At 45.2% G+C, this 69,406-nt stretch overlaps 22 non-coding genes across 22 annotated transcripts; all 22 read left to right on the top strand.

Annotated features, from left to right (window-relative positions):
* Positions 1-4,786: 4,786 nt before the first annotated feature.
* Positions 4,787-4,874, top strand: trnay-gua (transfer RNA tyrosine (anticodon GUA)). Its single transcript is given in 2 exon segments — positions 4,787-4,823; positions 4,839-4,874. It is a non-coding gene; the product is annotated as a tRNA-Tyr (tRNA).
* Positions 4,875-7,294: 2,420 nt separating this feature from the next.
* On the top strand, positions 7,295-7,382 carry trnay-gua (transfer RNA tyrosine (anticodon GUA)). The gene is given in 2 exon segments: positions 7,295-7,331; positions 7,347-7,382. It is a non-coding gene; the product is annotated as a tRNA-Tyr (tRNA).
* A 4,928-nt stretch (positions 7,383-12,310) lies between these two features.
* trnay-gua (transfer RNA tyrosine (anticodon GUA)) lies at positions 12,311-12,398 on the top strand. The gene is given in 2 exon segments: positions 12,311-12,347; positions 12,363-12,398. It is a non-coding gene; the product is annotated as a tRNA-Tyr (tRNA).
* A 3,674-nt stretch (positions 12,399-16,072) lies between these two features.
* trnay-gua (transfer RNA tyrosine (anticodon GUA)) lies at positions 16,073-16,160 on the top strand. Its single transcript is given in 2 exon segments — positions 16,073-16,109; positions 16,125-16,160. It is a non-coding gene; the product is annotated as a tRNA-Tyr (tRNA).
* A 2,420-nt stretch (positions 16,161-18,580) lies between these two features.
* trnay-gua (transfer RNA tyrosine (anticodon GUA)) lies at positions 18,581-18,668 on the top strand. The gene is given in 2 exon segments: positions 18,581-18,617; positions 18,633-18,668. It is a non-coding gene; the product is annotated as a tRNA-Tyr (tRNA).
* Positions 18,669-21,088: 2,420 nt separating this feature from the next.
* On the top strand, positions 21,089-21,176 carry trnay-gua (transfer RNA tyrosine (anticodon GUA)). The gene is given in 2 exon segments: positions 21,089-21,125; positions 21,141-21,176. It is a non-coding gene; the product is annotated as a tRNA-Tyr (tRNA).
* A 2,420-nt stretch (positions 21,177-23,596) lies between these two features.
* On the top strand, positions 23,597-23,684 carry trnay-gua (transfer RNA tyrosine (anticodon GUA)). Its single transcript is given in 2 exon segments — positions 23,597-23,633; positions 23,649-23,684. It is a non-coding gene; the product is annotated as a tRNA-Tyr (tRNA).
* Positions 23,685-26,104: 2,420 nt separating this feature from the next.
* On the top strand, positions 26,105-26,192 carry trnay-gua (transfer RNA tyrosine (anticodon GUA)). Its single transcript is given in 2 exon segments — positions 26,105-26,141; positions 26,157-26,192. It is a non-coding gene; the product is annotated as a tRNA-Tyr (tRNA).
* A 2,420-nt stretch (positions 26,193-28,612) lies between these two features.
* trnay-gua (transfer RNA tyrosine (anticodon GUA)) lies at positions 28,613-28,700 on the top strand. Its single transcript is given in 2 exon segments — positions 28,613-28,649; positions 28,665-28,700. It is a non-coding gene; the product is annotated as a tRNA-Tyr (tRNA).
* Positions 28,701-31,121: 2,421 nt separating this feature from the next.
* trnay-gua (transfer RNA tyrosine (anticodon GUA)) lies at positions 31,122-31,209 on the top strand. Its single transcript is given in 2 exon segments — positions 31,122-31,158; positions 31,174-31,209. It is a non-coding gene; the product is annotated as a tRNA-Tyr (tRNA).
* Positions 31,210-33,629: 2,420 nt separating this feature from the next.
* On the top strand, positions 33,630-33,717 carry trnay-gua (transfer RNA tyrosine (anticodon GUA)). Its single transcript is given in 2 exon segments — positions 33,630-33,666; positions 33,682-33,717. It is a non-coding gene; the product is annotated as a tRNA-Tyr (tRNA).
* A 2,420-nt stretch (positions 33,718-36,137) lies between these two features.
* trnay-gua (transfer RNA tyrosine (anticodon GUA)) lies at positions 36,138-36,225 on the top strand. Its single transcript is given in 2 exon segments — positions 36,138-36,174; positions 36,190-36,225. It is a non-coding gene; the product is annotated as a tRNA-Tyr (tRNA).
* A 1,166-nt stretch (positions 36,226-37,391) lies between these two features.
* On the top strand, positions 37,392-37,479 carry trnay-gua (transfer RNA tyrosine (anticodon GUA)). The gene is given in 2 exon segments: positions 37,392-37,428; positions 37,444-37,479. It is a non-coding gene; the product is annotated as a tRNA-Tyr (tRNA).
* Positions 37,480-39,899: 2,420 nt separating this feature from the next.
* Positions 39,900-39,987, top strand: trnay-gua (transfer RNA tyrosine (anticodon GUA)). Its single transcript is given in 2 exon segments — positions 39,900-39,936; positions 39,952-39,987. It is a non-coding gene; the product is annotated as a tRNA-Tyr (tRNA).
* A 2,419-nt stretch (positions 39,988-42,406) lies between these two features.
* Positions 42,407-42,494, top strand: trnay-gua (transfer RNA tyrosine (anticodon GUA)). Its single transcript is given in 2 exon segments — positions 42,407-42,443; positions 42,459-42,494. It is a non-coding gene; the product is annotated as a tRNA-Tyr (tRNA).
* A 3,662-nt stretch (positions 42,495-46,156) lies between these two features.
* trnay-gua (transfer RNA tyrosine (anticodon GUA)) lies at positions 46,157-46,244 on the top strand. The gene is given in 2 exon segments: positions 46,157-46,193; positions 46,209-46,244. It is a non-coding gene; the product is annotated as a tRNA-Tyr (tRNA).
* A 2,420-nt stretch (positions 46,245-48,664) lies between these two features.
* trnay-gua (transfer RNA tyrosine (anticodon GUA)) lies at positions 48,665-48,752 on the top strand. Its single transcript is given in 2 exon segments — positions 48,665-48,701; positions 48,717-48,752. It is a non-coding gene; the product is annotated as a tRNA-Tyr (tRNA).
* Positions 48,753-53,680: 4,928 nt separating this feature from the next.
* trnay-gua (transfer RNA tyrosine (anticodon GUA)) lies at positions 53,681-53,768 on the top strand. The gene is given in 2 exon segments: positions 53,681-53,717; positions 53,733-53,768. It is a non-coding gene; the product is annotated as a tRNA-Tyr (tRNA).
* Positions 53,769-56,188: 2,420 nt separating this feature from the next.
* On the top strand, positions 56,189-56,276 carry trnay-gua (transfer RNA tyrosine (anticodon GUA)). Its single transcript is given in 2 exon segments — positions 56,189-56,225; positions 56,241-56,276. It is a non-coding gene; the product is annotated as a tRNA-Tyr (tRNA).
* Positions 56,277-61,204: 4,928 nt separating this feature from the next.
* Positions 61,205-61,292, top strand: trnay-gua (transfer RNA tyrosine (anticodon GUA)). Its single transcript is given in 2 exon segments — positions 61,205-61,241; positions 61,257-61,292. It is a non-coding gene; the product is annotated as a tRNA-Tyr (tRNA).
* Positions 61,293-64,966: 3,674 nt separating this feature from the next.
* Positions 64,967-65,054, top strand: trnay-gua (transfer RNA tyrosine (anticodon GUA)). Its single transcript is given in 2 exon segments — positions 64,967-65,003; positions 65,019-65,054. It is a non-coding gene; the product is annotated as a tRNA-Tyr (tRNA).
* Positions 65,055-67,474: 2,420 nt separating this feature from the next.
* trnay-gua (transfer RNA tyrosine (anticodon GUA)) lies at positions 67,475-67,562 on the top strand. Its single transcript is given in 2 exon segments — positions 67,475-67,511; positions 67,527-67,562. It is a non-coding gene; the product is annotated as a tRNA-Tyr (tRNA).
* The last annotated feature ends 1,844 nt before the right edge of the window (positions 67,563-69,406 follow it).

The following is a 69,406-nucleotide window of genomic DNA, read 5'->3' as shown; positions in this document are numbered from 1 at the left end:
AGAACCTGGATCTTTGCATTCTCTTCGGCACCTGCTGGTCACCAGGGTATTCCTTTCACTACAATGCATCCAAACTCCCAGAACACAATTCAAAGTACAAGTAGACATCTGTCAGTCGGACACACCTCCTCATTGCCCCTGCACAGTCATCCCAGCAGCAACTTTCAGCTCGTGTCTAATTCAATCCACATCATTGCACTTTCGGCTGCTACTGTCATCATCTAAATTGAAATCCCTTCAAATGAAGCTCACTCGTTGCTTTGAGGACTTGCTGATGGAGACAAGCGTCTACTGTATGTGGGCAGCAGGCTGACACTAGCAGGACTTCCCTGCTGATCTCCGAGACACATGGAGATAGGTGTGCAGCGTATCCAGTGAAGCAAGTCATTGTGCGTTGTGCCATGATGCTGTGAATTACTTCACCTTCTAGACCCTGCGCTTTTATTGTGAGAGGCAGTCCATAATTCTATTCCTATTACCAGTCAAGCTCACCACTTCTTTTGGCCAGGTCACACAGCTCCAAGTTAAGAATGTGCTGTTGCACACAAATTGGAGGGAGATTAAAATTTACAGACAGTTGCAACTATGAAGATTATTGAATTTTAGCAAGCGTCAAAGATGCACAGCCGAGGCAATTAAGGAAATTAAATGTGTGCATGATCTGCCCCTATCTCTGAGGTTGAATGAATGTCTTTCAAATAGAAAGTCAGTCACTCAGCTCACTGACGTCTTAGGGGTTCTCCTGAATGGCCTTCCAGACAAAGTCAGCAAATAGGTGCATTTGCAAGGTTCGCTAAGGCAGAATTGAGTGTTTGTCTGAAATTGCAATGCAAGGAGGAGGGAAAGCTTTGATCTGCAGTTTGCATCATGAAACGTTGAATTGAAAGTAGCACAGACTCCTGCTATGGAGTTCTGTTAATGGCTCAAAGTCTCACATAGCAGCAACATGCAGAGTGAGATGAAGCGTCAAATCGCTAATGGCATGTGGGAAATAACCAGAAAAGAACACCTGCATGCGACCTCTCCTTCGATAGCTCAGCTGGTAGAGCGGAGGACTGTAGATCATTCAAACTGATATCCCTAGGTCACTGGTTCAATTCTGGCTCGAAGGAAGCTCCCCTTCCCTTTTTCAACAAAAAACATTCCAAGCGCAACTAAACACATGACACCCATTCAAACTCTTCTCTTTACAATACTCCTTTGCATATTCATCTACAGGCGCAGCAGCCCTTCTTTTCATTTTTCAAAACGCCCAGAACCTGGCTCTTTGCATTCTCTTCGGCACCTGCTGGCCACCAGGGTATTCCTTTGGCTACAATGCATCCAAACTCCCAGAACACAATTCAAAGTACAAGTAGAAATCTGTCAGTCGGACACACCTCCTCACTGCCCCTGCACAGTCATCCCAGCAGCAACTTTCAGCTCGTGTCTAATTCAATCCATATCATTGCACTCTTGGCTGCTTCTGTCATCATGCGAATTGAAATCCCTTCAGATGAAGCTCACCCGTTGCTTTGAAGACTTGCTGATGGAGACAAGCGTCTACTGTATTTGGGCAGCAGGCTGACACTAGCAGGACTTCCCTGCTGATCTCCGAGCCACTTGGAGATAGGCGTGCAGCGTAGCCAGTGAAGCAAGTCATTGTGCGTTGTGCCATGATGCAGTGAATTACATCAACTTCTAGACCCTGCGCTTTTATTGTGAGAGGCAGTCCATTATTCTATTCCTATTACCAGTCAAGCTCATCTCTTCTTTTGGCCAGGTCACACAGCTCCAAGTTTATAATGTGCTGTTGCACACAAATTGGAGGGAGTTTAAAATTTACAGACAGTTGCAACTATGAAGATTATTGAATTTTAGCAAGCGTCAAAGATGCACAGCCGAGGCAATTAAGGAAATTAAATGTGTGCATGATCTGCCCCTATCTCTGAGGTTGATTGAATGTCTTTCAAATGGAAAGTCAGTCACTCAGCTCACTGACATGTGAGGGCATCTCCTGAATGGCCTTCCAGACAAAGTCAGCAAATAGGTGCATTTGCAAGGTTCGCTATGGCAGAATTGAGTGTTTGTCTGAAATTGCAATGCAAGGAGGAGGGAAAGCTTTGATCTGCAGTTTGCATCATGAAACGTTGAATTGAAAGTAGCACAGACTCTTGCTATGGAGTTCTGTTAATAGCTCAAAGTCTCACATAGCAGCAACATGCAGAGTGAGATGAAGCGTCAAATCGCTAATGGCATGTGAGAAATAACCAGAAAAGAACAACTGCACGTGGCCTCTCCTTCGATAGCTCAGCTGGTAGAGCGGAGGACTGTAGATCATTCAAACTGACATCCTTAAGTCGCTGGTACAATTCTGGCTCGAAGGAAGCTCCCCTTCCCTTTGTCAACAAACAACATTCCAAGCGCAACTAAACGCATGACACGCATTCAAACTCTTCTCTTTACATTACTCCTTCGCATATTCATCTACAGGTGCAGCAGCCCTTCTTTTCATTTTTCAAAACGCCCAGAACCTGGATCTTTGCATTCTCTTCGGCACCTGCTGGCCACCTGGGTATTCCTTTCACTACAATGCATCCAAACTCCCAGAACACAATTCAAAGCACAAGTAGACATCTGTCAGTCGGACACACCTCCTCATTGCCCCTGCACAGTCATCCCAGCAGCAACTTTCAGCTCGTGTCTAATTCAATCCACATCATTGCACTTTCGGCTGCTACTGTCATCATCTAAATTGAAATCCTTTCAAATGAAGCTCACCCGTTGCTTTGAGGACTTGCTGATGGAGACAAGCGTCTACTGTATGTGGGCAGCAGGCTGACACTAGCAGGACTTCCCTGCTGATCTCCGAGACACATGGAGATAGGTGTGCAGCGTATCCAGTGAAGCAAGTCATTGTGCGTTGTGCCATGATGCTGTGAATTACTTCACCTTCTAGACCCTGCGCTTTTATTGTGAGAGGCAGTCCATAATTCTATTCCTATTACCAGTCAAGCTCACCACTTCTTTTGGCCAGGTCACACAGCTCCAAGTTAAGAATGTGCTGTTGCACACAAATTGGAGGGAGATTAAAATTTACAGACAGTTGCAACTATGAAGATTATTGAATTTTAGCAAGCGTCAAAGATGCACAGCCGAGGCAATTAAGGAAATTAAATGTGTGCATGATCTGCCCCTATCTCTGAGGTTGAATGAATGTCTTTCAAATAGAAAGTCAGTCACTCAGCTCACTGACGTCTAAGGGGTTCTCCTGAATGGCCTTCCAGACAAAGTCAGCAAATAGGTGCATTTGCAAGGTTCGCTAAGGCAGAATTGAGTGTTTGTCTGAAATTGCAATGCAAGGAGGAGGGAAAGCTTTGATCTGCAGTTTGCATCATGAAACGTTGAATTGAAAGTAGCACAGACTCCTGCTATGGAGTTCTGTTAATGGCTCAAAGTCTCACATAGCAGCAACATGCAGAGTGAGATGAAGCGTCAAATCGCTAATGGCATGTGGGAAATAACCAGAAAAGAACACCTGCATGCGACCTCTCCTTCGATAGCTCAGCTGGTAGAGCGGAGGACTGTAGATCATTCAAACTGATATCCCTAGGTCACTGGTTCAATTCTGGCTCGAAGGAAGCTCCCCTTCCCTTTTTCAACAAAAAACATTCCAAGCGCAACTAAACACATGACACCCATTCAAACTCTTCTCTTTACAATACTCCTTTGCATATTCATCTACAGGCGCAGCAGCCCTTCTTTTCATTTTTCAAAACGCCCAGAACCTGGATCTTTGCATTCTCTTCGGCACCTGCTGGCCACCAGGGTATTCCTTTGGCTACAATGCATCCAAACTCCCAGAACACAATTCAAAGTACAAGTAGAAATCTGTCAGTCGGACACACCTCCTCACTGCCCCTGCACAGTCATCCCAGCAGCAACTTTCAGCTCGTGTCTAATTCAATCCATATCATTGCACTCTTGGCTGCTTCTGTCATCATGCGAATTGAAATCCCTTCAGATGAAGCTCACCCGTTGCTTTGAAGACTTGCTGATGGAGACAAGCGTCTACTGTATTTGGGCAGCAGGCTGACACTAGCAGGACTTCCCTGCTGATCTCCGAGCCACTTGGAGATAGGCGTGCAGCGTAGCCAGTGAAGCAAGTCATTGTGCGTTGTGCCATGATGCAGTGAATTACATCAACTTCTAGACCCTGCGCTTTTATTGTGAGAGGCAGTCCATTATTCTATTCCTATTACCAGTCAAGCTCATCTCTTCTTTTGGCCAGGTCACACAGCTCCAAGTTTATAATGTGCTGTTGCACACAAATTGGAGGGAGTTTAAAATTTACAGACAGTTGCAACTATGAAGATTATTGAATTTTAGCAAGCGTCAAAGATGCACAGCCGAGGCAATTAAGGAAATTAAATGTGTGCATGATCTGCCCCTATCTCTGAGGTTGATTGAATGTCTTTCAAATGGAAAGTCAGTCACTCAGCTCACTGACATGTGAGGGCATCTCCTGAATGGCCTTCCAGACAAAGTCAGCAAATAGGTGCATTTGCAAGGTTCGCTATGGCAGAATTGAGTGTTTGTCTGAAATTGCAATGCAAGGAGGAGGGAAAGCTTTGATCTGCAGTTTGCATCATGAAACGTTTCATTGAAAGTAGCACAGACTCTTGCCATGGAGTTCTGTTAATGGCTCAAAGTCTCACATAGCAGCAACATGCAGAGTGAGATGAAGCGTCAAATCGCTAATGGCATGTGAGAAATAACCAGAAAAGAACAACTGCACGTGGCCTCTCCTTCGATAGCTCAGCTGGTAGAGCGGAGGACTGTAAATCATTCAAACTGACATCCTTAGGTCGCTGGTTCAATTCCGGCTCGAAGGAAGCTCCCCTTCCCTTTTTCAACAAACAACATTCCAAGCGCAACTAAACGCATGACACCCATTCAAACTCTTCTCTTTACATTACTCCTTCGCATATTCATCTACAGGTGCAGCAGCCCTTCTTTTCATTTTTCAAAACGCCCAGAACCTGGATCTTTGCATTCTCTTCGGCACCTGCTGGCCACCAGGGTATTCCTTTCACTACAATGCATCCAAACTCCCAGAACACAATTCAAAGTACAAGTAGACATCTGTCAGTCGGACACACCTCCTCATTGCCCCTGCACAGTCATCCCAGCAGCAACTTTCAGCTCGTGTCTAATTCAATCCACATCATTGCACTTTCGGCTGCTACTGTCATCATCTAAATTGAAATCCCTTCAAATGAAGCTCACCCGTTGCTTTGAGGACTTGCTGATGGAGACAAGCGTCTACTGTATGTGGGCAGCAGGCTGACACTAGCAGGACTTCCCTGCTGATCTCCGAGACACATGGAGATAGGTGTGCAGCGTATCCAGTGAAGCAAGTCATTTTGCGTTGTGCCATGATGCTGTGAATTACTTCACCTTCTAGACCCTGCGCTTTTATTGTGAGAGGCAGTCCATAATTCTATTCCTATTACCAGTCAAGCTCACCACTTCTTTTGGCCAGGTCACACAGCTCCAAGTTAAGAATGTGCTGTTGCACACAAATTGGATAGAGATTAAAATTTACAGACAGTTGCAACTATGAAGATTATTGAATTTTAGCAAGCGTCAAAGATGCACAGCCGAGGCAATTAAGGAAATTAAATGTGTGCATGATCTGCCCCTATCTCTGAGGTTGAATGAATGTCTTTCAAATAGAAAGTCAGTCACTCAGCTCACTGACGTCTAAGGGGTTCTCCTGAATGGCCTTCCAGACAAAGTCAGCAAATAGGTGCATTTGCAAGGTTCGCTAAGGCAGAATTGAGTGTTTGTCTGAAATTGCAATGCAAGGAGGAGGGAAAGCTTTGATCTGCAGTTTGCATCATGAAACGTTGAATTGAAAGTAGCACAGACTCCTGCTATGGAGTTCTGTTAATGGCTCAAAGTCTCACATAGCAGCAACATGCAGAGTGAGATGAAGCGTCAAATCGCTAATGGCATGTGGGAAATAACCAGAAAAGAACACCTGCATGCGACCTCTCCTTCGATAGCTCAGCTGGTAGAGCGGAGGACTGTAGATCATTCAAACTGATATCCCTAGGTCACTGGTTCAATTCTGGCTCGAAGGAAGCTCCCCTTCCCTTTTTCAACAAAAAACATTCCAAGCGCAACTAAACACATGACACCCATTCAAACTCTTCTCTTTACATTACTCCTTCGCATATTCATCTACAGGCGCAGCAGCCCTTCTTTTCATTTTTCAAAACGCCCAGAACCTGGCTCTTTGCATTCTCTTCGGCACCTGCTGGCCACCAGGGTATTCCTTTGGCTACAATGCATCCAAACTCCCAGAACACAATTCAAAGTACAAGTAGAAATCTGTCAGTCGGACACACCTCCTCACTGCCCCTGCACAGTCATCCCAGCAGCAACTTTCAGCTCGTGTCTAATTCAATCCATATCATTGCACTCTTGGCTGCTTCTGTCATCATGCGAATTGAAATCCCTTCAGATGAAGCTCACCCGTTGCTTTGAAGACTTGCTGATGGAGACAAGCGTCTACTGTATTTGGGCAGCAGGCTGACACTAGCAGGACTTCCCTGCTGATCTCCGAGCCACTTGGAGATAGGCGTGCAGCGTAGCCAGTGAAGCAAGTCATTGTGCGTTGTGCCATGATGCAGTGAATTACATCAACTTCTAGACCCTGCGCTTTTATTGTGAGAGGCAGTCCATTATTCTATTCCTATTACCAGTCAAGCTCATCTCTTCTTTTGGCCAGGTCACACAGCTCCAAGCTTATAATGTGCTGTTGCACACAAATTGGAGGGAGTTTAAAATTTACAGACAGTTGCAACTATGAAGATTATTGAATTTTAGCAAGCGTCAAAGATGCACAGCCGAGGCAATTAAGGAAATTAAATGTGTGCATGATCTGCCCCTATCTCTGAGGTTGATTGAATGTCTTTCAAATGGAAAGTCAGTCACTCAGCTCACTGACATGTGAGGGCATCTCCTGAATGGCCTTCCAGACAAAGTCAGCAAATAGGTGCATTTGCAAGGTTCGCTATGGCAGAATTGAGTGTTTGTCTGAAATTGCAATGCAAGGAGGAGGGAAAGCTTTGATCTGCAGTTTGCATCATGAAACGTTTCATTGAAAGTAGCACAGACTCTTGCTATGGAGTTCTGTTAATGGCTCAAAGTCTCACATAGCAGCAACATGCAGAGTGAGATGAAGCGTCAAATCGCTAATGGCATGTGAGAAATAACCAGAAAAGAACAACTTCACGTGGCCTCTCCTTCGATAGCTTAGCTGGTAGAGCGGAGGACTGTAGATCATTCAAACTGACATCCTTAGGTCGCTGGTTCAATTCTGGCTTGAAGGAAGCTCCCCTTCCCTTTTTCAACAAACAACATTCCAAGCGCAACTAAACGCATGACACGCATTCAAACTCTTCTCTTTACATTACTCCTTCGCATATTCATCTACAGGTGCAGCAGCCCTTCTTTTCATTTTTCAAAACGCCCAGAACCTGGATCTTTGCATTCTCTTCGGCACCTGCTGGCCACCAGGGTATTCCTTTCACTACAATGCATCCAAACTCCCAGAACACAATTCAAAGTACAAGTAGACATCTGTCAGTCGGACACACCTCCTCATTGCCCCTGCACAGTCATCCCAGCAGCAACTTTCAGCTCGTGTCTAATTCAATCCACATCGTTGCACTTTCGGCTGCTACTGTCATCATCTAAATTGAAATCCCTTCAAATAAAGCTCACCCGTTGCTTTGAGGACTTGCTGATGGAGACAAGCGTCTACTGTATGTGGGCAGCAGGCTGACACTAGCAGGACTTCCCTGCTGATCTCCGAGACACATGGAGATAGGTGTGCAGCGTATCCAGTGAAGCAAGTCATTTTGCGTTGTGCCATGATGCTGTGAATTACTTCACCTTCTAGACCCTGCGCTTTTATTGTGAGAGGCAGTCCATAATTCTATTCCTATTACCAGTCAAGCTCACCACTTCTTTTGGCCAGGTCACACAGCTCCAAGTTAAGAATGTGCTGTTGCACACAAATTGGATAGAGATTAAAATTTACAGACAGTTGCAACTATGAAGATTATTGAATTTTAGCAAGCGTCAAAGATGCACAGCCGAGGCAATTAAGGAAATTAAATGTGTGCATGATCTGCCCCTATCTCTGAGGTTGAATGAATGTCTTTCAAATAGAAAGTCAGTCACTCAGCTCACTGACGTCTAAGGGGTTCTCCTGAATGGCCTTCCAGACAAAGTCAGCAAATAGGTGCATTTGCAAGGTTCGCTAAGGCAGAATTGAGTGTTTGTCTGAAATTGCAATGCAAGGAGGAGGGAAAGCTTTGATCTGCAGTTTGCATCATGAAACGTTGAATTGAAAGTAGCACAGACTCCTGCTATGGAGTTCTGTTAATGGCTCAAAGTCTCACATAGCAGCAACATGCAGAGTGAGATGAAGCGTCAAATCGCTAATGGCATGTGGGAAATAACCAGAAAAGAACACCTGCATGCGACCTCTCCTTCGATAGCTCAGCTGGTAGAGCGGAGGACTGTAGATCATTCAAACTGATATCCCTAGGTCACTGGTTTAATTCTGGCTCGAAGGAAGCTCCCCTTCCCTTTTTCAACAAAAAACATTCCAAGCGCAACTAAACACATGACACCCATTCAAACTCTTCTCTTTACATTACTCCTTCGCATATTCATCTACAGGCGCAGCAGCCCTTCTTTTCATTTTTCAAAACGCCCAGAACCTGGCTCTTTGCATTCTCTTCGGCACCTGCTGGCCACCAGGGTATTCCTTTGGCTACAATGCATCCAAACTCCCAGAACACAATTCAAAGTACAAGTAGAAATCTGTCAGTCGGACACACCTCCTCACTGCCCCTGCACAGTCATCCCAGCAGCAACTTTCAGCTCGTGTCTAATTCAATCCATATCATTGCACTCTTGGCTGCTTCTGTCATCATGCGAATTGAAATCCCTTCAGATGAAGCTCACCCGTTGCTTTGAAGACTTGCTGATGGAGACAAGCGTCTACTGTATTTGGGCAGCAGGCTGACACTAGCAGGACTTCCCTGCTGATCTCCGAGCCACTTGGAGATAGGCGTGCAGCGTAGCCAGTGAAGCAAGTCATTGTGCGTTGTGCCATGATGCAGTGAATTACATCAACTTCTAGACCCTGCGCTTTTATTGTGAGAGGCAGTCCATTATTCTATTCCTATTACCAGTCAAGCTCATCTCTTCTTTTGGCCAGGTCACACAGCTCCAAGTTTATAATGTGCTGTTGCACACAAATTGGAGGGAGTTTAAAATTTACAGACAGTTGCAACTATGAAGATTATTGAATTTTAGCAAGCGTCAAAGATGCACAGCCGAGGCAATTAAGGAAATTAAATGTGTGCATGATCTGCCCCTATCTCTGAGGTTGATTGAATGTCTTTCAAATGGAAAGTCAGTCACTCAGCTCACTGACATGTGAGGGCATCTCCTGAATGGCCTTCCAGACAAAGTCAGCAAATAGGTGCATTTGCAAGGTTCGCTATGGCAGAATTGAGTGTTTGTCTGAAATTGCAATGCAAGGAGGAGGGAAAGCTTTGATCTGCAGTTTGCATCATGAAACGTTGAATTGAAAGTAGCACAGACTCTTGCTATGGAGTTCTGTTAATAGCTCAAAGTCTCACATAGCAGCAACATGCAGAGTGAGATGAAGCGTCAAATCGCTAATGGCATGTGAGAAATAACCAGAAAAGAACAACTGCACGTGGCCTCTCCTTCGATAGCTCAGCTGGTAGAGCGGAGGACTGTAGATCATTCAAACTGACATCCTTAAGTCGCTGGTACAATTCTGGCTCGAAGGAAGCTCCCCTTCCCTTTGTCAACAAACAACATTCCAAGCGCAACTAAACGCATGACACGCATTCAAACTCTTCTCTTTACATTACTCCTTCGCATATTCATCTACAGGTGCAGCAGCCCTTCTTTTCATTTTTCAAAACGCCCAGAACCTGGATCTTTGCATTCTCTTCGGCACCTGCTGGCCACCTGGGTATTCCTTTCACTACAATGCATCCAAACTCCCAGAACACAATTCAAAGCACAAGTAGACATCTGTCAGTCGGACACACCTCCTCATTGCCCCTGCACAGTCATCCCAGCAGCAACTTTCAGCTCGTGTCTAATTCAATCCACATCATTGCACTTTCGGCTGCTACTGTCATCATCTAAATTGAAATCCTTTCAAATGAAGCTCACCCGTTGCTTTGAGGACTTGCTGATGGAGACAAGCGTCTACTGTATGTGGGCAGCAGGCTGACACTAGCAGGACTTCCCTGCTGATCTCCGAGACACATGGAGATAGGTGTGCAGCGTATCCAGTGAAGCAAGTCATTGTGCGTTGTGCCATGATGCTGTGAATTACTTCACCTTCTAGACCCTGCGCTTTTATTGTGAGAGGCAGTCCATTATTCTATTCCTATTACCAGTCAAGCTCACCACTTCTTTTGGCCAGGTCACACAGCTCCAAGTTAAGAATGTGCTGTTGCACACAAATTGGAGGGAGATTAAAATTTACAGACAGTTGCAACTATGAAGATTATTGAATTTTAGCAAGCGTCAAAGATGCACAGCCGAGGCAATTAAGGAAATTAAATGTGTGCATGATCTGCCCCTATCTCTGAGGTTGAATGAATGTCTTTCAAATAGAAAGTCAGTCACTCAGCTCACTGACGTCTAAGGGGTTCTCCTGAATGGCCTTCCAGACAAAGTCAGCAAATAGGTGCATTTGCAAGGTTCGCTAAGGCAGAATTGAGTGTTTGTCTGAAATTGCAATGCAAGGAGGAGGGAAAGCTTTGATCTGCAGTTTGCATCATGAAACGTTGAATTGAAAGTAGCACAGACTCCTGCTATGGAGTTCTGTTAATGGCTCAAAGTCTCACATAGCAGCAACATGCAGAGTGAGATGAAGCGTCAAATCGCTAATGGCATGTGGGAAATAACCAGAAAAGAACACCTGCATGCGACCTCTCCTTCGATAGCTCAGCTGGTAGAGCGGAGGACTGTAGATCATTCAAACTGATATCCCTAGGTCACTGGTTCAATTCTGGCTCGAAGGAAGCTCCCCTTCCCTTTTTCAACAAAAAACATTCCAAGCGCAACTAAACACATGACACCCATTCAAACTCTTCTCTTTACATTACTCCTTCGCATATTCATCTACAGGCGCAGCAGCCCTTCTTTTCATTTTTCAAAACGCCCAGAACCTGGCTCTTTGCATTCTCTTCGGCACCTGCTGGCCACCAGGGTATTCCTTTGGCTACAATGCATCCAAACTCCCAGAACACAATTCAAAGTACAAGTAGAAATCTGTCAGTCGGACACACCTCCTCACTGCCCCTGCACAGTCATCCCAGCAGCAACTTTCAGCTCGTGTCTAATTCAATCCATATCATTGCACTCTTGGCTGCTTCTGTCATCATGCGAATTGAAATCCCTTCAGATGAAGCTCACCCGTTGCTTTGAAGACTTGCTGATGGAGACAAGCGTCTACTGTATTTGGGCAGCAGGCTGACACTAGCAGGACTTCCCTGCTGATCTCCGAGCCACTTGGAGATAGGCGTGCAGCGTAGCCAGTGAAGCAAGTCATTGTGCGTTGTGCCATGATGCAGTGAATTACATCAACTTCTAGACCCTGCGCTTTTATTGTGAGAGGCAGTCCATTATTCTATTCCTATTACCAGTCAAGCTCATCTCTTCTTTTGGCCAGGTCACACAGCTCCAAGCTTATAATGTGCTGTTGCACACAAATTGGAGGGAGTTTAAAATTTACAGACAGTTGCAACTATGAAGATTATTGAATTTTAGCAAGCGTCAAAGATGCACAGCCGAGGCAATTAAGGAAATTAAATGTGTGCATGATCTGCCCCTATCTCTGAGGTTGATTGAATGTCTTTCAAATGGAAAGTCAGTCACTCAGCTCACTGACATGTGAGGGCATCTCCTGAATGGCCTTCCAGACAAAGTCAGCAAATAGGTGCATTTGCAAGGTTCGCTATGGCAGAATTGAGTGTTTGTCTGAAATTGCAATGCAAGGAGGAGGGAAAGCTTTGATCTGCAGTTTGCATCATGAAACGTTTCATTGAAAGTAGCACAGACTCTTGCTATGGAGTTCTGTTAATGGCTCAAAGTCTCACATAGCAGCAACATGCAGAGTGAGATGAAGCGTCAAATCGCTAATGGCATGTGAGAAATAACCAGAAAAGAACAACTTCACGTGGCCTCTCCTTCGATAGCTTAGCTGGTAGAGCGGAGGACTGTAGATCATTCAAACTGACATCCTTAGGTCGCTGGTTCAATTCTGGCTTGAAGGAAGCTCCCCTTCCCTTTTTCAACAAACAACATTCCAAGCGCAACTAAACGCATGACACGCATTCAAACTCTTCTCTTTACATTACTCCTTCGCATATTCATCTACAGGTGCAGCAGCCCTTCTTTTCATTTTTCAAAACGCCCAGAACCTGGATCTTTGCATTCTCTTCGGCACCTGCTGGCCACCAGGGTATTCCTTTCACTACAATGCATCCAAACTCCCAGAACACAATTCAAAGTACAAGTAGACATCTGTCAGTCGGACACACCTCCTCATTGCCCCTGCACAGTCATCCCAGCAGCAACTTTCAGCTCGTGTCTAATTCAATCCACATCGTTGCACTTTCGGCTGCTACTGTCATCATCTAAATTGAAATCCCTTCAAATAAAGCTCACCCGTTGCTTTGAGGACTTGCTGATGGAGACAAGCGTCTACTGTATGTGGGCAGCAGGCTGACACTAGCAGGACTTCCCTGCTGATCTCCGAGACACATGGAGATAGGTGTGCAGCGTATCCAGTGAAGCAAGTCATTTTGCGTTGTGCCATGATGCTGTGAATTACTTCACCTTCTAGACCCTGCGCTTTTATTGTGAGAGGCAGTCCATAATTCTATTCCTATTACCAGTCAAGCTCACCACTTCTTTTGGCCAGGTCACACAGCTCCAAGTTAAGAATGTGCTGTTGCACACAAATTGGATAGAGATTAAAATTTACAGACAGTTGCAACTATGAAGATTATTGAATTTTAGCAAGCGTCAAAGATGCACAGCCGAGGCAATTAAGGAAATTAAATGTGTGCATGATCTGCCCCTATCTCTGAGGTTGAATGAATGTCTTTCAAATAGAAAGTCAGTCACTCAGCTCACTGACGTCTAAGGGGTTCTCCTGAATGGCCTTCCAGACAAAGTCAGCAAATAGGTGCATTTGCAAGGTTCGCTAAGGCAGAATTGAGTGTTTGTCTGAAATTGCAATGCAAGGAGGAGGGAAAGCTTTGATCTGCAGTTTGCATCATGAAACGTTGAATTGAAAGTAGCACAGACTCCTGCTATGGAGTTCTGTTAATGGCTCAAAGTCTCACATAGCAGCAACATGCAGAGTGAGATGAAGCGTCAAATCGCTAATGGCATGTGGGAAATAACCAGAAAAGAACACCTGCATGCGACCTCTCCTTCGATAGCTCAGCTGGTAGAGCGGAGGACTGTAGATCATTCAAACTGATATCCCTAGGTCACTGGTTTAATTCTGGCTCGAAGGAAGCTCCCCTTCCCTTTTTCAACAAAAAACATTCCAAGCGCAACTAAACACATGACACCCATTCAAACTCTTCTCTTTACATTACTCCTTCGCATATTCATCTACAGGCGCAGCAGCCCTTCTTTTCATTTTTCAAAACGCCCAGAACCTGGCTCTTTGCATTCTCTTCGGCACCTGCTGGCCACCAGGGTATTCCTTTGGCTACAATGCATCCAAACTCCCAGAACACAATTCAAAGTACAAGTAGAAATCTGTCAGTCGGACACACCTCCTCACTGCCCCTGCACAGTCATCCCAGCAGCAACTTTCAGCTCGTGTCTAATTCAATCCATATCATTGCACTCTTGGCTGCTTCTGTCATCATGCGAATTGAAATCCCTTCAGATGAAGCTCACCCGTTGCTTTGAAGACTTGCTGATGGAGACAAGCGTCTACTGTATTTGGGCAGCAGGCTGACACTAGCAGGACTTCCCTGCTGATCTCCGAGCCACTTGGAGATAGGCGTGCAGCGTAGCCAGTGAAGCAAGTCATTGTGCGTTGTGCCATGATGCAGTGAATTACATCAACTTCTAGACCCTGCGCTTTTATTGTGAGAGGCAGTCCATTATTCTATTCCTATTACCAGTCAAGCTCATCTCTTCTTTTGGCCAGGTCACACAGCTCCAAGTTTATAATGTGCTGTTGCACACAAATTGGAGGGAGTTTAAAATTTACAGACAGTTGCAACTATGAAGATTATTGAATTTTAGCAAGCGTCAAAGATGCACAGCCGAGGCAATTAAGGAAATTAAATGTGTGCATGATCTGCCCCTATCTCTGAGGTTGATTGAATGTCTTTCAAATGGAAAGTCAGTCACTCAGCTCACTGACATGTGAGGGCATCTCCTGAATGGCCTTCCAGACAAAGTCAGCAAATAGGTGCATTTGCAAGGTTCGCTATGGCAGAATTGAGTGTTTGTCTGAAATTGCAATGCAAGGAGGAGGGAAAGCTTTGATCTGCAGTTTGCATCATGAAACGTTGAATTGAAAGTAGCACAGACTCTTGCTATGGAGTTCTGTTAATAGCTCAAAGTCTCACATAGCAGCAACATGCAGAGTGAGATGAAGCGTCAAATCGCTAATGGCATGTGAGAAATAACCAGAAAAGAACAACTGCACGTGGCCTCTCCTTCGATAGCTCAGCTGGTAGAGCGGAGGACTGTAGATCATTCAAACTGACATCCTTAAGTCGCTGGTACAATTCTGGCTCGAAGGAAGCTCCCCTTCCCTTTGTCAACAAACAACATTCCAAGCGCAACTAAACGCATGACACGCATTCAAACTCTTCTCTTTACATTACTCCTTCGCATATTCATCTACAGGTGCAGCAGCCCTTCTTTTCATTTTTCAAAACGCCCAGAACCTGGATCTTTGCATTCTCTTCGGCACCTGCTGGCCACCTGGGTATTCCTTTCACTACAATGCATCCAAACTCCCAGAACACAATTCAAAGCACAAGTAGACATCTGTCAGTCGGACACACCTCCTCATTGCCCCTGCACAGTCATCCCAGCAGCAACTTTCAGCTCGTGTCTAATTCAATCCACATCATTGCACTTTCGGCTGCTACTGTCATCATCTAAATTGAAATCCTTTCAAATGAAGCTCACCCGTTGCTTTGAGGACTTGCTGATGGAGACAAGCGTCTACTGTATGTGGGCAGCAGGCTGACACTAGCAGGACTTCCCTGCTGATCTCCGAGACACATGGAGATAGGTGTGCAGCGTATCCAGTGAAGCAAGTCATTGTGCGTTGTGCCATGATGCTGTGAATTACTTCACCTTCTAGACCCTGCGCTTTTATTGTGAGAGGCAGTCCATTATTCTATTCCTATTACCAGTCAAGCTCACCACTTCTTTTGGCCAGGTCACACAGCTCCAAGTTAAGAATGTGCTGTTGCACACAAATTGGAGGGAGATTAAAATTTACAGACAGTTGCAACTATGAAGATTATTGAATTTTAGCAAGCGTCAAAGATGCACAGCCGAGGCAATTAAGGAAATTAAATGTGTGCATGATCTGCCCCTATCTCTGAGGTTGAATGAATGTCTTTCAAATAGAAAGTCAGTCACTCAGCTCACTGACGTCTAAGGGGTTCTCCTGAATGGCCTTCCAGACAAAGTCAGCAAATAGGTGCATTTGCAAGGTTCGCTAAGGCAGAATTGAGTGTTTGTCTGAAATTGCAATGCAAGGAGGAGGGAAAGCTTTGATCTGCAGTTTGCATCATGAAACGTTGAATTGAAAGTAGCACAGACTCCTGCTATGGAGTTCTGTTAATGGCTCAAAGTCTCACATAGCAGCAACATGCAGAGTGAGATGAAGCGTCAAATCGCTAATGGCATGTGGGAAATAACCAGAAAAGAACACCTGCATGCGACCTCTCCTTCGATAGCTCAGCTGGTAGAGCGGAGGACTGTAAATCATTCAAACTGACATCCTTAGGTCGCTGGTTCAATTCCGGCTCGAAGGAAGCTCCCCTTCCCTTTTTCAACAAACAACATTCCAAGCGCAACTAAACGCATGACACGCATTCAAACTCTTCTCTTTACATTACTCCTTCGCATATTCATCTACAGGTGCAGCAGCCCTTCTTTTCATTTTTCAAAACGCCCAGAACCTGGATCTTTGCATTCTCTTCGGCACCTGCTGGCCACCAGGGTATTCCTTTCACTACAATGCATCCAAACTCCCAGAACACAATTCAAAGTACAAGTAGACATCTGTCAGTCGGACACACCTCCTCATTGCCCCTGCACAGTCATCCCAGCAGCAACTTTCAGCTCGTGTCTAATTCAATCCACATCATTGCACTTTCGGCTGCTACTGTCATCATCTAAATTGAAATCCCTTCAAATGAAGCTCACCCGTTGCTTTGAGGACTTGCTGATGGAGACAAGCGTCTACTGTATGTGGGCAGCAGGCTGACACTAGCAGGACTTCCCTGCTGATCTCCGAGACACATGGAGATAGGTGTGCAGCGTATCCAGTGAAGCAAGTCATTTTGCGTTGTGCCATGATGCTGTGAATTACTTCACCTTCTAGACCCTGCGCTTTTATTGTGAGAGGCAGTCCATAATTCTATTCCTATTACCAGTCAAGCTCACCACTTCTTTTGGCCAGGTCACACAGCTCCAAGTTAAGAATGTGCTGTTGCACACAAATTGGATAGAGATTAAAATTTACAGACAGTTGCAACTATGAAGATTATTGAATTTTAGCAAGCGTCAAAGATGCACAGCCGAGGCAATTAAGGAAATTAAATGTGTGCATGATCTGCCCCTATCTCTGAGGTTGAATGAATGTCTTTCAAATAGAAAGTCAGTCACTCAGCTCACTGACGTCTAAGGGGTTCTCCTGAATGGCCTTCCAGACAAAGTCAGCAAATAGGTGCATTTGCAAGGTTCGCTAAGGCAGAATTGAGTGTTTGTCTGAAATTGCAATGCAAGGAGGAGGGAAAGCTTTGATCTGCAGTTTGCATCATGAAACGTTGAATTGAAAGTAGCACAGACTCCTGCTATGGAGTTCTGTTAATGGCTCAAAGTCTCACATAGCAGCAACATGCAGAGTGAGATGAAGCGTCAAATCGCTAATGGCATGTGGGAAATAACCAGAAAAGAACACCTGCATGCGACCTCTCCTTCGATAGCTCAGCTGGTAGAGCGGAGGACTGTAGATCATTCAAACTGATATCCCTAGGTCACTGGTTCAATTCTGGCTCGAAGGAAGCTCCCCTTCCCTTTTTCAACAAAAAACATTCCAAGCGCAACTAAACACATGACACCCATTCAAACTCTTCTCTTTACATTACTCCTTCGCATATTCATCTACAGGCGCAGCAGCCCTTCTTTTCATTTTTCAAAACGCCCAGAACCTGGCTCTTTGCATTCTCTTCGGCACCTGCTGGCCACCAGGGTATTCCTTTGGCTACAATGCATCCAAACTCCCAGAACACAATTCAAAGTACAAGTAGAAATCTGTCAGTCGGACACACCTCCTCACTGCCCCTGCACAGTCATCCCAGCAGCAACTTTCAGCTCGTGTCTAATTCAATCCATATCATTGCACTCTTGGCTGCTTCTGTCATCATGCGAATTGAAATCCCTTCAGATGAAGCTCACCCGTTGCTTTGAAGACTTGCTGATGGAGACAAGCGTCTACTGTATTTGGGCAGCAGGCTGACACTAGCAGGACTTCCCTGCTGATCTCCGAGCCACTTGGAGATAGGCGTGCAGCGTAGCCAGTGAAGCAAGTCATTGTGCGTTGTGCCATGATGCAGTGAATTACATCAACTTCTAGACCCTGCGCTTTTATTGTGAGAGGCAGTCCATTATTCTATTCCTATTACCAGTCAAGCTCATCTCTTCTTTTGGCCAGGTCACACAGCTCCAAGTTTATAATGTGCTGTTGCACACAAATTGGAGGGAGTTTAAAATTTACAGACAGTTGCAACTATGAAGATTATTGAATTTTAGCAAGCGTCAAAGATGCACAGCCGAGGCAATTAAGGAAATTAAATGTGTGCATGATCTGCCCCTATCTCTGAGGTTGATTGAATGTCTTTCAAATGGAAAGTCAGTCACTCAGCTCACTGACATGTGAGGGCATCTCCTGAATGGCCTTCCAGACAAAGTCAGCAAATAGGTGCATTTGCAAGGTTCGCTATGGCAGAATTGAGTGTTTGTCTGAAATTGCAATGCAAGGAGGAGGGAAAGCTTTGATCTGCAGTTTGCATCATGAAACGTTTCATTGAAAGTAGCACAGACTCTTGCTATGGAGTTCTGTTAATGGCTCAAAGTCTCACATAGCAGCAACATGCAGAGTGAGATGAAGCGTCAAATCGCTAATGGCATGTGAGAAATAACCAGAAAAGAACAACTTCACGTGGCCTCTCCTTCGATAGCTTAGCTGGTAGAGCGGAGGACTGTAGATCATTCAAACTGACATCCTTAGGTCGCTGGTTCAATTCCGGCTTGAAGGAAGCTCCCCTTCCCTTTTTCAACAAACAACATTCCAAGCGCAACTAAACGCATGACACGCATTCAAACTCTTCTCTTTACATTACTCCTTCGCATATTCATCTACAGGTGCAGCAGCCCTTCTTTTCATTTTTCAAAACGCCCAGAACCTGGATCTTTGCATTCTCTTCGGCACCTGCTGGCCACCAGGGTATTCCTTTCACTACAATGCATCCAAACTCCCAGAACACAATTCAAAGTACAAGTAGACATCTGTCAGTCGGACACACCTCCTCATTGCCCCTGCACAGTCATCCCAGCAGCAACTTTCAGCTCGTGTCTAATTCAATCCACATCGTTGCACTTTCGGCTGCTACTGTCATCATCTAAATTGAAATCCCTTCAAATGAAGCTCACCCGTTGCTTTGAGGACTTGCTGATGGAGACAAGCGTCTACTGTATGTGGGCAGCAGGCTGACACTAGCAGGACTTCCCTGCTGATCTCCGAGACACATGGAGATAGGTGTGCAGCGTATCCAGTGAAGCAAGTCATTTTGCGTTGTGCCATGATGCTGTGAATTACTTCACCTTCTAGACCCTGCGCTTTTATTGTGAGAGGCAGTCCATAATTCTATTCCTATTACCAGTCAAGCTCACCACTTCTTTTGGCCAGGTCACACAGCTCCAAGTTAAGAATGTGCTGTTGCACACAAATTGGATAGAGATTAAAATTTACAGACAGTTGCAACTATGAAGATTATTGAATTTTAGCAAGCGTCAAAGATGCACAGCCGAGGCAATTAAGGAAATTAAATGTGTGCATGATCTGCCCCTATCTCTGAGGTTGAATGAATGTCTTTCAAATAGAAAGTCAGTCACTCAGCTCACTGACGTCTAAGGGGTTCTCCTGAATGGCCTTCCAGACAAAGTCAGCAAATAGGTGCATTTGCAAGGTTCGCTCAGGCAGAATTGAGTGTTTGTCTGAAATTGCAATGCAAGGAGGAGGGAAAGCTTTGATCTGCAGTTTGCATCATGAAACGTTGAATTGAAAGTAGCACAGACTCCTGCTATGGAGTTCTGTTAATGGCTCAAAGTCTCACATAGCAGCAACATGCAGAGTGAGATGAAGCGTCAAATCGCTAATGGCATGTGGGAAATAACCAGAAAAGAACACCTGCATGCGACCTCTCCTTCGATAGCTCAGCTGGTAGAGCGGAGGACTGTAGATCATTCAAACTGATATCCCTAGGTCACTGGTTCAATTCTGGCTTGAAGGAAGCTCCCCTTCCCTTTTTCAACAAAAAACATTCCAAGCGCAACTAAACACATGACACCCATTCAAACTCTTCTCTTTACATTACTCCTTCGCATATTCATCTACAGGCGCAGCAGCCCTTCTTTTCATTTTTCAAAACGCCCAGAACCTGGCTCTTTGCATTCTCTTCGGCACCTGCTGGCCACCAGGGTATTCCTTTGGCTACAATGCATCCAAACTCCCAGAACACAATTCAAAGTACAAGTAGAAATCTGTCAGTCGGACACACCTCCTCACTGCCCCTGCACAGTCATCCCAGCAGCAACTTTCAGCTCGTGTCTAATTCAATCCATATCATTGCACTCTTGGCTGCTTCTGTCATCATGCGAATTGAAATCCCTTCAGATGAAGCTCACCCGTTGCTTTGAAGACTTGCTGATGGAGACAAGCGTCTACTGTATTTGGGCAGCAGGCTGACACTAGCAGGACTTCCCTGCTGATCTCCGAGCCACTTGGAGATAGGCGTGCAGCGTAGCCAGTGAAGCAAGTCATTGTGCGTTGTGCCATGATGCAGTGAATTACATCAACTTCTAGACCCTGCGCTTTTATTGTGAGAGGCAGTCCATTATTCTATTCCTATTACCAGTCAAGCTCATCTCTTCTTTTGGCCAGGTCACACAGCTCCAAGTTTATAATGTGCTGTTGCACACAAATTGGAGGGAGTTTAAAATTTACAGACAGTTGCAACTATGAAGATTATTGAATTTTAGCAAGCGTCAAAGATGCACAGCCGAGGCAATTAAGGAAATTAAATGTGTGCATGATCTGCCCCTATCTCTGAGGTTGATTGAATGTCTTTCAAATGGAAAGTCAGTCACTCAGCTCACTGACATGTGAGGGCATCTCCTGAATGGCCTTCCAGACAAAGTCAGCAAATAGGTGCATTTGCAAGGTTCGCTATGGCAGAATTGAGTGTTTGTCTGAAATTGCAATGCAAGGAGGAGGGAAAGCTTTGATCTGCAGTTTGCATCATGAAACGTTGAATTGAAAGTAGCACAGACTCTTGCTATGGAGTTCTGTTAATGGCTCAAAGTCTCACATAGCAGCAACATGCAGAGTGAGATGAAGCGTCAAATCGCTAATGGCATGTGAGAAATAACCAGAAAAGAACAACTTCACGTGGCCTCTCCTTCGATAGCTTAGCTGGTAGAGCGGAGGACTGTAGATCATTAAAACTGACATCCTTAGGTCGCTGGTTCAATTCCGGCTCGAAGGAAGCTCCCCTTCCCTTTTTCAACAAACAACATTCCAAGCGCAACTAAACGCATGACACGCATTCAAACTCTTCTCTTTACATTACTCCTTCGCATATTCATCTACAGGTGCAGCAGCCCTTCTTTTCATTTTTCAAAACGCCCAGAACCTGGATCTTTGCATTCTCTTCGGCACCTGCTGGCCACCAGGGTATTCCTTTCACTACAATGCATCCAAACTCCCAGAACACAATTCAAAGTACAAGTAGACATCTGTCAGTCGGACACACCTCCTCATTGCCCCTGCACAGTCATCCCAGCAGCAACTTTCAGCTCGTGTCTAATTCAATCCACATCGTTGCACTTTCGGCTGCTACTGTCATCATCTAAATTGAAATCCCTTCAAATGAAGCTCACCCGTTGCTTTGAGGACTTGCTGATGGAGACAAGCGTCTACTGTATGTGGGCAGCAGGCTGACACTAGCAGGACTTCCCTGCTGATCTCCGAGACACATGGAGATAGGTGTGCAGCGTATCCAGTGAAGCAAGTCATTTTGCGTTGTGCCATGATGCTGTGAATTACTTCACCTTCTAGACCCTGCGCTTTTATTGTGAGAGGCAGTCCATAATTCTATTCCTATTACCAGTCAAGCTCACCACTTCTTTTGGCCAGGTCACACAGCTCCAAGTTAAGAATGTGCTGTTGCACACAAATTGGATAGAGATTAAAATTTACAGACAGTTGCAACTATGAAGATTATTGAATTTTAGCAAGCGTCAAAGATGCACAGCCGAGGCAATTAAGGAAATTAAATGTGTGCATGATCTGCCCCTATCTCTGAGGTTGAATGAATGTCTTTCAAATAGAAAGTCAGTCACTCAGCTCACTGACGTCTAAGGGGTTCTCCTGAATGGCCTTCCAGACAAAGTCAGCAAATAGGTGCATTTGCAAGGTTCGCTAAGGCAGAATTGAGTGTTTGTCTGAAATTGCAATGCAAGGAGGAGGGAAAGCTTTGATCTGCAGTTTGCATCATGAAACGTTGAATTGAAAGTAGCACAGACTCCTGCTATGGAGTTCTGTTAATGGCTCAAAGTCTCACATAGCAGCAACATGCAGAGTGAGATGAAGCGTCAAATCGCTAATGGCATGTGGGAAATAACCAGAAAAGAACACCTGCATGCGACCTCTCCTTCGATAGCTCAGCTGGTAGAGCGGAGGACTGTAGATCATTCAAACTGATATCCCTAGGTCACTGGTTTAATTCTGGCTCGAAGGAAGCTCCCCTTCCCTTTTTCAACAAAAAACATTCCAAGCGCAACTAAACACATGACACCCATTCAAACTCTTCTCTTTACATTACTCCTTCGCATATTCATCTACAGGCGCAGCAGCCCTTCTTTTCATTTTTCAAAACGCCCAGAACCTGGCTCTTTGCATTCTCTTCGGCACCTGCTGGCCACCAGGGTATTCCTTTGGCTACAATGCATCCAAACTCCCAGAACACAATTCAAAGTACAAGTAGAAATCTGTCAGTCGGACACACCTCCTCACTGCCCCTGCACAGTCATCCCAGCAGCAACTTTCAGCTCGTGTCTAATTCAATCCATATCATTGCACTCTTGGCTGCTTCTGTCATCATGCGAATTGAAATCCCTTCAGATGAAGCTCACCCGTTGCTTTGAAGACTTGCTGATGGAGACAAGCGTCTACTGTATTTGGGCAGCAGGCTGACACTAGCAAGACTTCCCTGCTGATCTCCGAGCCACTTGGAGATAGGCGTGCAGCGTAGCCAGTGAAGCAAGTCATTGTGCGTTGTGCCATGATGCAGTGAATTACATCAACTTCTAGACCCTGCGCTTTTATTGTGAGAGGCAGTCCATTATTCTATTCCTATTACCAGTCAAGCTCATCTCTTCTTTTGGCCAGGTCACACAGCTCCAAGTTTATAATGTGCTGTTGCACACAAATTGGAGGGAGTTTAAAATTTACAGACAGTTGCAACTATGAAGATTATTGAATTTTAGCAAGCGTCAAAGATGCACAGCCGAGGCAATTAAGGAAATTAAATGTGTGCATGATCTGCCCCTATCTCTGAGGATGATTGAATGTCTTTCAAATGGAAAGTCAGTCACTCAGCTCACTGACATGTGAGGGCATCTCCTGAATGGCCTTCCAGACAAAGTCAGCAAATAGGTGCATTTGCAAGGTTCGCTATGGCAGAATTGAGTGTTTGTCTGAAATTGCAATGCAAGGAGGAGGGAAAGCTTTGATCTGCAGTTTGCATCATGAAACGTTGAATTGAAAGTAGCACAGACTCTTGCTATGGAGTTCTGTTAATGGCTCAAAGTCTCACATAGCAGCAACATGCAGAGTGAGATGAAGCGTCAAATCGCTAATGGCATGTGAGAAATAACCAGAAAAGAACAACTTCACGTGGCCTCTCCTTCGATAGCTTAGCTGGTAGAGCGGAGGACTGTAGATCATTCAAACTGACATCCTTAGGTCGCTGGTTCAATTCCGGCACGAAGGAAGCTCCCCTTCCCTTTTTCAACAAACAACATTCCAAGCGCAACTAAACGCATGACACGCATTCAAACTCTTCTCTTTACATTACTCCTTCGCATATTCATCTACAGGTGCAGCAGCCCTTCTTTTCATTTTTCAAAACGCCCAGAACCTGGATCTTTGCATTCTCTTCGGCACCTGCTGGCCACCAGGGTATTCCTTTCACTACAATGCATCCAAACTCCCAGAACACAATTCAAAGTACAAGTAGACATCTGTCAGTCGGACACACCTCCTCATTGCCCCTGCACAGTCATCCCAGCAGCAACTTTCAGCTCGTGTCTAATTCAATCCACATCGTTGCACTTTCGGCTGCTACTGTCATCATCTAAATTGAAATCCCTTCAAATGAAGCTCACCCGTTGCTTTGAGGACTTGCTGATGGAGACAAGCGTCTACTGTATGTGGGCAGCAGGCTGACACTAGCAGGACTTCCCTGCTGATCTCCGAGACACATGGAGATAGGTGTGCAGCGTATCCAGTGAAGCAAGTCATTGTGCGTTGTGCCATGATGCTGTGAATTACTTCACCTTCTAGACCCTGCGCTTTTATTGTGAGAGGCAGTCCATAATTCTATTCCTATTACCAGTCAAGCTCACCACTTCTTTTGGCCAGGTCACACAACTCCAAGTTAAGAATGTGCTGTTGCACACAAATTGGAGGGAGATTAAAATTTACAGACAGTTGCAACTATGAAGATTATTGAATTTTAGCAAGCGTCAAAGATGCACAGCCGAGGCAATTAAGGAAATTAAATGTGTGCATGATCTGCCCCTATCTCTGAGGTTGAATGAATGTCTTTCAAATAGAAAGTCAGTCACTCAGCTCACTGACGTCTAAGGGGTTCTCCTGAATGGCCTTCCAGACAAAGTCAGCAAATAGGTGCATTTGCAAGGTTCGCTAAGGCAGAATTGAGTGTTTGTCTGAAATTGCAATGCAAGGAGGAGGGAAAGCTTTGATCTGCAGTTTGCATCATGAAACGTTGAATTGAAAGTAGCACAGACTCCTGCTATGGAGTTCTGTTAATGGCTCAAAGTCTCACATAGCAGCAACATGCAGAGTGAGATGAAGCGTCAAATCGCTAATGGCATGTGGGAAATAACCAGAAAAGAACACCTGCATGCGACCTCTCCTTCGATAGCTCAGCTGGTAGAGCGGAGGACTGTAGATCATTCAAACTGATATCCCTAGGTCACTGGTTCAATTCTGGCTCGAAGGAAGCTCCCCTTCCCTTTTTCAACAAAAAACATTCCAAGCGCAACTAAACACATGACACCCATTCAAACTCTTCTCTTTACAATACTCCTTTGCATATTCATCTACAGGCGCAGCAGCCCTTCTTTTCATTTTTCAAAACGCCCAGAACCTGGCTCTTTGCATTCTCTTCGGCACCTGCTGGCCACCAGGGTATTCCTTTGGCTACAATGCATCCAAACTCCCAGAACACAATTCAAAGTACAAGTAGAAATCTGTCAGTCGGACACACCTCCTCACTGCCCCTGCACAGTCATCCCAGCAGCAACTTTCAGCTCGTGTCTAATTCAATCCATATCATTGCACTCTTGGCTGCTTCTGTCATCATGCGAATTGAAATCCCTTCAGATGAAGCTCACCCGTTGCTTTGAAGACTTGCTGATGGAGACAAGCGTCTACTGTATTTGGGCAGCAGGCTGACACTAGCAGGACTTCCCTGCTGATCTCCGAGCCACTTGGAGATAGGCGTGCAGCGTAGCCAGTGAAGCAAGTCATTGTGCGTTGTGCCATGATGCAGTGAATTACATCAACTTCTAGACCCTGCGCTTTTATTGTGAGAGGCAGTCCATTATTCTATTCCTATTACCAGTCAAGCTCATCTCTTCTTTTGGCCAGGTCACACAGCTCCAAGTTTATAATGTGCTGTTGCACACAAATTGGAGGGAGTTTAAAATTTACAGACAGTTGCAACTATGAAGATTATTGAATTTTAGCAAGCGTCAAAGATGCACAGCCGAGGCAATTAAGGAAATTAAATGTGTGCATGATCTGCCCCTATCTCTGAGGTTGATTGAATGTCTTTCAAATGGAAAGTCAGTCACTCAGCTCACTGACATGTGAGGGCATCTCCTGAATGGCCTTCCAGACAAAGTCAGCAAATAGGTGCATTTGCAAGGTTCGCTAAGGCAGAATTGAGTGTTTGTCTGAAATTGCAATGCAAGCAGGAGGGAAAGCTTTGATCTGCAGTTTGCATCATGAAACGTTTCATTGAAAGTAGCACAGACTCTTGCTATGGAGTTCTGTTAATGGCTCAAAGTCTCACATAGCAGCAACATGCAGAGTGAGATGAAGCGTCAAATCGCTAATGGCATGTGAGAAATAACCAGAAAAGAACAGCTGCACGTGGCCTCTCCTTCGATAGCTCAGCTGGTAGAGCGGAGGACTGTAGATCATTCAAACTGACATTCTTAGGTCGCTGGTTCAATTCCGGCTCGAAGGAAGCTCCCCTTCCCTTTTTCAACAAACAACATTCCAAGCGCAACTAAACGCATGACACGCATTCAAACTCTTCTCTTTACATTACTCCTTCGCATATTCATCTACAGGTGCAGCAGCCCTTCTTTTCATTTTTCAAAACGCCCAGAACCTGGATCTTTGCATTCTCTTCGGCACCTGCTGGCCACCAGGGTATTCCTTTCACTACAATGCATCCAAACTCCCAGAACACAATTCAAAGTACAAGTAGACATCTGTCAGTCGGACACACCTCCTCATTGCCCCTGCACAGTCATCCCAGCAGCAACTTTCAGCTCGTGTCTAATTCAATCCACATCATTGCACTTTCGGCTGCTACTGTCATCATCTAAATTGAAATCCCTTCAAATGAAGCTCACCCGTTGCTTTGAGGACTTGCTGATGGAGACAAGCGTCTACTGTATGTGGGCAGCAGGCTGACACTAGCAGGACTTCCCTGCTGATCTCCGAGACACATGGAGATAGGTGTGCAGCGTATCCAGTGAAGCAAGTCATTGTGCGTTGTGCCATGATGCTGTGAATTACTTCACCTTCTAGACCCTGCGCTTTTATTGTGAGAGGCAGTCCATAATTCTATTCCTATTACCAGTCAAGCTCACCACTTCTTTTGGCCAGGTCACACAGCTCCAAGTTAAGAATGTGCTGTTGCACACAAATTGGAGGGAGATTAAAATTTACAGACAGTTGCAACTATGAAGATTATTGAATTTTAGCAAGCGTCAAAGATGCACAGCCGAGGCAATTAAGGAAATTAAATGTGTGCATGATCTGCCCCTATCTCTGAGGTTGAATGAATGTCTTTCAAATAGAAAGTCAGTCACTCAGCTCACTGACGTCTAAGGGGTTCTCCTGAATGGCCTTCCAGACAAAGTCAGCAAATAGGTGCATTTGCAAGGTTCGCTAAGGCAGAATTGAGTGTTTGTCTGAAATTGCAATGCAAGGAGGAGGGAAAGCTTTGATCTGCAGTTTGCATCATGAAACGTTGAATTGAAAGTAGCACAGACTCCTGCTATGGAGTTCTGTTAATGGCTCAAAGTCTCACATAGCAGCAACATGCAGAGTGAGATGAAGCGTCAAATCGCTAATGGCATGTGGGAAATAACCAGAAAAGAACACCTGCATGCGACCTCTCCTTCGATAGCTCAGCTGGTAGAGCGGAGGACTGTAGATCATTCAAACTGATATCCCTAGGTCACTGGTTCAATTCTGGCTCGAAGGAAGCTCCCCTTCCCTTTTTCAACAAAAAACATTCCAAGCGCAACTAAACACATGACACCCATTCAAACTCTTCTCTTTACAATACTCCTTTGCATATTCATCTACAGGCGCAGCAGCCCTTCTTTTCATTTTTCAAAACGCCCAGAACCTGGCTCTTTGCATTCTCTTCGGCACCTGCTGGCCACCAGGGTATTCCTTTGGCTACAATGCATCCAAACTCCCAGAACACAATTCAAAGTACAAGTAGAAATCTGTCAGTCGGACACACCTCCTCACTGCCCCTGCACAGTCATCCCAGCAGCAACTTTCAGCTCGTGTCTAATTCAATCCATATCATTGCACTCTTGGCTGCTTCTGTCATCAGGCGAATTGAAATCCCTTCAGATGAAGCTCACCCGTTGCTTTGAAGACTTGCTGATGGAGACAAGCGTCTACTGTATTTGGGCAGCAGGCTGACACTAGCAGGACTTCCCTGCTGATCTCCGAGCCACTTGGAGATAGGCGTGCAGCGTAGCCAGTGAAGCAAGTCATTGTGCGTTGTGCCATGATGCAGTGAATTACATCAACTTCTAGACCCTGCGCTTTTATTGTGAGAGGCAGTCCATTATTCTATTCCTATTACCAGTCAAGCTCATCTCTTCTTTTGGCCAGGTCACACAGCTCCAAGTTTATAATGTGCTGTTGCACACAAATTGGAGGGAGTTTAAAATTTACAGACAGTTGCAACTATGAAGATTATTGAATTTTAGCAAGCGTCAAAGATGCACAGCCGAGGCAATTAAGGAAATTAAATGTGTGCATGATCTGCCCCTATCTCTGAGGTTGATTGAATGTCTTTCAAATGGAAAGTCAGTCACTCAGCTCACTGACATGTGAGGGCATCTCCTGAATGGCCTTCCAGACAAAGTCAGCAAATAGGTGCATTTGCAAGGTTCGCTGTGGCAGAATTGAGTGTTTGTCCTAAATTGCAATGCAAGGAGGAGGGAAAGCTTTGATCTGCAGTTTGCATCATGAAACGTTTCATTGAAAGTAGCACAGACTCTTGCCATGGAGTTCTGTTAATGGCTCAAAGTCTCACATAGCAGCAACATGCAGAGTGAGATGAAGCGTCAAATCGCTAATGGCATGTGAGAAATAACCAGAAAAGAACAACTGTACGTGGCCTCTCCTTCGATAGCTCAGCTGGTAGAGCGGAGGACTGTAGATCATTCAAACTGACATCCTTAGGTCGCTGGTTCAATTCCGGCTCGAAGGAAGCTCCCCTTCCCTTTTTCAACAAACAACATTCCAAGCGCAACTAAACGCATGACACCCATTCAAACTCTTCTCTTTACATTACTCCTTCGCATATTCATCTACAGGTGCAGCAGCCCTTCTTTTCATTTTTCAAAACGCCCAGAACCTGGATCTTTGCATTCTCTTCGGCACCTGCTGGCCACCAGGGTATTCCTTTCACTACAATGCATCCAAACTCCCAGAACACAATTCAAAGTACAAGTAGACATCTGTCAGTCGGACACACCTCCTCATTGCCCCTGCACAGTCATCCCAGCAGCAACTTTCAGCTCGTGTCTAATTCAATCCACATCATTGCACTTTCGGCTGCTACTGTCATCAGGCGAATTGAAATCCCTTCAGATGAAGCTCACCCGTTGCTTTGAGGACTTGCTGATGGAGACAAGCGTCTACTGTATGTGGGCAGCAGGCTGACACTAGCAGGACTTCCCTGCTGATCTCCGAGACACATGGAGATAGGTGTGCAGCGTATCCAGTGAAGCAAGTCATTGTGCGTTGTGCCATGATGCTGTGAATTACTTCACCTTCTAGACCCTGCGCTTTTATTGTGAGAGGCAGTCCATAATTCTATTCCTATTACCAGTCAAGCTCACCACTTCTTTTGGCCAGGTCACACAGCTCCAAGTTAAGAATGTGCTGTTGCACACAAATTGGAGGGAGATTAAAATTTACAGACAGTTGCAACTATGAAGATTATTGAATTTTAGCAAGCGTCAAAGATGCACAGCCGAGGCAATTAAGGAAATTAAATGTGTGCATGATCTGCCCCTATCTCTGAGGTTGAATGAATGTCTTTCAAATAGAAAGTCAGTCACTCAGCTCACTGACGTCTAAGGGGTTCTCCTGAATGGCCTTCCAGACAAAGTCAGCAAATAGGTGCATTTGCAAGGTTCGCTAAGGCAGAATTGAGTGTTTGTCTGAAATTGCAATGCAAGGAGGAGGGAAAGCTTTGATCTGCAGTTTGCATCATGAAACGTTGAATTGAAAGTAGCACAGACTCCTGCTATGGAGTTCTGTTAATGGCTCAAAGTCTCACATAGCAGCAACATGCAGAGTGAGATGAAGCGTCAAATCGCTAATGGCATGTGGGAAATAACCAGAAAAGAACACCTGCATGCGACCTCTCCTTCGATAGCTCAGCTGGTAGAGCGGAGGACTGTAGATCATTCAAACTGATATCCCTAGGTCACTGGTTCAATTCTGGCTCGAAGGAAGCTCCCCTTCCCTTTTTCAACAAAAAACATTCCAAGCGCAACTAAACACATGACACCCATTCAAACTCTTCTCTTTACAATACTCCTTTGCATATTCATCTACAGGCGCAGCAGCCCTTCTTTTCATTTTTCAAAACGCCCAGAACCTGGCTCTTTGCATTCTCTTCGGCACCTGCTGGCCACCAGGGTATTCCTTTGGCTACAATGCATCCAAACTCCCAGAACACAATTCAAAGTACAAGTAGAAATCTGTCAGTCGGACACACCTCCTCACTGCCCCTGCACAGTCATCCCAGCAGCAACTTTCAGCTCGTGTCTAATTCAATCCATATCATTGCACTCTTGGCTGCTTCTGACATCATCCGAATTGAAATCCCTTCAGATGAAGCTCACCCGTTGCTTTGAAGACTTGCTGATGGAGACAAGCGTCTACTGTATTTGGGCAGCAGGCTGACACTAGCAGGACTTCCCTGCTGATCTCCGAGCCACTTGGAGATAGGCGTGCAGCGTAGCCAGTGAAGCAAGTCATTGTGCGTTGTGCCATGATGCAGTGAATTACATCAACTTCTAGACCCTGCGCTTTTATTGTGAGAGGCAGTCCATTATTCTATTCCTTTTACCAGTCAAGCTCATCTCTTCTTTTGGCCAGGTCACACAGCTCCAAGTTTATAATGTGCTGTTGCACACAAATTGGAGGGAGTTTAAAATTTACAGACAGTTGCAACTATGAAGATTATTGAATTTTAGCAAGCGTCAAAGATGCACAGCCGAGGCAATTAAGGAAATTAAATGTGTGCATGATCTGCCCCTATCTCTGAGGTTGATTGAATGTCTTTCAAATGGAAAGTCAGTCACTCAGCTCACTGACATGTGAGGGCATCTCCTGAATGGCCTTCCAGACAAAGTCAGCAAATAGGTGCATTTGCAAGGTTCGCTATGGCAGAATTGAGTGTTTGTCTGAAATTGCAATGCAAGGAGGAGGGAAAGCTTTGATCTGCAGTTTTGCATCATGAAACGTTTCATTGAAAGTAGCACAGACTCTTGCCATGGAGTTCTGTTAATGGCTCAAAGTCTCACATAGCAGCAACATGCAGAGTGAGATGAAGCGTCAAATCGCTAATGGCATGTGAGAAATAACCAGAAAAGAACAACTGCATGTGGCCTCTCCTTCGATAGCTAAGCTGGTAGAGCGGAGGACTGTAGATCATTCAAACTGACATCCTTAGGTCGCTGGTTCAATTCCGGCTCGAAGGAAGCTCCCCTTCCCTTTTTCAACAAACAACATTCCAAGCGCAACTAAACGCATGACACCCATTCAAACTCTTCTCTTTACATTACTCCTTCGCATATTCATCTACAGGTGCAGCAGCCCTTCTTTTCATTTTTCAAAACGCCCAGAACCTGGATCTTTGCATTCTCTTCGGCACCTGCTGGCCACCAGGGTATTCCTTTCACTACAATGCATCCAAACTCCCAGAACACAATTCAAAGTACAAGTAGACATCTGTCAGTCGGACACACCTCCTCATTGCCCCTGCACAGTCATCCCAGCAGCAACTTTCAGCTCGTGTCTAATTCAATCCACATCATTGCACTTTCGGCTGCTACTGTCATCATCTAAATTGAAATCCCTTCAAATGAAGCTCACCCGTTGCTTTGAGGACTTGCTGATGGAGACAAGCGTCTACTGTATGTGGGCAGCAGGCTGACACTAGCAGGACTTCCCTGCTGATCTCCGAGACACATGGAGATAGGTGTGCAGCGTATCCAGTGAAGCAAGTCATTGTGCGTTGTGCCATGATGCTGTGAATTACTTCACCTTCTAGACCCTGCGCTTTTATTGTGAGAGGCAGTCCATAATTCTATTCCTATTACCAGTCAAGCTCACCACTTCTTTTGGCCAGGTCACACAGCTCCAAGTTAAGAATGTGCTGTTGCACACAAATTGGAGGGAGATTAAAATTTACAGACAGTTGCAACTATGAAGATTATTGAATTTTAGCAAGCGTCAAAGATGCACAGCCGAGGCAATTAAGGAAATTAAATGTGTGCATGATCTGCCCCTATCTCTGAGGTTGAATGAATGTCTTTCAAATAGAAAGTCAGTCACTCAGCTCACTGACGTCTAAGGGGTTCTCCTGAATGGCCTTCCAGACAAAGTCAGCAAATAGGTGCATTTGCAAGGTTCGCTAAGGCAGAATTGAGTGTTTGTCTGAAATTGCAATGCAAGGAGGAGGGAAAGCTTTGATCTGCAGTTTGCATCATGAAACGTTGAATTGAAAGTAGCACAGACTCCTGCTATGGAGTTCTGTTAATGGCTCAAAGTCTCACATAGCAGCAACATGCAGAGTGAGATGAAGCGTCAAATCGCTAATGGCATGTGGGAAATAACCAGAAAAGAACACCTGCATGCGACCTCTCCTTCGATAGCTCAGCTGGTAGAGCGGAGGACTGTAGATCATTCAAACTGATATTCCTAGGTCACTGGTTCAATTCTGGCTCGAAGGAAGCTCCCCTTCCCTTTTTCAACAAAAAACATTCCAAGCGCAACTAAACACATGACACCCATTCAAACTCTTCTCTTTACAATACTCCTTTGCATATTCATCTACAGGCGCAGCAGCCCTTCTTTTCATTTTTCAAAACGCCCAGAACCTGGCTCTTTGCATTCTCTTCGGCACCTGCTGGCCACCAGGGTATTCCTTTGGCTACAATGCATCCAAACTCCCAGAACACAATTCAAAGTACAAGTAGAAATCTGTCAGTCGGACACACCTCCTCACTGCCCCTGCACAGTCATCCCAGCAGCAACTTTCAGCTCGTGTCTAATTCAATCCATATCATTGCACTCTTGGCTGCTTCTGTCATCCTCCAAATTGAAATCCCTTCAGATGAAGCTCACCCGTTGCTTTGAAGACTTGCTGATGGAGACAAGCGTCTACTGTATGTGGACAGCAGGCTGACACTAGCAGGACTTCCCTGCTGATCTCCGAGCCACTTGGAGATAGGCGTGCAGCGTAGCCAGTGAAGCAAGTCATTGTGCGTTGTGCCATGATGCAGTGAATTACATCAACTTCTAGACCCTGCGCTTTTATTGTGAGAGGCAGTCCATTATTCTATTCCTATTACCAGTCAAGCTCATCTCTTCTTTTGGCCAGGTCACACAGCTCCAAGTTTATAATGTGCTGTTGCACACAAATTGGAGGGAGTTTAAAATTTACAGACAGTTGCAACTATGAAGATTATTGAATTTTAGCAAGCGTCAAAGATGCACAGCCGAGGCAATTAAGGAAATTAAATGTGTGCATGATCTGCCCCTATCTCTGAGGTTGATTGAATGTCTTTCAAATGGAAAGTCAGTCACTCAGCTCACTGACATGTGAGGGCATCTCCTGAATGGCCTTCCAGACAAAGTCAGCAAATAGGTGCATTTGCAAGGTTCGCTATGGCAGAATTGAGTGTTTGTCTGAAATTGCAATGCAAGGAGGAGGGAAAGCTTTGATCTGCAGTTTGCATCATGAAACGTTTCATTGAAAGTAGCACAGACTCTTGCTATGGAGTTCTGTTAATGGCTCAAAGTCTCACATAGCAGCAACATGCAGAGTGAGATGAAGCGTCAAATCGCTAATGGCATGTGAGAAATAACCAGAAAAGAACAACTGCACGTGGCCTCTCCTTCGATAGCTCAGCTGGTAGAGCGGAGAACTGTAGATCATTCAAACTGACATCCTTAGGTCGCTGGTTCAATTCCGGCTCGAAGGAAGCTCCCCTTCCCTTTTTCAACAAACAACATTCCAAGCGCAACTAAACGCATGACACCCATTCAAACTCTTCTCTTTACATTACTCCTTCGCATATTCATCTACAGGTGCAGCAGCCCTTCTTTTCATTTTTCAAAACGCCCAGAACCTGGATCTTTGCATTCTCTTCGGCACCTGCTGGCCACCAGGGTATTCCTTTCACTACAATGCATCCAAACTCCCAGAACACAATTCAAAGTACAAGTAGACATCTGTCAGTCGGACACACCTCCTCATTGCCCCTGCACAGTCATCCCAGCAGCAACTTTCAGCTCGTGTCTAATTCAATCCACATCATTGCACTTTCGGCTGCTACTATCATCATCTAAATTGAAATCCCTTCAAATGAAGCTCACCCGTTGCTTTGAGGACTTGCTGATGGAGACAAGCGTCTACTGTATGTGGGCAGCAGGCTGACACTAGCAGGACTTCCCTGCTGATCTCCGAGACACATGGAGATAGGTGTGCAGCGTATCCAGTGAAGCAAGTCATTGTGCGTTGTGCCATGATGCTGTGAATTACTTCACCTTCTAGACCCTGCGCTTTTATTGTGAGAGGCAGTCCATAATTCTATTCCTATTACCAGTCAAGCTCACCACTTCTTTTGGCCAGGTCACACAGCTCCAAGTTAAGAATGTGCTGTTGCACACAAATTGGAGGGAGATTAAAATTTACAGACAGTTGCAACTATGAAGATTATTGAATTTTAGCAAGCGTCAAAGATGCACAGCCGAGGCAATTAAGGAAATTAAATGTGTGCATGATCTGCCCCTATCTCTGAGGTTGAATGAATGTCTTTCAAATAGAAAGTCAGTCACTCAGCTCACTGACGTCTAAGGGGTTCTCCTGAATGGCCTTCCAGACAAAGTCAGCAAATAGGTGCATTTGCAAGGTTCGCTAAGGCAGAATTGAGTGTTTGTCTGAAATTGCAATGCAAGGAGGAGGGAAAGCTTTGATCTGCAGTTTGCATCATGAAACGTTGAATTGAAAGTAGCACAGACTCCTGCTATGGAGTTCTGTTAATGGCTCAAAGTCTCACATAGCAGCAACATGCAGAGTGAGATGAAGCGTCAAATCGCTAATGGCATGTGGGAAATAACCAGAAAAGAACACCTGCATGCGACCTCTCCTTCGATAGCTCAGCTGGTAGAGCGGAGGACTGTAGATCATTCAAACTGATATCCCTAGGTCACTGGTTCAATTCTGGCTCGAAGGAAGCTCCCCTTCCCTTTTTCAACAAAAAACATTCCAAGCGCAACTAAACACATGACACCCATTCAAACTCTTCTCTTTACAATACTCCTTTGCATATTCATCTACAGGCGCAGCAGCCCTTCTTTTCATTTTTCAAAACGCCCAGAACCTGGCTCTTTGCATTCTCTTCGGCACCTGCTGGCCACCAGGGTATTCCTTTGGCTACAATGCATCCAAACTCCCAGAACACAATTCAAAGTACAAGTAGAAATCTGTCAGTCGGACACACCTCCTCACTGCCCCTGCACAGTCATCCCAGCAGCAACTTTCAGCTCGTGTCTAATTCAATCCATATCATTGCACTCTTGGCTGCTTCTGTCATCCTCCAAATTGAAATCCCTTCAGATGAAGCTCACCCGTTGCTTTGAAGACTTGCTGATGGAGACAAGCGTCTACTGTATGTGGACAGCAGGCTGACACTAGCAGGACTTCCCTGCTGATCTCCGAGCCACTTGGAGATAGGCGTGCAGCGTAGCCAGTGAAGCAAGTCATTGTGCGTTGTGCCATGATGCAGTGAATTACATCAACTTCTAGACCCTGCGCTTTTATTGTGAGAGGCAGTCCATTATTCTATTCCTATTACCAGTCAAGCTCATCTCTTCTTTTGGCCAGGTCACACAGCTCCAAGTTTATAATGTGCTGTTGCACACAAATTGGAGGGAGTTTAAAATTTACAGACAGTTGCAACTATGAAGATTATTGAATTTTAGCAAGCGTCAAAGATGCACAGCCGAGGCAATTAAGGAAATTAAATGTGTGCATGATCTGCCCCTATCTCTGAGGTTGATTGAATGTCTTTCAAATGGAAAGTCAGTCACTCAGCTCACTGACATGTGAGGGCATCTCCTGAATGGCCTTCCAGACAAAGTCAGCAAATAGGTGCATTTGCAAGGTTCGCTATGGCAGAATTGAGTGTTTGTCTGAAATTGCAATGCAAGGAGGAGGGAAAGCTTTGATCTGCAGTTTGCATCATGAAACGTTTCATTGAAAGTAGCACAGACTCTTGCTATGGAGTTCTGTTAATGGCTCAAAGTCTCACATAGCAGCAACATGCAGAGTGAGATGAAGCGTCAAATCGCTAATGGCATGTGAGAAATAACCAGAAAAGAACAACTGCACGTGGCCTCTCCTTCGATAGCTCAGCTGGTAGAGCGGAGGACTGTAGATCATTCAAACTGACATCCTTAGGTCGCTGGTTCAATTCCGGCTCGAAGGAAGCTCCCCTTCCCTTTTTCAACAAACAACATTCCAAGCGCAACTAAACGCATGACACCCATTCAAACTCTTCTCTTTACATTACTCCTTCGCATATTCATCTACAGGTGCAGCAGCCCTTCTTTTCATTTTTCAAAACGCCCAGAACCTGGATCTTTGCATTCTCTTCGGCACCTGCTGGCCACCAGGGTATTCCTTTGACTACAATGCATCCAAACTCCCAGAACACAATTCAAAGTACAAGTAGACATCTGTCAGTCGGATACACCAGCTCACTGCCCCTGCACAGTCATCCCAGCAGCAACTTTCAGCTCGTGTCTAATTCAATCCATATCATTGCACTCTTGGCTGCTTCTGTCATCCTCCGAATTGAAATCCCTTCAGATGAAGCTCACCCGTTGCTTTGAGGACTTGCTGATGGAGACAAGCGTCTACTGTATTTGGGCAGCAGGCTGACACTAGCAGGACTTCCCTGCTGATCTCCGAGCCACTTGGAGATAGGTGTGCAGCGTAGCCAGTGAAGCAAGTCATTGTGCGTTGTGCCATGATGCAGTGAATTACATCAACTTCTAGACCCTGCGCTTTTATTGTGAGAGGCAGTCCATTATTCTATTCCTATTACCAGTCAAGCTCACCTCTTCTTTTGGCCAGGTCACAGAGCTCCAAGTTAAGAATGTGCTGCTGCACACAAATTGGAGGGAGATTAAAATTTACAGACAGTTGCAACTATGAAGATTATTGAATTTTAGAAAGCGTCAAAGATGCACAGCCGTGGCATATAAGGAAATTAAATGTGTGCATGTTCTGCCCCTATCTCTGAGGTTGAATGAATGTCTTTCAAATAGAAAGTCAGTCACTCATCTCACTGACATGTGAGGGCATCTCCTGAATGGCCTTCCAGACAAAGTCAGCAAATAGGTGCATTTGCAAGGTTCGCTGAGGCAGAATTGAGTGTTTGTCTGAAATTGCAATGCAAGGAGGAGGGAAAGCTTTGATCTGCAGTTTGCATCATGAAACGTTTCATTGAAAGTAGCACAGACTCTTGCTATGGAGTTCTGTTAATGGCTCAAAGTCTCACATAGCAGCAACATGCAGAGTGAGATGAAGCGTCAAATCGCTAATGGCATTTGAGAAATAACCAGAAAAGAACAACTGCATGTGGCCTCTCCTTCGATAACTCAGCTGGTAGAGCAGAGGACTGTAGATCATTCATACTGACATCCTTAGGTCGCTGGTTCAATTCCGGCTCGAAGGAAGCTCCCCTTCCCTTTTTCAACAAACAACATTCCAAGCGCAACTAAACGCATGACACCCATTCAAACTCTTCTCTTTACATTACTCCTTCGCATATTCATCTACAGGTGCAGCAGCCCTTCTTTTCATTTTTCAAAACGCCCAGAACCTGGATCTTTGCATTCTCTTCGGCACCTGCTGGCCACCAGGGTATTCCTTTCACTACAATGCATCCAAACTACCAGAACACAATTCAAAGTACAAGTAGACATCTGTCAGTCGGACACACCTCCTCATTGCCCCTGCACAGTCATCCCAGCAGCAACTTTCAGCTCGTGTCTAATTCGATCCACATCATTGCACTCTCGGCTGCTACTGTCATCATCTAAATTGAAATCCCTTCAGATGAAGTTCACCCGTTGCTTTGTGGACTTGCTGATGGAGACAAGTGTCTACTGTATGTGGGCAGCAGGCTGACACTAGCAGGACTTCCCTGCTGATCTCCGAGACACATGGAGATAGGTGTGCAGCGTATCCAGTGAAGCAAGTCATTGTGCGTTGTGCCACGATGCAGTGAATTACTTCAACTCCTAGACCCTGCGGTTTTATTGTGAGAGGCAGTCCATTATTCTCTTCCTATTACCAGTCAAGCTCACCACTTCTTTTGGCCAGGTCACAGAGCTCCAAGTTAAGAATGTGCTGTTGCACACAAATTGGAGGGAGTTTAAAATTTACAGACAGTTGCAACTATGAAGGTTATTGAATTTTAGCAAGCGTCAAAGATGCCCAGCCGAGGCAATTAAGGAAATTAAATGTGTGCATGATCTGCCCCTATCTCTGAGGTTGAATGAATGTCTTTCAAATAGAAAGCCAGTCACTCAGCTCACTGACATGTGAGGGCATCTCCTGAATGGCCTTACAGACAAAGTGAGCAAATAGGTGCATTTGCAAGGTTCACGAAGGCAGAATTGAGTGTTTGTCTGAAATTGCAATGCAAGGAGGAGGGAAAGCTTTGATCTGCAGTTTGCATCATGAAACGTTTAATTGAAAGTAGCACAGACTCCTCCTATGGAGTTCTGTTAATGGCTCAAAGTCTCACATAGCAGCAAAATGCAGAGTGAGATGAAGCGTCAAATCGCTAATGGCATGTGGGAAATAACCAGAAAAGAACAACTGCATGCGGCCTTTTCTTCGATAACTCAGCTGGTAGAGCGGAGAACTGTAGATCATTCAAACTGGCTTCCTTAGGTCACTGGTTCAATTCTGGCTCGAAGGAAGCTCCCCTTCCCTTTTTCAACAAAAAACATTCCAAGCGCAACTAAACACATGACACCCATTCAAACTTTTCTCTTTACATTACTCCTTTGCATATTCATCTACAGGCGCAGCAGCTCTTCTTTTCATTTTTCAAAACGTCCAGTACCTGGCTCTTTGCATTCTCTTCGGCACCTGCTGGCCACCAGGGTATTCCTTTGACTACAATGCATCCAAACTCCCAGAACACAATTCAAAGTACAAGTAGACATCTGTCAGTCGGATACACCAGCTCACTGCCCCTGCACAGTCATCCCAGCAGCAACTTTCAGCTCGTGTCTAATTCAATCCATATCATTGCACTCTTGGCTGCTTCTGTCATCATCCGAATTGAAATCCCTTCAGATGAAGCTCACCCGTTGCTTTGAGGACTTGCTGATGGAGACAAGCGTCTACTGTATTTGGGCAGCAGGCTGACACTAGCAGGACTTCCCTGCTGATCTCCGAGCCACTTGGAGATAGGTGTGCAGCGTAGCCAGTGAAGCAAGTCATTGTGCGTTGTGCCATGATGCAGTGAATTACATCAACTTCTAGACCCTGCGCTTTTATTGTGAGAGGCAGTCCATTATTCTATTCCTATTACCAGTCAAGCTCACCTCTTCTTTTGGCCAGGTCACAGAGCTCCAAGTTAAGAATGTGCTGCTGCACACAAATTGGAGGGAGATTAAAATTTACAGACAGTTGCAACTATGAAGATTATTGAATTTTAGAAAGCGTCAAAGATGCACAGCCGTGGCATATAAGGAAATTAAATGTGTGCATGATCTGCCCCTATCTCTGAGGTTGAATGAATGTCTTTCAAATAGAAAGTCAGTCACTCATCTCACTGACATGTGAGGGCATCTCCTGAATGGCCTTCCAGACAAAGTCAGCAAATAGGTGCATTTGCAAGGTTCGCTGAGGCAGAATTGAGTGTTTGTCTGAAATTGCAATGCAAGGAGGAGGGAAAGCTTTGATCTGCAGTTTGCATCATGAAACGTTTCATTGAAAGTAGCACAGACTCTTGCTATGGAGTTCTGTTAATGGCTCAAAGTCTCACATAGCAGCAACATGCAGAGTGAGATGAAGCGTCAAATCGCTAATGGCATTTGAGAAATAACCAGAAAAGAACTACTGCATGTGGCCTCTCCTTCGATAACTCAGCTGGTAGAGCGGAGGACTGTAGATCATTCAAACTGACATCCTTAGGTCGCTGGTTCAATTCCGGCTCGAAGGAAGCTCCCCCTCCCTTTTTCAACAAACAACATTCCAAGCGCAACTAAACGCATGACACCCATTCAAACTCTTCTCTTTACATTACTCCTTCGCATATTCATCTACAGGTGCAGCAGCCCTTCTTATCATTTTTCAAAACGCCCAGAACCTGGATCTTTGCATTCTCTTCGGCACCTGCTGGCCACCAGGGTATTCCTTTGACCACAATGCATCCAAACTACCAGAACACAATTCAAAGTACAAGTAGACATCTGTCAGTCGGACACACCTCCTCATTGCCCCTGCACAGTCATCCCAGCAGCAACTTTCAGCTCGTGTCTAATTCGATCCACATCATTGCACTCTCGGCTGCTACTGTCATCATCTAAATTGAAATCCCTTCAGATGAAGTTCACCCGTTGCTTTGTGGACTTGCTGATGGAGACAAGCGTCTACTGTATGTGGGCAGCAGGCTGACACTAGCAGGACTTCCCTGCTGATCTCCGAGACACATGGAGATAGGTGTGCAGCGTATCCAGTGAAGCAAGTCATTGTGCGTTGTGCCATGATGCAGTGAATTACTTCACCTTCTAGACCCTGCGCTTTTATTGTGAGAGGCAGTCCATTATTCTATTCCTATTACCAGTCAAGCTCACCACTTCTTTTGGCCAGGTCATACAACTCCAAGTTAAGAATGTGCTGTTGCACACAAATTGGAATAGTTTAAAATTTACAGACAGTTGCAACTATGAAGATTATTGAATTTTAGCAAGCGTCAAAGATGCACAGCCGAGGCAATTAAGGAAATTAAATGTGTGCATGATCTGCCCCTATCTTTGAGGTTGAATGAATGTCTTTCAAATAGAAAGCCAGTCACTCAGCTCACTGACATGTGAGGGCATCTCCTGAATGGCCTTCCAGACAAAGTCAGCAAATAGGTGCATTTGCAAGGTTCGCGAAGGCAGAATTGAGTGTTTGTCTGAAATTGCAATGCAAGGAGGAGGGAAAGCTATGATCTGCAGTTTGCATCATGAAACGTTTCATTGAAAGTAGCACAGACTCTTGCTATGGTGTTCTGTTAATGGCTCAAAGTCTCACATAGCAGCAAAATGCAGAGTGAGATGAAGCGTCAAATCGCTAATGGCATGTGGGAAATAACCAGAAAAGAACAACTGCATGCGGCCTTTCCTTCGATAACACAGCTGGTAGAGCGGAGAACTGTAGATCATTCAAACTGGCGTCCTTAGGTCACTGGTTCAATTCTGGCTCGAAGGAAGCTCCCCTTCCCTTTTTCAACAAAAAACATTCCAAGCGCAACTAAACACATGACACCCATTCAAACTTTTCTCTTTACATTACTCCTTTGCATATTCATCTACAGGCGCAGCAGCTCTTCTTTTCATTTTTCAAAACGTCCAGTACCTGGCTCTTTGCATTCTCTTCGGCACCTGCTGGCCACCAGGGTATTCCTTTGACTACAATGCATCCAAACTCCCAGAACACAATTCAAAGTACAAGTAGACATCTGTCAGTCGGATACACCAGCTCACTGCCCCTGCACAGTCACCCCAGCAGCAACTTTCAGCTCGTGTCTAATTCAATCCATATCATTGCACTCTTGGCTGCTTCTGTCATCATCCGAATTGAAATCCCTTCAGATGAAGCTCACCCGTTGCTTTGAGGACTTGCTGATGGAGACAAGCGTCTACTGTATTTGGGCAGCAGGCTGACACTAGCAGGACTTCCCTGCTGATCTCCGAGCCACTTGGAGATAGGTGTGCAGCGTAGCCAGTGAAGCAAGTCATTGTGCGTTGTGCCATGATGCAGTGAATTACTTCAACTTCTAGACCCTGCGCTTTTATTGTGAGAGGCAGTCCATTATTCTATTCCTATTACCAGTCAAGCTCACCTCTTCTTTTGGCCAGGTCACAGAGCTCCAAGTTAAGAATGTGCTGCTGCACACAAATTGGAGGGAGATTAAAATTTACAGACAGTTGCAACTATGAAGATTATTGAATTTTAGAAAGCGTCAAAGATGCACAGCCGTGGCATATAAGGAAATTAAATGTGTGCATGATCTGCCCCTATCTCTGAGGTTGAATGAATGTCTTTCAAATAGAAAGTCAGTCACTCATCTCACTGACATGTGAGGGCATCTCCTGAATGGCCTTCCAGACAAAGTCAGCAAATAGGTGCATTTGCAAGGTTCGCTGAGGCAGAATTGAGTGTTTGTCTGAAATTGCAATGCAAGGAGGAGGGAAAGCTTTGATCTGCAGTTTGCATCATGAAACGTTGAATTGAAAGTAGCACAGACTCTTGCTATGGAGTTCTGTTAATGGCTCAAAGTCTCACATAGCAGCAACATGCAGAGTGAGATGAAGCGTCAAATCGCTAATGGCATTTGAGAAATAACCAGAAAAGAACTACTGCATGTGGCCTCTCCTTCGATAGCTCAGCTGGTAGAGCGGAGGACTGTAGATCATTCAAACTGACATCCTTAGGTCGCTGGTTCAATTCTGGCTCGAAGGAAGCTCCCCTTCCCTTTTTCAACAAACAACATTCCAAGCGCAACTAAACGCATGACACCCATTCAAACTCTTCTCTTTACATTACTCCTTCGCATATTCATCTACAGGTGCAGCAGCCCTTCTTTTCATTTTTCAAAACGCCCAGAACCTGGATCTTTGCATTCTCTTCGGCACCTGCTGGCCACCAGGGTATTCCTTTCACTACAATGCATCCAAACTACCAGAACACAATTCAAAGTACAAGTAGACATCTGTCAGTCGGACACACCTCCTCATTGCCCCTGCACAGTCATCCCAGCAGCAACTTTCAGCTCGTGTCTAATTCGATCCACATCATTGCACTCTCGGCTGCTACTGTCATCATCTAAATTGAAATCCCTTCAGATGAAGTTCACCCGTTGCTTTGTGGACTTGCTGATGGAGACAAGCGTCTACTGTATGTGGGCAGCAGGCTGACACTAGCAGGACTTCCCTGCTGATCTCCGAGACACATGGAGATAGGTGTGCAGCGTATCCAGTGAAGCAAGTCATTGTGCGTTGTGCCACGATGCAGTGAATTACTTCAACTCCTAGACCCTGCGGTTTTATTGTGAGAGGCAGTCCATTATTCTCTTCCTATTACCAGTCAAGCTCACCACTTCTTTTGGCCAGGTCACAGAGCTCCAAGTTAAGAATGTGCTGTTGCACACAAATTGGAGGGAGTTTAAAATTTACAGACAGTTGCAACTATGAAGGTTATTGAATTTTAGCAAGCGTCAAAGATGCCCAGCCGAGGCAATTAAGGAAATTAAATGTGTGCATGATCTGCCCCTATCTCTGAGGTTGAATGAATGTCTTTCAAATAGAAAGCCAGTCACTCAGCTCACTGACATGTGAGGGCATCTCCTGAATGGCCTTACAGACAAAGTGAGCAAATAGGTGCATTTGCAAGGTTCACGAAGGCAGAATTGAGTGTTTGTCTGAAATTGCAATGCAAGGAGGAGGGAAAGCTTTGATCTGCAGTTTGCATCATGAAACGTTTAATTGAAAGTAGCACAGACTCCTCCTATGGAGTTCTGTTAATGGCTCAAAGTCTCACATAGCAGCAAAATGCAGAGTGAGATGAAGCGTCAAATCGCTAATGGCATGTGGGAAATAACCAGAAAAGAACAACTGCATGCGGCCTTTTCTTCGATAACTCAGCTGGTAGAGCGGAGAACTGTAGATCATTCAAACTGGCTTCCTTAGGTCACTGGTTCAATTCTGGCTCGAAGGAAGCTCCCCTTCCCTTTTTCAACAAAAAACATTCCAAGCGCAACTAAACACATGACACCCATTCAAACTTTTCTCTTTACATTACTCCTTTGCATATTCATCTACAGGCGCAGCAGCTCTTCTTTTCATTTTTCAAAACGTCCAGTACCTGGCTCTTTGCATTCTCTTCGGCACCTGCTGGCCACCAGGGTATTCCTTTGACTACAATGCATCCAAACTCCCAGAACACAATTCAAAGTACAAGTAGACATCTGTCAGTCGGATACACCAGCTCACTGCCCCTGCACAGTCATCCCAGCAGCAACTTTCAGCTCGTGTCTAATTCAATCCATATCATTGCACTCTTGGCTGCTTCTGTCATCATCCGAATTGAAATCCCTTCAGATGAAGCTCACCCGTTGCTTTGAGGACTTGCTGATGGAGACAAGCGTCTACTGTATTTGGGCAGCAGGCTGACACTAGCAGGACTTCCCTGCTGATCTCCGAGCCACTTGGAGATAGGTGTGCAGCGTAGCCAGTGAAGCAAGTCATTGTGCGTTGTGCCATGATGCAGTGAATTACTTCAACTTCTAGACCCTGCGCTTTTATTGTGAGAGGCAGTCCATTATTCTATTCCTATTACCAGTCAAGCTCACCTCTTCTTTTGGCCAGGTCACAGAGCTCCAAGTTAAGAATGTGCTGCTGCACACAAATTGGAGGGAGATTAAAATTTACAGACAGTTGCAACTATGAAGATTATTGAATTTTAGAAAGCGTCAAAGATGCACAGCCGTGGCATATAAGGAAATTAAATGTGTGCATGATCTGCCCCTATCTCTGAGGTTGAATGAATGTCTTTCAAAAGAAAGTCAGTCACTCAGCTCACTGACGTCTAAGGGGTTCTCCTGAATGGCCTTCCAGACAAAGTCAGCAAATAGGTGCATTTGCAAGGTTCGCTGAGGCAGAATTGAGTGTTTGTCTGAAATTGCAATGCAAGGAGGAGGGAAAGCTTTGATCTGCAGTTTGCATCATGAAACGTTGAATTGAAAGTAGCACAGACTCCTGCTCTGGAGTTCTGTTAATGGCTCAAAGTCTCACATAGCAGCAACATGCAGAGTGAGATGAAGCGTCAAATCGCTAATGGCATGTGGGAAATAACCAGAAAAGAACACCTGCATGCGACCTCTCCTTCGATAGCTCAGCTGGTAGAGCGGAGGACTGTAGATCATTCAAACTGATATCCCTAGGTCACTGGCTCGAAGGAAGCTCCCCTTCCCTTTTTCAACAAAAAACATTCCAAGCGCAACTAAACACATGACACCCATTCAAACTCTTCTCTTTACAATACTCCTTTGCATATTCATCTACAGGCGCAGCAGCCCTTCTTTTCATTTTTCAAAACGCCCAGAACCTGGATCTTTGCATTCTCTTCGGCACCTGCTGGCCACCAGGGTATTCCTTTGGCTACAATGCATCCAAACTCCCAGAACACAATTCAAAGTACAAGTAGAAATCTGTCAGTCGGACACACCTCCTCACTGCCCCTGCACAGTCATCCCAGCAGCAACTTTCAGCTCGTGTCTAATTCAATCCATATCATTGCACTCTTGGCTGCTTCTGTCATCATGCGAATTGAAATCCCTTCAGATGAAGCTCACCCGTTGCTTTGAAGACTTGCTGATGGAGACAAGCGTCTACTGTATTTGGGCAGCAGGCTGACACTAGCAGGACTACCCTGCTGATCTCCGAGCCACTTGGAGATAGGCGTGCAGCGTAGCCAGTGAAGCAAGTCATTGTGCGTTGTGCCATGATGCAGTGAATTACATCAACTTCTAGACCCTGCGCTTTTATTGTGAGAGGCAGTCCATTATTCTATTCCTATTACCAGTCAAGCTCATCTCTTCTTTTGGCCAGGTCACACAGCTCCAAGTTTATAATGTGCTGTTGCACACAAATTGGAGGGAGTTTAAAATTTACAGACAGTTGCAACTATGAAGATTATTGAATTTTAGCAAGCGTCAAAGATGCACAGCCGAGGCAATTAAGGAAATTAAATGTGTGCATGATCTGCCCCTATCTCTGAGGTTGATTGAATGTCTTTCAAATGGAAAGTCAGTCACTCAGCTCACTGACATGTGAGGGCATCTCCTGAATGGCCTTCCAGACAAAGTCAGCAAATAGGTGCATTTGCAAGGTTCGCTATGGCAGAATTGAGTGTTTGTCTGAAATTGCAATGCAAGGAGGAGGGAAAGCTTTGATCTGCAGTTTGCATCATGAAACGTTGAATTGAAAGTAGCACAGACTCTTGCTATGGAGTTCTGTTAATGGCTCAAAGTCTCACATAGCAGCAACATGCAGAGTGAGATGAAGCGTCAAATCGCTAATGGCATGTGAGAAATAACCAGAAAAGAACAACTGCACGTGGCCTCTCCTTCGATAGCTCAGCTGGTAGAGCGGAGGACTGTAGATCATTCAAACTGACATCCTTAGCTCGCTGGTTCAATTCCGGCTAGAAGGAAGCTCCCCTTCCCTTTTTCAACAAACAACATTCCAAGCGCAACTAAACGCATGACACGCATTCAAACTCTTCTCTTTACATTACTCCTTCGCATATTCATCTACAGGTGCAGCAGCCCTTCTTTTCATTTTTCAAAACGCCCAGAACCTGGATCTTTGCATTCTCTTCGGCACCTGCTGGCCACCAGGGTATTCCTTTCACTACAATACATCCAAACTCCCAGAACACAATTCAAAGTACAAGTAGACATCTGTCAGTCGGACACACCTCCTCATTGCCCCTGCACAGTCATCCCAGCAGCAACTTTCAGCTCGTGTCTAATTCAATCCACATCATTGCACTTTCGGCTGCTACTGTCATCATCTAAATTGAAATCCCTTCAAATGAAGCTCACCCGTTGCTTTGAGGACTTGCTGATGGAGACAAGCGTCTACTGTATGTGGGCAGCAGGCTGACACTAGCAGGACTTCCCTGCTGATCTCCGAGACACATGGAGATAGGTGTGCAGCGTATCCAGTGAAGCAAGTCATTGTGCGTTGTGCCATGATGCTGTGAATTACTTCACCTTCTAGACCCTGCGCTTTTATTGTGAGAGGCAGTCCATAATTCTATTCCTATTACCAGTCAAGCTCACCACTTCTTTTGGCCAGGTCACACAGCTCCAAGTTAAGAATGTGCTGTTGCACACAAATTGGAGGGAGATTAAAATTTACAGACAGTTGCAACTATGAAGATTATTGAATTTTAGCAAGCGTCAAAGATGCACAGCCGAGGCAATTAAGGAAATTAAATGTGTGCATGATCTGCCCCTATCTCTGAGGTTGAATGAATGTCTTTCAAATAGAAAGTCAGTCACTCAGCTCACTGACGTCTAAGGGGTTCTCCTGAATGGCCTTCCAGACAAAGTCAGCAAATAGGTGCATTTGCAAGGTTCGCTAAGGCAGAATTGAGTGTTTGTCTGAAATTGCAATGCAAGGAGGAGGGAAAGCTTTGATCTGCAGTTTGCATCATGAAACGTTGAATTGAAAGTAGCACAGACTCCTGCTATGGAGTTCTGTTAATGGCTCAAAGTCTCACATAGCAGCAACATGCAGAGTGAGATGAAGCGTCAAATCGCTAATGGCATGTGGGAAATAACCAGAAAAGAACACCTGCATGCGACCTCTCCTTCGATAGCTCAGCTGGTAGAGCGGAGGACTGTAGATCATTCAAACTGATATCCCTAGGTCACTGGTTCAATTCTGGCTCGAAGGAAGCTCCCCTTCCCTTTTTCAACAAAAAACATTCCAAGCGCAACTAAACACATGACACCCATTCAAACTCTTCTCTTTACATTACTCCTTCGCATATTCATCTACAGGCGCAGCAGCCCTTCTTTTCATTTTTCAAAACGCCCAGAACCTGGCTCTTTGCATTCTCTTCGGCACCTGCTGGCCACCAGGGTATTCCTTTGGCTACAATGCATCCAAACTCCCAGAACACAATTCAAAGTACAAGTAGAAATCTGTCAGTCGGACACACCTCCTCACTGCCCCTGCACAGTCATCCCAGCAGCAACTTTCAGCTCGTGTCTAATTCAATCCATATCATTGCACTCTTGGCTGCTTCTGTCATCATGCGAATTGAAATCCCTTCAGATGAAGCTCACCCGTTGCTTTGAAGACTTGCTGATGGAGACAAGCGTCTACTGTATTTGGGCAGCAGGCTGACACTAGCAGGACTTCCCTGCTGATCTCCGAGCCACTTGGAGATAGGCGTGCAGCGTAGCCAGTGAAGCAAGTCATTGTGCGTTGTGCCATGATGCAGTGAATTACATCAACTTCTAGACCCTGCGCTTTTATTGTGAGAGGCAGTCCATTATTCTATTCCTATTACCAGTCAAGCTCATCTCTTCTTTTGGCCAGGTCACACAGCTCCAAGTTTATAATGTGCTGTTGCACACAAATTGGAGGGAGTTTAAAATTTACAGACAGTTGCAACTATGAAGATTATTGAATTTTAGCAAGCGTCAAAGATGCACAGCCGAGGCAATTAAGGAAATTAAATGTGTGCATGATCTGCCCCTATCTCTGAGGTTGATTGAATGTCTTTCAAATGGAAAGTCAGTCACTCAGCTCACTGACATGTGAGGGCATCTCCTGAATGGCCTTCCAGACAAAGTCAGCAAATAGGTGCATTTGCAAGGTTCGCTATGGCAGAATTGAGTGTTTGTCTGAAATTGCAATGCAAGGAGGAGGGAAAGCTTTGATCTGCAGTTTGCATCATGAAACGTTGAATTGAAAGTAGCACAGACTCTTGCTATGGAGTTCTGTTAATGGCTCAAAGTCTCACATAGCAGCAACATGCAGAGTGAGATGAAGCGTCAAATCGCTAATGGCATGTGAGAAATAACCAGAAAAGAACAACTGCACGTGGCCTCTCCTTCGATAGCTCAGCTGGTAGAGCGGAGGACTGTAGATCATTCAAACTGACATCCTTAGGTCGCTGGTTCAATTCCAGCTCAAAGGAAGCTCCCCTTCCCTTTTTCAACAAACAACATTCCAAGCGCAACTAAACGCATGACACCCATTCAAACTCTTCTCTTTACATTACTCCTTCGCATATTCATCTACAGGTGCAGCAGCCCTTCTTTTCATTTTTCAAAACGCCCAGAACCTGGATCTTTGCATTCTCTTCGGCACCTGCTGGTCACCAGGGTATTCCTTTCACTACAATGCATCCAAACTCCCAGAACACAATTCAAAGTACAAGTAGACATCTGTCAGTCGGACACACCTCCTCATTGCCCCTGCACAGTCATCCCAGCAGCAACTTTCAGCTCGTGTCTAATTCAATCCACATCATTGCACTTTCGGCTGCTACTGTCATCATCTAAATTGAAATCCCTTCAAATGAAGCTCACTCGTTGCTTTGAGGACTTGCTGATGGAGACAAGCGTCTACTGTATGTGGGCAGCAGGCTGACACTAGCAGGACTTCCCTGCTGATCTCCGAGACACATGGAGATAGGTGTGCAGCGTATCCAGTGAAGCAAGTCATTGTGCGTTGTGCCATGATGCTGTGAATTACTTCACCTTCTAGACCCTGCGCTTTTATTGTGAGAGGCAGTCCATAATTCTATTCCTATTACCAGTCAAGCTCACCACTTCTTTTGGCCAGGTCACACAGCTCCAAGTTAAGAATGTGCTGTTGCACACAAATTGGAGGGAGATTAAAATTTACAGACAGTTGCAACTATGAAGATTATTGAATTTTAGCAAGCGTCAAAGATGCACAGCCGAGGCAATTAAGGAAATTAAATGTGTGCATGATCTGCCCCTATCTCTGAGGTTGAATGAATGTCTTTCAAATAGAAAGTCAGTCACTCAGCTCACTGACGTCTTAGGGGTTCTCCTGAATGGCCTTCCAGACAAAGTCAGCAAATAGGTGCATTTGCAAGGTTCGCTAAGGCAGAATTGAGTGTTTGTCTGAAATTGCAATGCAAGGAGGAGGGAAAGCTTTGATCTGCAGTTTGCATCATGAAACGTTGAATTGAAAGTAGCACAGACTCCTGCTATGGAGTTCTGTTAATGGCTCAAAGTCTCACATAGCAGCAACATGCAGAGTGAGATGAAGCGTCAAATCGCTAATGGCATGTGGGAAATAACCAGAAAAGAACACCTGCATGCGACCTCTCCTTCGATAGCTCAGCTGGTAGAGCGGAGGACTGTAGATCATTCAAACTGATATCCCTAGGTCACTGGTTCAATTCTGGCTCGAAGGAAGCTCCCCTTCCCTTTTTCAACAAAAAACATTCCAAGCGCAACTAAACACATGACACCCATTCAAACTCTTCTCTTTACAATACTCCTTTGCATATTCATCTACAGGCGCAGCAGCCCTTCTTTTCATTTTTCAAAACGCCCAGAACCTGGCTCTTTGCATTCTCTTCGGCACCTGCTGGCCACCAGGGTATTCCTTTGGCTACAATGCATCCAAACTCCCAGAACACAATTCAAAGTACAAGTAGAAATCTGTCAGTCGGACACACCTCCTCACTGCCCCTGCACAGTCATCCCAGCAGCAACTTTCAGCTCGTGTCTAATTCAATCCATATCATTGCACTCTTGGCTGCTTCTGTCATCATGCGAATTGAAATCCCTTCAGATGAAGCTCACCCGTTGCTTTGAAGACTTGCTGATGGAGACAAGCGTCTACTGTATTTGGGCAGCAGGCTGACACTAGCAGGACTTCCCTGCTGATCTCCGAGCCACTTGGAGATAGGCGTGCAGCGTAGCCAGTGAAGCAAGTCATTGTGCGTTGTGCCATGATGCAGTGAATTACATCAACTTCTAGACCCTGCGCTTTTATTGTGAGAGGCAGTCCATTATTCTATTCCTATTACCAGTCAAGCTCATCTCTTCTTTTGGCCAGGTCACACAGCTCCAAGTTTATAATGTGCTGTTGCACACAAATTGGAGGGAGTTTAAAATTTACAGACAGTTGCAACTATGAAGATTATTGAATTTTAGCAAGCGTCAAAGATGCACAGCCGAGGCAATTAAGGAAATTAAATGTGTGCATGATCTGCCCCTATCTCTGAGGTTGATTGAATGTCTTTCAAATGGAAAGTCAGTCACTCAGCTCACTGACATGTGAGGGCATCTCCTGAATGGCCTTCCAGACAAAGTCAGCAAATAGGTGCATTTGCAAGGTTCGCTATGGCAGAATTGAGTGTTTGTCTGAAATTGCAATGCAAGGAGGAGGGAAAGCTTTGATCTGCAGTTTGCATCATGAAACGTTGAATTGAAAGTAGCACAGACTCTTGCTATGGAGTTCTGTTAATAGCTCAAAGTCTCACATAGCAGCAACATGCAGAGTGAGATGAAGCGTCAAATCGCTAATGGCATGTGAGAAATAACCAGAAAAGAACAACTGCACGTGGCCTCTCCTTCGATAGCTCAGCTGGTAGAGCGGAGGACTGTAGATCATTCAAACTGACATCCTTAAGTCGCTGGTACAATTCTGGCTCGAAGGAAGCTCCCCTTCCCTTTGTCAACAAACAACATTCCAAGCGCAACTAAACGCATGACACGCATTCAAACTCTTCTCTTTACATTACTCCTTCGCATATTCATCTACAGGTGCAGCAGCCCTTCTTTTCATTTTTCAAAACGCCCAGAACCTGGATCTTTGCATTCTCTTCGGCACCTGCTGGCCACCTGGGTATTCCTTTCACTACAATGCATCCAAACTCCCAGAACACAATTCAAAGCACAAGTAGACATCTGTCAGTCGGACACACCTCCTCATTGCCCCTGCACAGTCATCCCAGCAGCAACTTTCAGCTCGTGTCTAATTCAATCCACATCATTGCACTTTCGGCTGCTACTGTCATCATCTAAATTGAAATCCTTTCAAATGAAGCTCACCCGTTGCTTTGAGGACTTGCTGATGGAGACAAGCGTCTACTGTATGTGGGCAGCAGGCTGACACTAGCAGGACTTCCCTGCTGATCTCCGAGACACATGGAGATAGGTGTGCAGCGTATCCAGTGAAGCAAGTCATTGTGCGTTGTGCCATGATGCTGTGAATTACTTCACCTTCTAGACCCTGCGCTTTTATTGTGAGAGGCAGTCCATAATTCTATTCCTATTACCAGTCAAGCTCACCACTTCTTTTGGCCAGGTCACACAGCTCCAAGTTAAGAATGTGCTGTTGCACACAAATTGGAGGGAGATTAAAATTTACAGACAGTTGCAACTATGAAGATTATTGAATTTTAGCAAGCGTCAAAGATGCACAGCCGAGGCAATTAAGGAAATTAAATGTGTGCATGATCTGCCCCTATCTCTGAGGTTGAATGAATGTCTTTCAAATAGAAAGTCAGTCACTCAGCTCACTGACGTCTAAGGGGTTCTCCTGAATGGCCTTCCAGACAAAGTCAGCAAATAGGTGCATTTGCAAGGTTCGCTAAGGCAGAATTGAGTGTTTGTCTGAAATTGCAATGCAAGGAGGAGGGAAAGCTTTGATCTGCAGTTTGCATCATGAAACGTTGAATTGAAAGTAGCACAGACTCCTGCTATGGAGTTCTGTTAATGGCTCAAAGTCTCACATAGCAGCAACATGCAGAGTGAGATGAAGCGTCAAATCGCTAATGGCATGTGGGAAATAACCAGAAAAGAACACCTGCATGCGACCTCTCCTTCGATAGCTCAGCTGGTAGAGCGGAGGACTGTAGATCATTCAAACTGATATCCCTAGGTCACTGGTTCAATTCTGGCTCGAAGGAAGCTCCCCTTCCCTTTTTCAACAAAAAACATTCCAAGCGCAACTAAACACATGACACCCATTCAAACTCTTCTCTTTACAATACTCCTTTGCATATTCATCTACAGGCGCAGCAGCCCTTCTTTTCATTTTTCAAAACGCCCAGAACCTGGATCTTTGCATTCTCTTCGGCACCTGCTGGCCACCAGGGTATTCCTTTGGCTACAATGCATCCAAACTCCCAGAACACAATTCAAAGTACAAGTAGAAATCTGTCAGTCGGACACACCTCCTCACTGCCCCTGCACAGTCATCCCAGCAGCAACTTTCAGCTCGTGTCTAATTCAATCCATATCATTGCACTCTTGGCTGCTTCTGTCATCATGCGAATTGAAATCCCTTCAGATGAAGCTCACCCGTTGCTTTGAAGACTTGCTGATGGAGACAAGCGTCTACTGTATTTGGGCAGCAGGCTGACACTAGCAGGACTTCCCTGCTGATCTCCGAGCCACTTGGAGATAGGCGTGCAGCGTAGCCAGTGAAGCAAGTCATTGTGCGTTGTGCCATGATGCAGTGAATTACATCAACTTCTAGACCCTGCGCTTTTATTGTGAGAGGCAGTCCATTATTCTATTCCTATTACCAGTCAAGCTCATCTCTTCTTTTGGCCAGGTCACACAGCTCCAAGTTTATAATGTGCTGTTGCACACAAATTGGAGGGAGTTTAAAATTTACAGACAGTTGCAACTATGAAGATTATTGAATTTTAGCAAGCGTCAAAGATGCACAGCCGAGGCAATTAAGGAAATTAAATGTGTGCATGATCTGCCCCTATCTCTGAGGTTGATTGAATGTCTTTCAAATGGAAAGTCAGTCACTCAGCTCACTGACATGTGAGGGCATCTCCTGAATGGCCTTCCAGACAAAGTCAGCAAATAGGTGCATTTGCAAGGTTCGCTATGGCAGAATTGAGTGTTTGTCTGAAATTGCAATGCAAGGAGGAGGGAAAGCTTTGATCTGCAGTTTGCATCATGAAACGTTTCATTGAAAGTAGCACAGACTCTTGCCATGGAGTTCTGTTAATGGCTCAAAGTCTCACATAGCAGCAACATGCAGAGTGAGATGAAGCGTCAAATCGCTAATGGCATGTGAGAAATAACCAGAAAAGAACAACTGCACGTGGCCTCTCCTTCGATAGCTCAGCTGGTAGAGCGGAGGACTGTAAATCATTCAAACTGACATCCTTAGGTCGCTGGTTCAATTCCGGCTCGAAGGAAGCTCCCCTTCCCTTTTTCAACAAACAACATTCCAAGCGCAACTAAACGCATGACACCCATTCAAACTCTTCTCTTTACATTACTCCTTCGCATATTCATCTACAGGTGCAGCAGCCCTTCTTTTCATTTTTCAAAACGCCCAGAACCTGGATCTTTGCATTCTCTTCGGCACCTGCTGGCCACCAGGGTATTCCTTTCACTACAATGCATCCAAACTCCCAGAACACAATTCAAAGTACAAGTAGACATCTGTCAGTCGGACACACCTCCTCATTGCCCCTGCACAGTCATCCCAGCAGCAACTTTCAGCTCGTGTCTAATTCAATCCACATCATTGCACTTTCGGCTGCTACTGTCATCATCTAAATTGAAATCCCTTCAAATGAAGCTCACCCGTTGCTTTGAGGACTTGCTGATGGAGACAAGCGTCTACTGTATGTGGGCAGCAGGCTGACACTAGCAGGACTTCCCTGCTGATCTCCGAGACACATGGAGATAGGTGTGCAGCGTATCCAGTGAAGCAAGTCATTTTGCGTTGTGCCATGATGCTGTGAATTACTTCACCTTCTAGACCCTGCGCTTTTATTGTGAGAGGCAGTCCATAATTCTATTCCTATTACCAGTCAAGCTCACCACTTCTTTTGGCCAGGTCACACAGCTCCAAGTTAAGAATGTGCTGTTGCACACAAATTGGATAGAGATTAAAATTTACAGACAGTTGCAACTATGAAGATTATTGAATTTTAGCAAGCGTCAAAGATGCACAGCCGAGGCAATTAAGGAAATTAAATGTGTGCATGATCTGCCCCTATCTCTGAGGTTGAATGAATGTCTTTCAAATAGAAAGTCAGTCACTCAGCTCACTGACGTCTAAGGGGTTCTCCTGAATGGCCTTCCAGACAAAGTCAGCAAATAGGTGCATTTGCAAGGTTCGCTAAGGCAGAATTGAGTGTTTGTCTGAAATTGCAATGCAAGGAGGAGGGAAAGCTTTGATCTGCAGTTTGCATCATGAAACGTTGAATTGAAAGTAGCACAGACTCCTGCTATGGAGTTCTGTTAATGGCTCAAAGTCTCACATAGCAGCAACATGCAGAGTGAGATGAAGCGTCAAATCGCTAATGGCATGTGGGAAATAACCAGAAAAGAACACCTGCATGCGACCTCTCCTTCGATAGCTCAGCTGGTAGAGCGGAGGACTGTAGATCATTCAAACTGATATCCCTAGGTCACTGGTTCAATTCTGGCTCGAAGGAAGCTCCCCTTCCCTTTTTCAACAAAAAACATTCCAAGCGCAACTAAACACATGACACCCATTCAAACTCTTCTCTTTACATTACTCCTTCGCATATTCATCTACAGGCGCAGCAGCCCTTCTTTTCATTTTTCAAAACGCCCAGAACCTGGCTCTTTGCATTCTCTTCGGCACCTGCTGGCCACCAGGGTATTCCTTTGGCTACAATGCATCCAAACTCCCAGAACACAATTCAAAGTACAAGTAGAAATCTGTCAGTCGGACACACCTCCTCACTGCCCCTGCACAGTCATCCCAGCAGCAACTTTCAGCTCGTGTCTAATTCAATCCATATCATTGCACTCTTGGCTGCTTCTGTCATCATGCGAATTGAAATCCCTTCAGATGAAGCTCACCCGTTGCTTTGAAGACTTGCTGATGGAGACAAGCGTCTACTGTATTTGGGCAGCAGGCTGACACTAGCAGGACTTCCCTGCTGATCTCCGAGCCACTTGGAGATAGGCGTGCAGCGTAGCCAGTGAAGCAAGTCATTGTGCGTTGTGCCATGATGCAGTGAATTACATCAACTTCTAGACCCTGCGCTTTTATTGTGAGAGGCAGTCCATTATTCTATTCCTATTACCAGTCAAGCTCATCTCTTCTTTTGGCCAGGTCACACAGCTCCAAGCTTATAATGTGCTGTTGCACACAAATTGGAGGGAGTTTAAAATTTACAGACAGTTGCAACTATGAAGATTATTGAATTTTAGCAAGCGTCAAAGATGCACAGCCGAGGCAATTAAGGAAATTAAATGTGTGCATGATCTGCCCCTATCTCTGAGGTTGATTGAATGTCTTTCAAATGGAAAGTCAGTCACTCAGCTCACTGACATGTGAGGGCATCTCCTGAATGGCCTTCCAGACAAAGTCAGCAAATAGGTGCATTTGCAAGGTTCGCTATGGCAGAATTGAGTGTTTGTCTGAAATTGCAATGCAAGGAGGAGGGAAAGCTTTGATCTGCAGTTTGCATCATGAAACGTTTCATTGAAAGTAGCACAGACTCTTGCTATGGAGTTCTGTTAATGGCTCAAAGTCTCACATAGCAGCAACATGCAGAGTGAGATGAAGCGTCAAATCGCTAATGGCATGTGAGAAATAACCAGAAAAGAACAACTTCACGTGGCCTCTCCTTCGATAGCTTAGCTGGTAGAGCGGAGGACTGTAGATCATTCAAACTGACATCCTTAGGTCGCTGGTTCAATTCTGGCTTGAAGGAAGCTCCCCTTCCCTTTTTCAACAAACAACATTCCAAGCGCAACTAAACGCATGACACGCATTCAAACTCTTCTCTTTACATTACTCCTTCGCATATTCATCTACAGGTGCAGCAGCCCTTCTTTTCATTTTTCAAAACGCCCAGAACCTGGATCTTTGCATTCTCTTCGGCACCTGCTGGCCACCAGGGTATTCCTTTCACTACAATGCATCCAAACTCCCAGAACACAATTCAAAGTACAAGTAGACATCTGTCAGTCGGACACACCTCCTCATTGCCCCTGCACAGTCATCCCAGCAGCAACTTTCAGCTCGTGTCTAATTCAATCCACATCGTTGCACTTTCGGCTGCTACTGTCATCATCTAAATTGAAATCCCTTCAAATAAAGCTCACCCGTTGCTTTGAGGACTTGCTGATGGAGACAAGCGTCTACTGTATGTGGGCAGCAGGCTGACACTAGCAGGACTTCCCTGCTGATCTCCGAGACACATGGAGATAGGTGTGCAGCGTATCCAGTGAAGCAAGTCATTTTGCGTTGTGCCATGATGCTGTGAATTACTTCACCTTCTAGACCCTGCGCTTTTATTGTGAGAGGCAGTCCATAATTCTATTCCTATTACCAGTCAAGCTCACCACTTCTTTTGGCCAGGTCACACAGCTCCAAGTTAAGAATGTGCTGTTGCACACAAATTGGATAGAGATTAAAATTTACAGACAGTTGCAACTATGAAGATTATTGAATTTTAGCAAGCGTCAAAGATGCACAGCCGAGGCAATTAAGGAAATTAAATGTGTGCATGATCTGCCCCTATCTCTGAGGTTGAATGAATGTCTTTCAAATAGAAAGTCAGTCACTCAGCTCACTGACGTCTAAGGGGTTCTCCTGAATGGCCTTCCAGACAAAGTCAGCAAATAGGTGCATTTGCAAGGTTCGCTAAGGCAGAATTGAGTGTTTGTCTGAAATTGCAATGCAAGGAGGAGGGAAAGCTTTGATCTGCAGTTTGCATCATGAAACGTTGAATTGAAAGTAGCACAGACTCCTGCTATGGAGTTCTGTTAATGGCTCAAAGTCTCACATAGCAGCAACATGCAGAGTGAGATGAAGCGTCAAATCGCTAATGGCATGTGGGAAATAACCAGAAAAGAACACCTGCATGCGACCTCTCCTTCGATAGCTCAGCTGGTAGAGCGGAGGACTGTAGATCATTCAAACTGATATCCCTAGGTCACTGGTTTAATTCTGGCTCGAAGGAAGCTCCCCTTCCCTTTTTCAACAAAAAACATTCCAAGCGCAACTAAACACATGACACCCATTCAAACTCTTCTCTTTACATTACTCCTTCGCATATTCATCTACAGGCGCAGCAGCCCTTCTTTTCATTTTTCAAAACGCCCAGAACCTGGCTCTTTGCATTCTCTTCGGCACCTGCTGGCCACCAGGGTATTCCTTTGGCTACAATGCATCCAAACTCCCAGAACACAATTCAAAGTACAAGTAGAAATCTGTCAGTCGGACACACCTCCTCACTGCCCCTGCACAGTCATCCCAGCAGCAACTTTCAGCTCGTGTCTAATTCAATCCATATCATTGCACTCTTGGCTGCTTCTGTCATCATGCGAATTGAAATCCCTTCAGATGAAGCTCACCCGTTGCTTTGAAGACTTGCTGATGGAGACAAGCGTCTACTGTATTTGGGCAGCAGGCTGACACTAGCAGGACTTCCCTGCTGATCTCCGAGCCACTTGGAGATAGGCGTGCAGCGTAGCCAGTGAAGCAAGTCATTGTGCGTTGTGCCATGATGCAGTGAATTACATCAACTTCTAGACCCTGCGCTTTTATTGTGAGAGGCAGTCCATTATTCTATTCCTATTACCAGTCAAGCTCATCTCTTCTTTTGGCCAGGTCACACAGCTCCAAGTTTATAATGTGCTGTTGCACACAAATTGGAGGGAGTTTAAAATTTACAGACAGTTGCAACTATGAAGATTATTGAATTTTAGCAAGCGTCAAAGATGCACAGCCGAGGCAATTAAGGAAATTAAATGTGTGCATGATCTGCCCCTATCTCTGAGGTTGATTGAATGTCTTTCAAATGGAAAGTCAGTCACTCAGCTCACTGACATGTGAGGGCATCTCCTGAATGGCCTTCCAGACAAAGTCAGCAAATAGGTGCATTTGCAAGGTTCGCTATGGCAGAATTGAGTGTTTGTCTGAAATTGCAATGCAAGGAGGAGGGAAAGCTTTGATCTGCAGTTTGCATCATGAAACGTTGAATTGAAAGTAGCACAGACTCTTGCTATGGAGTTCTGTTAATAGCTCAAAGTCTCACATAGCAGCAACATGCAGAGTGAGATGAAGCGTCAAATCGCTAATGGCATGTGAGAAATAACCAGAAAAGAACAACTGCACGTGGCCTCTCCTTCGATAGCTCAGCTGGTAGAGCGGAGGACTGTAGATCATTCAAACTGACATCCTTAAGTCGCTGGTACAATTCTGGCTCGAAGGAAGCTCCCCTTCCCTTTGTCAACAAACAACATTCCAAGCGCAACTAAACGCATGACACGCATTCAAACTCTTCTCTTTACATTACTCCTTCGCATATTCATCTACAGGTGCAGCAGCCCTTCTTTTCATTTTTCAAAACGCCCAGAACCTGGATCTTTGCATTCTCTTCGGCACCTGCTGGCCACCTGGGTATTCCTTTCACTACAATGCATCCAAACTCCCAGAACACAATTCAAAGCACAAGTAGACATCTGTCAGTCGGACACACCTCCTCATTGCCCCTGCACAGTCATCCCAGCAGCAACTTTCAGCTCGTGTCTAATTCAATCCACATCATTGCACTTTCGGCTGCTACTGTCATCATCTAAATTGAAATCCTTTCAAATGAAGCTCACCCGTTGCTTTGAGGACTTGCTGATGGAGACAAGCGTCTACTGTATGTGGGCAGCAGGCTGACACTAGCAGGACTTCCCTGCTGATCTCCGAGACACATGGAGATAGGTGTGCAGCGTATCCAGTGAAGCAAGTCATTGTGCGTTGTGCCATGATGCTGTGAATTACTTCACCTTCTAGACCCTGCGCTTTTATTGTGAGAGGCAGTCCATTATTCTATTCCTATTACCAGTCAAGCTCACCACTTCTTTTGGCCAGGTCACACAGCTCCAAGTTAAGAATGTGCTGTTGCACACAAATTGGAGGGAGATTAAAATTTACAGACAGTTGCAACTATGAAGATTATTGAATTTTAGCAAGCGTCAAAGATGCACAGCCGAGGCAATTAAGGAAATTAAATGTGTGCATGATCTGCCCCTATCTCTGAGGTTGAATGAATGTCTTTCAAATAGAAAGTCAGTCACTCAGCTCACTGACGTCTAAGGGGTTCTCCTGAATGGCCTTCCAGACAAAGTCAGCAAATAGGTGCATTTGCAAGGTTCGCTAAGGCAGAATTGAGTGTTTGTCTGAAATTGCAATGCAAGGAGGAGGGAAAGCTTTGATCTGCAGTTTGCATCATGAAACGTTGAATTGAAAGTAGCACAGACTCCTGCTATGGAGTTCTGTTAATGGCTCAAAGTCTCACATAGCAGCAACATGCAGAGTGAGATGAAGCGTCAAATCGCTAATGGCATGTGGGAAATAACCAGAAAAGAACACCTGCATGCGACCTCTCCTTCGATAGCTCAGCTGGTAGAGCGGAGGACTGTAGATCATTCAAACTGATATCCCTAGGTCACTGGTTCAATTCTGGCTCGAAGGAAGCTCCCCTTCCCTTTTTCAACAAAAAACATTCCAAGCGCAACTAAACACATGACACCCATTCAAACTCTTCTCTTTACATTACTCCTTCGCATATTCATCTACAGGCGCAGCAGCCCTTCTTTTCATTTTTCAAAACGCCCAGAACCTGGCTCTTTGCATTCTCTTCGGCACCTGCTGGCCACCAGGGTATTCCTTTGGCTACAATGCATCCAAACTCCCAGAACACAATTCAAAGTACAAGTAGAAATCTGTCAGTCGGACACACCTCCTCACTGCCCCTGCACAGTCATCCCAGCAGCAACTTTCAGCTCGTGTCTAATTCAATCCATATCATTGCACTCTTGGCTGCTTCTGTCATCATGCGAATTGAAATCCCTTCAGATGAAGCTCACCCGTTGCTTTGAAGACTTGCTGATGGAGACAAGCGTCTACTGTATTTGGGCAGCAGGCTGACACTAGCAGGACTTCCCTGCTGATCTCCGAGCCACTTGGAGATAGGCGTGCAGCGTAGCCAGTGAAGCAAGTCATTGTGCGTTGTGCCATGATGCAGTGAATTACATCAACTTCTAGACCCTGCGCTTTTATTGTGAGAGGCAGTCCATTATTCTATTCCTATTACCAGTCAAGCTCATCTCTTCTTTTGGCCAGGTCACACAGCTCCAAGCTTATAATGTGCTGTTGCACACAAATTGGAGGGAGTTTAAAATTTACAGACAGTTGCAACTATGAAGATTATTGAATTTTAGCAAGCGTCAAAGATGCACAGCCGAGGCAATTAAGGAAATTAAATGTGTGCATGATCTGCCCCTATCTCTGAGGTTGATTGAATGTCTTTCAAATGGAAAGTCAGTCACTCAGCTCACTGACATGTGAGGGCATCTCCTGAATGGCCTTCCAGACAAAGTCAGCAAATAGGTGCATTTGCAAGGTTCGCTATGGCAGAATTGAGTGTTTGTCTGAAATTGCAATGCAAGGAGGAGGGAAAGCTTTGATCTGCAGTTTGCATCATGAAACGTTTCATTGAAAGTAGCACAGACTCTTGCTATGGAGTTCTGTTAATGGCTCAAAGTCTCACATAGCAGCAACATGCAGAGTGAGATGAAGCGTCAAATCGCTAATGGCATGTGAGAAATAACCAGAAAAGAACAACTTCACGTGGCCTCTCCTTCGATAGCTTAGCTGGTAGAGCGGAGGACTGTAGATCATTCAAACTGACATCCTTAGGTCGCTGGTTCAATTCTGGCTTGAAGGAAGCTCCCCTTCCCTTTTTCAACAAACAACATTCCAAGCGCAACTAAACGCATGACACGCATTCAAACTCTTCTCTTTACATTACTCCTTCGCATATTCATCTACAGGTGCAGCAGCCCTTCTTTTCATTTTTCAAAACGCCCAGAACCTGGATCTTTGCATTCTCTTCGGCACCTGCTGGCCACCAGGGTATTCCTTTCACTACAATGCATCCAAACTCCCAGAACACAATTCAAAGTACAAGTAGACATCTGTCAGTCGGACACACCTCCTCATTGCCCCTGCACAGTCATCCCAGCAGCAACTTTCAGCTCGTGTCTAATTCAATCCACATCGTTGCACTTTCGGCTGCTACTGTCATCATCTAAATTGAAATCCCTTCAAATAAAGCTCACCCGTTGCTTTGAGGACTTGCTGATGGAGACAAGCGTCTACTGTATGTGGGCAGCAGGCTGACACTAGCAGGACTTCCCTGCTGATCTCCGAGACACATGGAGATAGGTGTGCAGCGTATCCAGTGAAGCAAGTCATTTTGCGTTGTGCCATGATGCTGTGAATTACTTCACCTTCTAGACCCTGCGCTTTTATTGTGAGAGGCAGTCCATAATTCTATTCCTATTACCAGTCAAGCTCACCACTTCTTTTGGCCAGGTCACACAGCTCCAAGTTAAGAATGTGCTGTTGCACACAAATTGGATAGAGATTAAAATTTACAGACAGTTGCAACTATGAAGATTATTGAATTTTAGCAAGCGTCAAAGATGCACAGCCGAGGCAATTAAGGAAATTAAATGTGTGCATGATCTGCCCCTATCTCTGAGGTTGAATGAATGTCTTTCAAATAGAAAGTCAGTCACTCAGCTCACTGACGTCTAAGGGGTTCTCCTGAATGGCCTTCCAGACAAAGTCAGCAAATAGGTGCATTTGCAAGGTTCGCTAAGGCAGAATTGAGTGTTTGTCTGAAATTGCAATGCAAGGAGGAGGGAAAGCTTTGATCTGCAGTTTGCATCATGAAACGTTGAATTGAAAGTAGCACAGACTCCTGCTATGGAGTTCTGTTAATGGCTCAAAGTCTCACATAGCAGCAACATGCAGAGTGAGATGAAGCGTCAAATCGCTAATGGCATGTGGGAAATAACCAGAAAAGAACACCTGCATGCGACCTCTCCTTCGATAGCTCAGCTGGTAGAGCGGAGGACTGTAGATCATTCAAACTGATATCCCTAGGTCACTGGTTTAATTCTGGCTCGAAGGAAGCTCCCCTTCCCTTTTTCAACAAAAAACATTCCAAGCGCAACTAAACACATGACACCCATTCAAACTCTTCTCTTTACATTACTCCTTCGCATATTCATCTACAGGCGCAGCAGCCCTTCTTTTCATTTTTCAAAACGCCCAGAACCTGGCTCTTTGCATTCTCTTCGGCACCTGCTGGCCACCAGGGTATTCCTTTGGCTACAATGCATCCAAACTCCCAGAACACAATTCAAAGTACAAGTAGAAATCTGTCAGTCGGACACACCTCCTCACTGCCCCTGCACAGTCATCCCAGCAGCAACTTTCAGCTCGTGTCTAATTCAATCCATATCATTGCACTCTTGGCTGCTTCTGTCATCATGCGAATTGAAATCCCTTCAGATGAAGCTCACCCGTTGCTTTGAAGACTTGCTGATGGAGACAAGCGTCTACTGTATTTGGGCAGCAGGCTGACACTAGCAGGACTTCCCTGCTGATCTCCGAGCCACTTGGAGATAGGCGTGCAGCGTAGCCAGTGAAGCAAGTCATTGTGCGTTGTGCCATGATGCAGTGAATTACATCAACTTCTAGACCCTGCGCTTTTATTGTGAGAGGCAGTCCATTATTCTATTCCTATTACCAGTCAAGCTCATCTCTTCTTTTGGCCAGGTCACACAGCTCCAAGTTTATAATGTGCTGTTGCACACAAATTGGAGGGAGTTTAAAATTTACAGACAGTTGCAACTATGAAGATTATTGAATTTTAGCAAGCGTCAAAGATGCACAGCCGAGGCAATTAAGGAAATTAAATGTGTGCATGATCTGCCCCTATCTCTGAGGTTGATTGAATGTCTTTCAAATGGAAAGTCAGTCACTCAGCTCACTGACATGTGAGGGCATCTCCTGAATGGCCTTCCAGACAAAGTCAGCAAATAGGTGCATTTGCAAGGTTCGCTATGGCAGAATTGAGTGTTTGTCTGAAATTGCAATGCAAGGAGGAGGGAAAGCTTTGATCTGCAGTTTGCATCATGAAACGTTGAATTGAAAGTAGCACAGACTCTTGCTATGGAGTTCTGTTAATAGCTCAAAGTCTCACATAGCAGCAACATGCAGAGTGAGATGAAGCGTCAAATCGCTAATGGCATGTGAGAAATAACCAGAAAAGAACAACTGCACGTGGCCTCTCCTTCGATAGCTCAGCTGGTAGAGCGGAGGACTGTAGATCATTCAAACTGACATCCTTAAGTCGCTGGTACAATTCTGGCTCGAAGGAAGCTCCCCTTCCCTTTGTCAACAAACAACATTCCAAGCGCAACTAAACGCATGACACGCATTCAAACTCTTCTCTTTACATTACTCCTTCGCATATTCATCTACAGGTGCAGCAGCCCTTCTTTTCATTTTTCAAAACGCCCAGAACCTGGATCTTTGCATTCTCTTCGGCACCTGCTGGCCACCTGGGTATTCCTTTCACTACAATGCATCCAAACTCCCAGAACACAATTCAAAGCACAAGTAGACATCTGTCAGTCGGACACACCTCCTCATTGCCCCTGCACAGTCATCCCAGCAGCAACTTTCAGCTCGTGTCTAATTCAATCCACATCATTGCACTTTCGGCTGCTACTGTCATCATCTAAATTGAAATCCTTTCAAATGAAGCTCACCCGTTGCTTTGAGGACTTGCTGATGGAGACAAGCGTCTACTGTATGTGGGCAGCAGGCTGACACTAGCAGGACTTCCCTGCTGATCTCCGAGACACATGGAGATAGGTGTGCAGCGTATCCAGTGAAGCAAGTCATTGTGCGTTGTGCCATGATGCTGTGAATTACTTCACCTTCTAGACCCTGCGCTTTTATTGTGAGAGGCAGTCCATTATTCTATTCCTATTACCAGTCAAGCTCACCACTTCTTTTGGCCAGGTCACACAGCTCCAAGTTAAGAATGTGCTGTTGCACACAAATTGGAGGGAGATTAAAATTTACAGACAGTTGCAACTATGAAGATTATTGAATTTTAGCAAGCGTCAAAGATGCACAGCCGAGGCAATTAAGGAAATTAAATGTGTGCATGATCTGCCCCTATCTCTGAGGTTGAATGAATGTCTTTCAAATAGAAAGTCAGTCACTCAGCTCACTGACGTCTAAGGGGTTCTCCTGAATGGCCTTCCAGACAAAGTCAGCAAATAGGTGCATTTGCAAGGTTCGCTAAGGCAGAATTGAGTGTTTGTCTGAAATTGCAATGCAAGGAGGAGGGAAAGCTTTGATCTGCAGTTTGCATCATGAAACGTTGAATTGAAAGTAGCACAGACTCCTGCTATGGAGTTCTGTTAATGGCTCAAAGTCTCACATAGCAGCAACATGCAGAGTGAGATGAAGCGTCAAATCGCTAATGGCATGTGGGAAATAACCAGAAAAGAACACCTGCATGCGACCTCTCCTTCGATAGCTCAGCTGGTAGAGCGGAGGACTGTAAATCATTCAAACTGACATCCTTAGGTCGCTGGTTCAATTCCGGCTCGAAGGAAGCTCCCCTTCCCTTTTTCAACAAACAACATTCCAAGCGCAACTAAACGCATGACACGCATTCAAACTCTTCTCTTTACATTACTCCTTCGCATATTCATCTACAGGTGCAGCAGCCCTTCTTTTCATTTTTCAAAACGCCCAGAACCTGGATCTTTGCATTCTCTTCGGCACCTGCTGGCCACCAGGGTATTCCTTTCACTACAATGCATCCAAACTCCCAGAACACAATTCAAAGTACAAGTAGACATCTGTCAGTCGGACACACCTCCTCATTGCCCCTGCACAGTCATCCCAGCAGCAACTTTCAGCTCGTGTCTAATTCAATCCACATCATTGCACTTTCGGCTGCTACTGTCATCATCTAAATTGAAATCCCTTCAAATGAAGCTCACCCGTTGCTTTGAGGACTTGCTGATGGAGACAAGCGTCTACTGTATGTGGGCAGCAGGCTGACACTAGCAGGACTTCCCTGCTGATCTCCGAGACACATGGAGATAGGTGTGCAGCGTATCCAGTGAAGCAAGTCATTTTGCGTTGTGCCATGATGCTGTGAATTACTTCACCTTCTAGACCCTGCGCTTTTATTGTGAGAGGCAGTCCATAATTCTATTCCTATTACCAGTCAAGCTCACCACTTCTTTTGGCCAGGTCACACAGCTCCAAGTTAAGAATGTGCTGTTGCACACAAATTGGATAGAGATTAAAATTTACAGACAGTTGCAACTATGAAGATTATTGAATTTTAGCAAGCGTCAAAGATGCACAGCCGAGGCAATTAAGGAAATTAAATGTGTGCATGATCTGCCCCTATCTCTGAGGTTGAATGAATGTCTTTCAAATAGAAAGTCAGTCACTCAGCTCACTGACGTCTAAGGGGTTCTCCTGAATGGCCTTCCAGACAAAGTCAGCAAATAGGTGCATTTGCAAGGTTCGCTAAGGCAGAATTGAGTGTTTGTCTGAAATTGCAATGCAAGGAGGAGGGAAAGCTTTGATCTGCAGTTTGCATCATGAAACGTTGAATTGAAAGTAGCACAGACTCCTGCTATGGAGTTCTGTTAATGGCTCAAAGTCTCACATAGCAGCAACATGCAGAGTGAGATGAAGCGTCAAATCGCTAATGGCATGTGGGAAATAACCAGAAAAGAACACCTGCATGCGACCTCTCCTTCGATAGCTCAGCTGGTAGAGCGGAGGACTGTAGATCATTCAAACTGATATCCCTAGGTCACTGGTTCAATTCTGGCTCGAAGGAAGCTCCCCTTCCCTTTTTCAACAAAAAACATTCCAAGCGCAACTAAACACATGACACCCATTCAAACTCTTCTCTTTACATTACTCCTTCGCATATTCATCTACAGGCGCAGCAGCCCTTCTTTTCATTTTTCAAAACGCCCAGAACCTGGCTCTTTGCATTCTCTTCGGCACCTGCTGGCCACCAGGGTATTCCTTTGGCTACAATGCATCCAAACTCCCAGAACACAATTCAAAGTACAAGTAGAAATCTGTCAGTCGGACACACCTCCTCACTGCCCCTGCACAGTCATCCCAGCAGCAACTTTCAGCTCGTGTCTAATTCAATCCATATCATTGCACTCTTGGCTGCTTCTGTCATCATGCGAATTGAAATCCCTTCAGATGAAGCTCACCCGTTGCTTTGAAGACTTGCTGATGGAGACAAGCGTCTACTGTATTTGGGCAGCAGGCTGACACTAGCAGGACTTCCCTGCTGATCTCCGAGCCACTTGGAGATAGGCGTGCAGCGTAGCCAGTGAAGCAAGTCATTGTGCGTTGTGCCATGATGCAGTGAATTACATCAACTTCTAGACCCTGCGCTTTTATTGTGAGAGGCAGTCCATTATTCTATTCCTATTACCAGTCAAGCTCATCTCTTCTTTTGGCCAGGTCACACAGCTCCAAGTTTATAATGTGCTGTTGCACACAAATTGGAGGGAGTTTAAAATTTACAGACAGTTGCAACTATGAAGATTATTGAATTTTAGCAAGCGTCAAAGATGCACAGCCGAGGCAATTAAGGAAATTAAATGTGTGCATGATCTGCCCCTATCTCTGAGGTTGATTGAATGTCTTTCAAATGGAAAGTCAGTCACTCAGCTCACTGACATGTGAGGGCATCTCCTGAATGGCCTTCCAGACAAAGTCAGCAAATAGGTGCATTTGCAAGGTTCGCTATGGCAGAATTGAGTGTTTGTCTGAAATTGCAATGCAAGGAGGAGGGAAAGCTTTGATCTGCAGTTTGCATCATGAAACGTTTCATTGAAAGTAGCACAGACTCTTGCTATGGAGTTCTGTTAATGGCTCAAAGTCTCACATAGCAGCAACATGCAGAGTGAGATGAAGCGTCAAATCGCTAATGGCATGTGAGAAATAACCAGAAAAGAACAACTTCACGTGGCCTCTCCTTCGATAGCTTAGCTGGTAGAGCGGAGGACTGTAGATCATTCAAACTGACATCCTTAGGTCGCTGGTTCAATTCCGGCTTGAAGGAAGCTCCCCTTCCCTTTTTCAACAAACAACATTCCAAGCGCAACTAAACGCATGACACGCATTCAAACTCTTCTCTTTACATTACTCCTTCGCATATTCATCTACAGGTGCAGCAGCCCTTCTTTTCATTTTTCAAAACGCCCAGAACCTGGATCTTTGCATTCTCTTCGGCACCTGCTGGCCACCAGGGTATTCCTTTCACTACAATGCATCCAAACTCCCAGAACACAATTCAAAGTACAAGTAGACATCTGTCAGTCGGACACACCTCCTCATTGCCCCTGCACAGTCATCCCAGCAGCAACTTTCAGCTCGTGTCTAATTCAATCCACATCGTTGCACTTTCGGCTGCTACTGTCATCATCTAAATTGAAATCCCTTCAAATGAAGCTCACCCGTTGCTTTGAGGACTTGCTGATGGAGACAAGCGTCTACTGTATGTGGGCAGCAGGCTGACACTAGCAGGACTTCCCTGCTGATCTCCGAGACACATGGAGATAGGTGTGCAGCGTATCCAGTGAAGCAAGTCATTTTGCGTTGTGCCATGATGCTGTGAATTACTTCACCTTCTAGACCCTGCGCTTTTATTGTGAGAGGCAGTCCATAATTCTATTCCTATTACCAGTCAAGCTCACCACTTCTTTTGGCCAGGTCACACAGCTCCAAGTTAAGAATGTGCTGTTGCACACAAATTGGATAGAGATTAAAATTTACAGACAGTTGCAACTATGAAGATTATTGAATTTTAGCAAGCGTCAAAGATGCACAGCCGAGGCAATTAAGGAAATTAAATGTGTGCATGATCTGCCCCTATCTCTGAGGTTGAATGAATGTCTTTCAAATAGAAAGTCAGTCACTCAGCTCACTGACGTCTAAGGGGTTCTCCTGAATGGCCTTCCAGACAAAGTCAGCAAATAGGTGCATTTGCAAGGTTCGCTCAGGCAGAATTGAGTGTTTGTCTGAAATTGCAATGCAAGGAGGAGGGAAAGCTTTGATCTGCAGTTTGCATCATGAAACGTTGAATTGAAAGTAGCACAGACTCCTGCTATGGAGTTCTGTTAATGGCTCAAAGTCTCACATAGCAGCAACATGCAGAGTGAGATGAAGCGTCAAATCGCTAATGGCATGTGGGAAATAACCAGAAAAGAACACCTGCATGCGACCTCTCCTTCGATAGCTCAGCTGGTAGAGCGGAGGACTGTAGATCATTCAAACTGATATCCCTAGGTCACTGGTTCAATTCTGGCTTGAAGGAAGCTCCCCTTCCCTTTTTCAACAAAAAACATTCCAAGCGCAACTAAACACATGACACCCATTCAAACTCTTCTCTTTACATTACTCCTTCGCATATTCATCTACAGGCGCAGCAGCCCTTCTTTTCATTTTTCAAAACGCCCAGAACCTGGCTCTTTGCATTCTCTTCGGCACCTGCTGGCCACCAGGGTATTCCTTTGGCTACAATGCATCCAAACTCCCAGAACACAATTCAAAGTACAAGTAGAAATCTGTCAGTCGGACACACCTCCTCACTGCCCCTGCACAGTCATCCCAGCAGCAACTTTCAGCTCGTGTCTAATTCAATCCATATCATTGCACTCTTGGCTGCTTCTGTCATCATGCGAATTGAAATCCCTTCAGATGAAGCTCACCCGTTGCTTTGAAGACTTGCTGATGGAGACAAGCGTCTACTGTATTTGGGCAGCAGGCTGACACTAGCAGGACTTCCCTGCTGATCTCCGAGCCACTTGGAGATAGGCGTGCAGCGTAGCCAGTGAAGCAAGTCATTGTGCGTTGTGCCATGATGCAGTGAATTACATCAACTTCTAGACCCTGCGCTTTTATTGT

This window comes from Scyliorhinus torazame, unplaced genomic scaffold, assembly GCF_047496885.1.
Source record: "Scyliorhinus torazame isolate Kashiwa2021f unplaced genomic scaffold, sScyTor2.1 scaffold_1068, whole genome shotgun sequence".
Lineage (NCBI taxonomy): Eukaryota > Metazoa > Chordata > Chondrichthyes > Carcharhiniformes > Scyliorhinidae > Scyliorhinus > Scyliorhinus torazame.
Note: the sequence above shows the minus strand (reverse complement) of the source record. Positions and strands in the feature narration are given on the sequence as shown.